Source organism: Microcaecilia unicolor, chromosome 5, assembly GCF_901765095.1.
Source record: "Microcaecilia unicolor chromosome 5, aMicUni1.1, whole genome shotgun sequence".
Classification (NCBI taxonomy): Eukaryota; Metazoa; Chordata; class Amphibia; order Gymnophiona; family Siphonopidae; genus Microcaecilia; species Microcaecilia unicolor.
Genome location: NC_044035.1, coordinates 313,945,864 through 314,017,952, shown reverse-complemented (window position 1 = coordinate 314,017,952; position 72,089 = coordinate 313,945,864).

The following is a 72,089-nucleotide window of genomic DNA, read 5'->3' as shown; positions in this document are numbered from 1 at the left end:
ATTATTTTTGCTTAATTTAGTCACATATTTAAATAAACTTATTATGCCCTCTATGTTATATTAACTGTGTACCCAACATGTGTCACTTTGGAGTTACCACCCGCTACCACATGGCCAGTGCGGTAATTTCATTTTTGACGCACATCTGCTACACGCGCCAGAAAATATATTTTATTTTCTTTCTCGCAGTGAAAATTGGGCGGTAACTCCAACGAGCGCATAGGTGATTACCGCACAGTTAATGTGAGAGACCTTACCACTAAGTTAATGGCTGGCGGTAAGGTCTCAGAACCAAAATGGACGTGCACCAATTTTTATTTTGCCACACGCCCATTTTCAGCCAAAAAAAAAGGCCTTTTTTGCAGGTGCACTGAAAAATTGATCTGCGCGTGCCCGATACACACGTCTACACCAATGTAGGCCACTTTTCAGTGCACCTAAGTAAAAGGACCCCCAAGTCAATAATTCCTAGTTAATGCCAATTAGCCCCTAATTATTATATTAAATTATGATGGAACTAAGAATAGTCTACAATTTGTAGGCACAACTTTATGTGCTAAGCATAAAATTGTGCACACAAGTTGATAGAATTAGGGGGCAAATGTATACCAAGGGAATTAGAGCTTTACCTCTAGATTTGAACTTTTGGATTTTATTGAATATTTCATAAACGGTGTTTCTATTTCTTTAATTTAAGAAAAAACATAAAACTTTCTTATTTGATAAGTTTTAATTGTGCTGCAATGCACTTATTGTAGTTCCTCATTTGTCTGAGTTTTTTTTTCTTTTGTTAACTGCCTTGAACCTCCCGCTGGGACTAGGGTGGTATACAAATTGATGATTAGATTAGATTTAATATTGTGAAGTATGAAAATTTCTGCTTTTTCTATTCTTGGAATATTTATAAATCTTTTCTAAAAATAAAAGAGAAACAATAGGTATTGAGGCTGTTTAGATAAAGCAAATTGTTGAAAATACCTATTGCTTATCCATTGTGACTTTGGCCGTAGATAAGAAACATTCAATGTGGAATATTTTGGTTTAATTTAATACTAATCCAAACTGTCAAACTGGAATTACATAGAATGATGTCACTGAGAGTGTCTTATTACTTGCTATTACGGAGTATTCTACTATAATTAGATTTGTTAGAAATATCATCTGCCTCTAAATTGGCTGTTTTAGAGTAAACACAGAGTGATAGTGTCATGTTACTAATTACTTTGCAGAGATTATAAAAACATTAATTCAGTCAAGAGCAAGAGAGACAGAGAGAGAGAGAGAGAGAGAGAGAGAGAGAGAGAGAGAGAGAGAAATAGAGAGTAACCTGTCATTCAGTTGACATAGACCTCCATTTTGAAGATTTGAACAAAGAAAAACATTTTCTGGTGAAAACAAAATCCTGCAGAATAGAGCTGAGTATCTCCCAAGTAAATACATTTTATTTTAAAATGGACCAACAGTGTAAAAAAATCTTTTTTTTAAATTCATTTTATTTTTATTATACACTGAGGGGCATTTTCAATGTGATGTCTAAATCTGATGTTGGGTTTATTGCTGAAAATGTCCAGAAATCAAGTGACGAACATAACGATGTTCAAACCAGAAAAATGTCTATGTTTTTGTTTCCAAAATAGCCATTTCCTAGACATTTTATAGAAGTTTTGTGTTCAGTGCATTTTCAAAAGGGTTTTGGTAGTGTGCTCAGAAACGAAAGGATGGATTTTAGTGATATTATAGAGAAAGAAATGATAGGTTTTAGAAGTCTGTTGGAAGGGAAGAAGTATAGATGGAAAAAAGAAGAGGTCCCAAGACACAGCCCTGAGGTACACCAACTGATAATGAGATAGAAGTGGAGGAGGATCTGCCAGAATATACACTAAAAGTGTGATGGGAGAGATAAGAAGAAAACCAGGAAAGAACAGAGCCCTGAAATAACTGAGGACAGGGTATCAAGGAGCAGGCAGTGATCAACAGTGTCAAAAGCAACAGATAGATCAAGAAGGATGAGCATAGAATAGTGGCCTTTGGATCTGGCCAAGAACAGGTCATTAGAGACTTTAGCAAGGGCTGTTTCAGTTGAGTGAAGAGGGCGAAAGCCAGATTGAAGTAAATCAAGAATAGCTTGAAATGAAAGAAAGTCAACACAATGGCCGTGAACAGCACATTCCAGTATCTTGGATAGGAAGGAGAGGAGGGAGGTGGAGCAGTAGAAGGACAGATTGGGTCCAATGAAGGTTTTTGAAGAATGGTGTAACTATGGCATGTTTGAGGGCATCAGGAACAGTTTCAGTGGAAAGTAAAAGACTGAGAATATGACAGATAGAAAGGATGACAGTAGGAAAGATAGTGCTACGTAGATGAGTAGGAATAGGATCAGAGGAACAAGTAGTCAGTTTAGAGGAGGAAAGAAAATATGCAGTTTCCTCTTCAGTGATTTCAGAAAAGGAAGCAAATGAGGCAGGGGTTAAAGGGGGGACGTGAGAGTGGACTGAGCGAAGGAGAGGTGGAGGTGACGTGGTTGAAAATTCAAGGTTAATCTTGTGAACCTTATCATGAAAGTACTCAGCCAGGGTCTGGAGAGAAAGTGAAGGAGGAGGTGGAGGTGAAAGCACTTTGAGGAGAGAGTTCAGTGTGGCAAAGAGACGCCAAGGATTTGAGCCAAGAGAGTTTGTCAACTGGTTGTAGTAGTCCTGTTTGGCAAGTGAAAGGGCAGACTGGAAGGAGATCAGCAAAAATTTGAAGTGTATGAAGTCAGCATGGGCACGGGATTTCAGCCAAAGGTGTTCGGCAGATCCGGCACAGGATCATAAGTGGCGGATTCTAAAGGTCAGCCAAGGCTGGGGTTTGGTATGCCTTACATCATGTCTCTCCACTTCTCCCTTGTTTACATTGGCTGCCTATTGAGTATTGAGTCAAATTTAAAGCTCTCACCATGAGTCATAAAGTTCTGCATAGCAATATCCCTGCATATTTGTCATCTCTTAATATTTCCGTTCACTCCCTCACACACCTTGTGTTCTTGAAAGGATAACAAACTGTGATTCCTCATCCCACAAAAGCTAGGTTGGAATCTACAAAGGCTAGCATCTTCTTCTTTCTCAAGCCTGCTCTATAAAATTCACTCCCGCAGTACCTTTGACTGGAGAGCTCCAATTCATCTTTTCATGGTGGACTAAACACATTCCTGTTTAATCTTGCTTTTAATGCTCAACTACGGTTGACCTTTATACCTATTAAATGATAAGGCTGTTCCTGCCTTTATACCTATTAAATGATTAGGCTGCTCCTGTGATGAGGAAAATACTATTTAGGTTTGACTGATTTGGTACACTTAGGTGCATTTATTTACATTTGCTATTGACCTGGCATAAATGGTCATGTCTAAATTTAGGGTTTATGCTAGTGTTCTATAATAGAATCAGGGTGCCCAGGTGCCATTACAGAATAAGTGTTGCTCTATGCACAGCATTAGGGTGCCTAAATAGAGGCGCTCTGTTACAGAATTGCCTCCTTAGAGCTGGTGTAAGTGTTAGCACCTATGTGTTGCAGATACTCACGTAGCCTGTGCTATTCTGTAAATTGTATATTTAAGTTTTAGCCCTGCCTATGCTCCATCCAAGATATGCACAGGGATTGAGTCTTACCTTTCAAGAAATCCAATAATGGCACCTTGCATTCATGACTCAGTTCCATCATGCGCTGTGGAGCTATGTGGTTCTCCACTTGTAGAGTCTTTTTTTTTCTCCCAGAAACCACTCGAACAGTTGCTGAGGTTCAGCTATCTTGATATCTGGATAGAAAGCAAAATGATGCAATCCAAGTGCGACACATTTGGTCTACAATCTTTCAGGAATCCCCTTTCTGACCATCCACCACCCACATGTGTATACTCGATCCTCAACAGCTCTGTGCTAGGTACTCTTACCTCAGGGAGGTGCTGGATAGCACTTTTCACTTGTGGAATAATGTCCTTCTTGCAGCTACTGGTGGTGGCATGTCTGGTCAAACTCCCCAGTCTGACGTGTTGCTCGCAAATCCCATCGCTGCCACACAATGTCATGCTCAGCACTGATCTTCGCTTTGATGAACCATGATGAGGTGTCTATAGCTGCAGTCTTGCAGGCCCTCTCGGCCGTGTACACAGCATTATATAAGCAGCCACTATGCAAAAGTTATAATCCACTGAGGTAAAGGATTGAAAATTCCCAGGCTTTTAAGGCCCACTGCTGGGAGGCTTTCCACACATCACAGTTCTAAAGCAGCAAAAGCATCAAAAGAGAGGAAAAACAAGTACTTGTACCTAGCTTTATGAAAGGTTCTATAAAGTGTATCAGTTCCAGTAAATGGCTGGATTCAATAAGCATAATTTCTAGATATTCTGCTAATCAAATTCCAAAGCAAGCAAAAGAAAATCATATGTCCATCGGGCAGTTCTCTTTTTATTCTCCAAATGTGCTATTTCTTTAAATGAAGACCCCTTAAGGATGAATATCCATACTGCCCTGTTCATCTCCCTTTGGAGTTTTTTTTTTTTTGTTACATTTGTACCCCACACTTTCCCACTCATGACAGGCTCAATGTGGCTTACAGGGGGCAATGGAGGGTTAAGTGACTTGCCCAGAGTCACAAGGAGCTGCCTGTGCTTGAAGTGGGAATCAAACTCATTTCCTCAGGACCAAAGTCCACCACTCTAACCACTAGGCCACTCCTCCACTTGTATGAGTATGAGTAGCATAATGATTAGTGCAGTGGACTGAGAACTTGGAGTTAATTCCAATTTCCCACTGAGATTCCTTGTGATCCTGGGCAAGTACTTAACCCTCTGTTGTCCCAAACACAAAACTTAGATTATGAACCCACTAGGGACAGAGAAAGTGCCTGACTACAATATGTAAGCTGGTTTGATTGCACCCTAGACAGACAGTATAAAAAAATAATTTCATAAAATAAAGGATTGTGTGACAGACTGCCAACACAGATATATTTCTACAGCACACAGAAACAAAATCCACTCTCCAGTGCTCATATGTCCTTGGCTTCCTAGCCCTAAGGCAGAGTCTTCAAAAGTGATGTTGCTGCTCCTTAACGAAAAAAAATGTGCATCACGTAACACTGCCCATTTCACGCCCCCAAAACACCTCCTATGAAGATGTTTTGTTTTGGGGGAATATCAAACAAACTTTTTTTTCTAATGTTTAATCATATAGTTTAGACTTTTTCATGTGAGAAAAACATCTATCTGCCACTTATACCATTTTTTGGACGTTTTTTTTCTTTTGATTATGAGCCCCTCAGAATATCATAGACTCCATCATTCTTTGTTGTTTAATTAATTAGTGTTTGATATATCACTCAAGTAGTAACCTTTCTAAGCGGTTTACAGTATATCACTGTCAACACTGTTAAGAGGTAAACAGGGAAAAGAACTGAAAAGATTTTTTATTTGTTTCTTTAAGATTGTTTGAACAATTGAATGACAAATTGATATATTGGAAAACAGCCAAGCTAACATGGGCAGCTGCTGTTGTTACATTGCTGCCACGTTTTCCAGTTTCTGAACAGAAATTGAAGGCTGGTCTTGGATTTCTGACTACCTCATCATGATGCATGTTGGGACCAGCAACATTTTTTCATTGGGTAGAATCAGGGGCTACAAATACTACACTGCTCTAGGGTGTAAGTTTAAAACCAGGGTAGGCCAATTTTTCTTTTTTCCTTTGGACCTGGGTATCTAGGTAGCTCAGATATTTTCTTACAGTTGTAATATAATAAAGCATTACAGTATTCAAAGTTGTTAAATTGCAAGAGAATGGTGAAAAATTGCAAGAAGACCTTACGAGACTGGGAGACTGAGCATCCAAATGGCAGATGACATGTAATGTGAGCAAGTGCAAAGTGATGCATGTGGAAAATAGGAACCCAAATTATAGCTATGTGATGCAAGGTTCCACATTAAGAGTCAATGAACAGGAAAAAGATCTAGGTGTCATCGTTGACGATATTTTGAAATCCTTTGCTCAGTGTGCAGCGGTAGCTAAGAAAGCACATAGAACATTAGGTATTATTAGGAAAGGAATGGAAAGCAAAAGTGGGAATTTATAATGCTTTTGTATCGCTCCATGATGTGACCACACCTTGAATACTGTCAATTCTGGTCACCACATCTCGAAAAACATATAGTGGAATTAGAAAAGGTACAGAGAAGGGCATTGAATAAGTACCTGTATACAATATGTAAGCCGCATTGAGCCTGCCATGAGTGGGAAAGCGCGGGGTACAAATGTAACAAAAAAATAAAATAAAAATTTTAAAAATGAAAATGATAAGGGGGGGATGGTATGACTTCCCTATGAGGAAAGGCTAAAGCAGCTAGGGCTCTTCAGCATGAAGAAGAGAAGGCTGAGGGGAGATATGATAGAGGTCTATAAAATAATGAATGGAATGGAATGAGTAGACCTGAATCACTTGTTTAGTCTTTCCAAAAATACTAGGACTAGGGGGCATGCAATGATGCTAATAAGTAGTAAATTTAAAACAAATTAGAGAAAATATTTCTTTATTCAACATGTAATTTTAACTCAAATTCGTTGCCATAGAATGTGGCAAAAGCAGTTAGCTTAACAGAGTTAAAAAAGGTTTGGATAACTTCCTAAAAGAAAACTACATAGCACATTATTGAGATGGACTTGAGGAAAATTCACTGCTTATTTCTAGGATAAGCAGCATAAGATCTATTGTACTGTTTTGGGATCTTGCCAAGTACTTGTAACCTGGATTGGCCACTGTTGGAAACAGGATACTGGGCTTCATGGACCTTCGGTCTGTCCCAGTATGGCAACACTTATGTACTTATGTTCTTATGTATTTGATAAAACCACCTTTATTATACAATAAATCATGGCAATGTACAAAATTAAAAATAAAGAAAACAAAAAAGAACTCCATTAAAATAACAGGAAGGAACACAATCATGCAGTAGAACATTCAGATTTCTATAAGTAACGTAACATTGGCTGCAGCATCCCCTGCTCTCCCGTATCCAGCAATGACACACCATTCATGACTCAATGTCTATTGATCAATGCCTTTGGAAATGGTTAACTGCTTGATATACAGATCCAGTTCCTGTCTTCCCTCCTACAAGGCACTTACTTAAGTTCATATGTTCAGAAAGCTTCTCTTCTTCCTCTGGTCCTTGCTGGAACCTGGCTGCTAGTTCATGCTTTCTTCAGTGGTGGTGTCTAAGTTTGTCAGCAGCCCTGGAGAACTTCCTGGGTTCTGAAGCAGTCATGCTCCTTGGTGCAAAGACTATAATGTATGCTGTCTCAGACAAACTCACTGCTTTCATCTCCACTTTCAGGCTCAGGTGTAAAAACTAATGTTTTTTTTCCTAGCTTCTACTGGGGGCTAAGCTTCTTCCCTTCCCCCACCCAAGAAAAGACAGCCTGATTTTAAACCATGTTTCCTGGGCTTCTGCTTTATAGTGACAGGGACTCTGATCTTGTCTCCTGGGCAAAGCTGATATGACCAAGGGAGACCGATGTATGTGCTTGTTTTCTGTATCATAATATATAGATATGGATACAGTAGATATTTAGAGAGAAATAAACATATCTGTACCTAACCATTTACCTATATAAAGGTGAAATACACTTTGAAGAAATAATCTCGGTTACAATAGGCTGTATGTTAACCATGCCTTGAAAGCCTTGTGTAAAATAGATAGGAAACTAAGGGGCCCTTTTACTAAAGCTTAGCATGCCCTAACAAACCTTTGAGGGGTCCTTTTAAAAAGGCGCGCTGAAAAATGGTATGCGATAGTGTAGACATGGGTTTTATTATTAAAATGGACTTGGGAAAATCCACTGCTTATTTCTGGGATAAGCAGCATAAAATGTATTGCACTGTTTTGGGATCTTGCCAGGTACTTGTGACCTGGATTGACCACTGTTGGAAACAGGATGCTGGGCTTGATGGACCTTTGATCTTTCCCAGTATGGCAATACTTATGTACTTATCTGCTGTTGAGGAAGGGCCAGGGGGTTCTGTCGATGCAGAATTTATTTGACTTCAATACCATATAAGTTAGAGCTTCCAAACTGTAGGTTGGGACACCAAATAGGGTCATAAAACCTACATTTATGGTCAGGTCATGACTTCTCTATTGGTACATCATTATTTTGCACTTTGGTGGGGGGGGGGGGGGGGGTCACACAGTTTTATTTGGCCACTATTATGGAGTTGTGGCCACAAAAGAATTGATCACCACTTATATAGGAGAAATATTTGTGTGTTGTGGGACCATGGCTAAATGGGGACTAAAATGTCTTGGACTTCCCCTAGCCTCAGTGTGGCCTGCACTATTACCCTCATTGAAGTTATCTAGAGTGGGTTAGAAGTGGGGCTTAGGGTGGGGCAGGGCATGGGTGCATCAGATGGTTGGTTTTTCTCTTTCAAAAAGTTGGCAATCCTAGAGCCCACCCATCCAACCTGTTGGTGCACCCAAAATTGCCTTCTGGCTATGTTACTACACGCTAAGGTCACTTTTATTTTACTGTAGCTTAGTAAAAGGACTCCTAAATTAACTGTGAAGCATTTCGCTTTTCTCCCATTATCTTGCCCCCAGCCCAAGAAACAAAATTAAATTTACTGGCAGATTTTTCAGTTCTTGATTTTTTTAAATTTTTTGTAAATCTAGTCTTTGTGACTTCATTACAGTGCACTCATCCTTTAAATGAAATAAATTAAATCTTATGGATTTTGGTTCATGTGCAGTCCTTTTTCTTTTGGTGAAAAGAACCATTATTTCCTCTTCATAATTAAAAAAAACAAAATTACCCATCACACAAAGACACTGACCTTTGTGCTTCCATTTGTTTTATTTTAATGCTCTGTTGTTCTTGGATAAAAGCTGCCTTGAGCAATATCAGGAAGGCAATAAACTGAAATTGAAAATGTCATAAATATTTAAGAGCAACTTTTCTTTGTTGCCATGGTTTATTGTGTTTTGCTATGCAAGGTGTCTAACATGAAAGCGGAGAAAATGCATTATATCAGCTGGTATATTATCCATTCATTTAAATGAATCATCTGTGGATGTCACTCAGATATCACGAATACACTATTTGTTTTGTCTAAGAGTCAGCCAACTGTAGCTCACTAGAGGTTCTTTACTTTTAAGGTAGTACTGGGACAAATAAATTGCTGAGACTGCATTCTTCCTGCAAATAAACAAATACAAAGGAAAGTAAAATAGCATCAGCAACCTGACTTCATAAGTACATAAGTATTGACGTACTGGGACAGACCAAAGGTCCATCAAGCCCAGCATCCTGTTTCCAACAGTGGCCAATCCAGGTCACAAATACCTGGCAAGATCCCAAAAAAGTACAAAACATTTTATACTGCTTATCCCAGAAATAGTGGATTTTCCCCAAGTCCATTTAATAACAGTCTATGGACTTTTCCTTTAGGAAGCTGGCCAAACCTTTTTTAAACCCCGCTAAGCTATGCACCTTTACCACATTCTCTGGCAACAAATTCCAGAGTTGAGTGAAGAAACATTTTCTCCGATTCATTTTAAATTTACCACATTGTAGCTTCATCGCATGCCCCCTAGTCCTAGTATTTTTGGAAAGCGTAAACAGACGCTTTACATCTACCCGTTCAACTCCACTCATTATTTTATAGACCTCTATCATATCTCCCCTCAGCCGCCTTTTCTCCAAGCTGAAGAGCCCTAGCCGCTTTAGCCTTTCCTCATAGGGAAGTCGTCCTATCCCCTTTATCATTTTCGTCGCCCTTCTCTGCACCTTTTCTAATTCCACTTTATCTTTTTTGAGATGCGGCAACCAGAATTGAACACAATATTCGAGGTGCCATCACACCATGGAGTGAAACAGAGGCATCATAACATCCTAATTTTTGTTTTCCATTTCTTTCCTAATAATACCTAACATTCTATTTGCTTTCTTAGCCGCAGCAGCACACTGGGCAGAAGGTTTCAATGTATCATCAATGACGACACCTAGATCTGTTTCTTGGTCTGTGACTCCTAATGTGGAACCTTGCATGACATAGCTATAATTTAAGTTCCTCTTTCCAACATGCATCACTTTGCACTTGCTCACATTAAACTTCATCTGCCATTTAGATGCCCAGTATCCCAGTCTCGTAAGGTCCTCTTGTCATTTTTCACAATCGTCCCGTGATTTAACAACTTTGAATAACTTTGTGTCATCAGCAAATTTAATTACCTCACTAGTTACTCCCATCTTCTAGGTCATTTATAAATATGTTAAAAAGCAGCGGTCCCAGCACAGACCCCTGGGGAACCCCACTAACTACCCTTCTCCATTGAAAATACTGACCATTTAACCCTACTCTCTGTTTTCTTTTAACCAGTTTTTAATCCACAATAGAACACTACCTCCTATCCCATGACTCTCCAATTTCCTCTGAGGTCTTTCATGAGGTACTTTGTCAAATGCCCTCTGAAAATCCAGATACACAATATCTGGAGGAGTGGCCTAGTGGTTAGGGTGGTGGACTTTGGTCCTGGGGAACTGAGTTTGATTCCCATTTCAGGCACAGGCAGCTCCTTGTGACTCTGGGCAAGCCACTTAACCCTCAATTGTCCCATGTAAGCCACATTGAGCCTGCCATGAGTGAGAAAGCACAGGGTACAAATTTAACATAAATAAATAAAATAACTGCCTCACCTTTATCCACGTTTGTTCACCCCTTCAAAGAAATGTAGTAGATTGGTGAGGCAAGATTTCCTTTCACTAAATCCATGTTGACTTTGTCTCATTAACCCATGCTTTTGAATATGCTCTGTAATTTTGTTCTTAATAATAGTCTCTACCATTTTGCCCGGCACCGACATCAGACTCACCGGTCTATAATTTCCCAGATCTCCACTGGAACCTTTTTTAAAAATTGGCGTTACATTGCCCACCCTCCAATCTTCTGGTACCATGCTCAATTTTAAGGATAAATTACATATTACTAACAATAGCTCCACAAGCTCATTTTTCAGTGCTATCAGTACTCTGGGATGAAAACCATCCAGTCCAGGAGATTTGCTACTCTTCAGTTTGTAGAACTGCCCCATTGGTTTACGGAGAATTCATTAAGTTTCTCCGACTCGTCAGCTTCGAATACCATTTCTGGCACCGGTATCCCACCCAAATCTTCCTCGGTGAAGACCAAAGTAAAGAATTCATTTAATCTCTCCTCTACGGCTTTGTCTTCCCTGATCACCCCTTTTACTCCTCGGTCATCTAGCAGTCCAACCGATTCTTTTGCCGGCTTCCTGCTTTTAATATACCTAAACAAATTTGTACTATGTGTTTTTGCCTCAAACGCAATCTTTTTTTCGAAGTCCCTCTTAGCCGTCCTTATCAGCGCTTTGCATTTGACTTGACAGATGCAGAGCAGGGCTAGGACATTTCCCCATAAAACAAATACATTTTTGTTTCTAGTGTACCCTCAGTAACAGGCAAAGTGTAAAGTAATACAAGTCACTCAGAACCTAGATGGATGAGGAGTAGTGGAGTGGAGGAGTGGCCTAGTGGTTAGGATGGTGGACTTTGGTCCTGGGGAACTAAGGAACTGAGTTCAATTCCCACTTCAAGCACAGGCAGCTCCTTGTGACTCTGGGCAAGTCACTTAACCCTCCATTGCCCCATTTAGGGTTCTAAATATTACAGCAAGGCCCTAAAATATCAATACATTTATTGGGAAAACTGGACAAGATGCAGTCCTCTCATACTGTGCAAAATAGAAAGATAGCACGTCAGGGATGGTGTTAGAGGAGTGTAACTAGGGCAACTGCCCTTGGACCCCCTGCCAGAGAGAGCTCCAAGCCTGCTGTAAGTTGAAGAAGATGCAGCCTGGTAGTGGACTTTGGGGTCCCTCCCACATTTCTAACTTGGGCCCCAGCCATGTCTACTATAAAGCCTCTAGTGGTGAACTGATGTTACTATAATTTTTGTTGGTATATGCCACAGTGTCTGGGGGCTTCCCACAAAAAACAGCCACTTCCGGGTTTCACAAAAATAGAAGTGGAAAAAGGCTAAGTCTCTGGTGTTAGGTACTGCAGTTGTAGGAGTGACGGCTGGATCTGGCCTGCATCGGTGCCGGATCAGGACTGATGGGACTACCTCAAGACCTGTGCATATTTAATCAAGGACTTTGGCTTCTTTATACTACAGTTCAAACCAGAGCTTTTACAGAACTTTTATATTCTCTTGCACTGTGCTGTAACTACAAACTGTCAGCTTCTGCTTGCAATATACCAAAAATGCTGGAATAACTGTTTGAGACAGGATGCAGGGCAGTAGATAATCGCTTGTAACATTTAGTAGCCAAGGCTTGTACACAAAACCAGCCTGCACGTAGTCGCTACATGAATAAAAGATAATCTGGGAGTGTAGCCACCCCCACCCTGCATCTCTGAGCCTTAAGCTCCATTGAGCCTTATCAACTCTGTGAAAGAAGCATTGTGGGATTATGTGTGTGTGTGTTAGAACGGGGAGATAAGTTTCGTTTTCCCTGCCAGTATCATTTCAGTGTTATGACGTGTGTATGTACTGTAAGAACTACAAGAACTACAAACGTTTACTGTGCATGACAACTGTGATGTATAAGGGGCCTAATGCGCAGGTCCAGAGGGGAAGTATAAATGTAAGTGTCAGCTGGTTTCTGACACACAGTATTCTGAGACGGAACTCAGTGCTGTACATTGCTAGCAATAAAGCTGTCTTGCTGGAACCAGTTGCCTCTTGTCTCCTGATTTACTCAGCTGAGGGTCCTGTTACATCTGGCGAGCCAGCCAGGAGTACATAGAGGGAAACGGATTATACGCTTTCCCCTCCCCCGCCGCAGTTGGGTCGGGTGATCGCCCCCCCCCCCCCCCGAGTGGGTGGTGAGTGGCCACCGCTGAGTTCAGCGTCCACCTCCGAGGGAGGGCGGATAGACGCCGACTGGCTGGTGGCGGGGCTGTGTGGGTCCAGCAAGACACCTTTCTAGAACTCCGGAGGAGAGTGCGCCAGCAGGCCACGTCCGAAGACGGCGGACAGGCGAGTATACTCTGGGTAGTGACTGACCCGGTAAAGGGTCGAAGAGAGGCTTGATCTCCCTCTTAGCCAGTGTCTAGTACGGACTAGGTCCCGAAACCCACTAGGCTCTGCGAAGGAACCGAACGGGAGGGTTTTTTGTGGCGTGTGAAAGTTGAGTGAGTGGGCCTGCAGTTTCGGATCGGGCGACCGTATTCCGGTCAGGCCGACTGTTGACCCTTTTGTGTCCGGTGGAGCGAGACCCCTTACTCCTCCACCATCCTTTCCCCCCTCTGTCTGTCTGCTATCCTTTGGCACTCAGGTTAGGATGGGCGGGGGTAGATCTACTCCGTTAGATTTAATGACTGAACACTTTAGCGAAGTATTCGACCAGGAACAATGCAGTAGAGCCGGGATGATACAGCGATGTCAATTTATGTGGCCCGGTTTAGGGAGGTTTGTCGACTGGCCACCAGAGGGCTCATTTGAATATGAGAAAGTGGCTGCAGTTATGGATGTTGTTATAGTTGAGGGAAACCCAGGCTGTCCCGAGGATATGCCATATGTGGAGGGGTGGCTTGCATGGGAGTGATCCTATACAACGGCAGCTCAGTCACCTGGTGGCACACAGATAACCAGTCTATGCTGACACCCTTATGGACTGTACCTACTCTGAACAACAAATGGACACGTGGGGGTAACACCTCCATTCGGTGGATAGCCCCAGAAGGGTACTATTATATATGCGGTCGCAGGGCCTATGAACAGCTCCCTGCCCGCTGGTTTGGTACCTGCCTTCTGGGCACAGTACGACCCAGCTTCTTCCTCCTACCCCTTCGGGTGGGTGAAACGTTAGGCATCCCTCTCTATGTCGAACAGGGGTATCGGAGTCAGAGGAAGCGGGTTGCACAAGGAACCAAAGTCCAGATAGGCGATTGGAAGGACACCGAATGGCCGCCGGAACGCATCGTCCATTACTACGGGCCAGCCACCTGGGCTGAAGGTGGAACATATGGATACCGTACCCCCATCTATATGCTGAACCGTATCATTCGCTTGCAAGCAGTGCTCGAAATGCTCACGAATGACTCTGCAATGGCACTCAACATCTTGGCTAAACAAAACACTAAACTGATTACTGCGGTTTACCAGAACCGCCTAGCTCTTGATTACCTGCTGGCACAGGAGGGGGGGGGGGGGGGGGGTTTGCGGGAAGATCAACCTCAGTAACTGCTACCTGCAGATAGACGATCAAAGTCAGGTCATCAAAGAGATCACTGACCGTATGGTCAAGTTGGCCCATGTCCCTGTACAAACTTGGAACAGCGCTTGGGACTGGACATCCTCCCTTACCAACTGGTTGCCCAGTTTAGGAGGACTAAAGGGCATCCTTGTCATGGTGGGCCTCTTCTTTTTGTCTTGTTTACTAATTCCCTTATCTCTTCCCTTCATTTTCAGATGTCTTCGCTCCACCATGGAGACCATTGCTGACCGCCATGCTGCTGCTCATATCATGGCCCTACAGATGTACTCCCCCATCTCGGTAACTGACTTGGATGAGGCAGATATCTCTTCCTCTGAGGAGACCTAAGGACCAACTCCCTTGTCACAGCAAAAGTCCGGCTACAAAGGGGGGGGGGGGCGCTCCCCTAGGGACCCTCCGCCTCAACTCCGGCGAAGTAACCAACGGCTGCGCAAGGGCCTAGGGTCCTCTTCTTGCCTCCTCATGCTAACTCTCCTTGTCTCTCTTCTTTTTCAGTACTCTTGAAGTTGATACTTTCCACCGCAGCAGATTTCAAGTATCAAAAGGGGGGAATTGTAGGAGTGACGGCTGGATCTGGCCTTCATCGGTGCCGGATCAGGACTGATGGGACTACCTCAAGACCTGTGCATATTTAATCAAGGACTTTGGCTTCTTTATACTACAGTTCAAACCAGAGCTTTTACAGAACTTTTATATTCTCTTGCACTGTGCTGTAACTACAAACTGTCAGCTTCTGCTTGCAATATACCAAAAATGCTGGAATAACTGTTTGAGACAGGATGCAGGGCAGTAGATAATCGCTTGTAACATTTAGTAGCCAAGGCTTGTACACAAAACCAGCCTGCACGTAGTCGCTACATGAATAAAAGATAATCTGGGAGTGTAGCCACCCCCACCCTGCATCTCTGAGCCTTAAGCTCCATTGAGCCTTATCAACTCTGTGAAAGAAGCATTGTGGGATTATGTGTGTGTGTGTTAGAACGGGGAGATAAGTTTCGTTTTCCCTGCCAGTATCATTTCAGTGTTATGACGTGTGTATGTACTGTAAGAACTACAAGAACTACAAACGTTTACTGTGCATGACAACTGTGATGTATAAGGGGCCTAATGCGCAGGCCCAGAGGGGAGGTATAAATGTAAGTGTCAGCTGGTTTCTGACACACAGTATTCTGAGACGGAACTCAGTGCTGTACATTGCTAGCAATAAAGCTGTCTTGCTGGAACCAGTTGCCTCTTGTCTCCTGATTTACTCAGTTGAGGGTCCTGTTACACAGTGTGATGGTCACTTAGCTGAAGGCCTTACTTGACTTGGGCTTTGTTGAACGGTGGGGTCTGAAGAATTCCATCGTTGTCTTTTCAGGAACTCAGGGACCTCTCCGATGCCTGTTAGCTTAAATGAACTTAAAGAGAAAAAACCCCTGACTCCCTTACTCTGAAGTCAGAACCCTGACTTAAAATGTGTCAAACACTGTGGGCTGTTTAGCTATCATAAAACAAACAGAAATTGTTTCCCCCATTGGCCTATATATACTGTTTCCCTGACTAGAGAGGAGCACTCAGCCATGGTGCGAAAAAGGTGCAGCAATCAGACAAACTCACCCCAGCTCAAACACACTGAGTCATGTGTACCCCAACATACATCAGTGGTAAGCCTGATCAGAGCAAGACCAATTTCTCAGGTCAAACATACATCTGACCCTCACAAACTTCTGTTGCCAATTCTCTTTCAACCAGCTTTCACTTCTTTCCAGACTGGAGCCTAGTCAGTCTCAGTCACCTCTGCCAGGTTTCACATCTGCTGAGTATTGTTGTCAGAACCTTTACTTTTCACATTTACTTTCTCACAAACACTCCAGTAAAGCTGAGCTACAATCAAGCTCTCTCTAGCCTTTCAATCTTAAATTTCCCTCTCAATCTCCTTTCACAGACATAGAGCCCTTGCCAAACACATCTGATCTTCTCTGTGTCTTCAGATATTCTGAACATTGTTACCAAGCTGTTCCCTTGACAATAGAGACTCGGCTGGTTTCACATGTCCCTTCCTGGCCAATCAGCTTCCATTTCACAAAAGTTACAGTTAGAATCCACAGCATGGAACTCAGATTTTACAGTGATGATCTCCATTTTGAAAATATAATTTCCCATAGGTTTTAAGGAGAAATCACATTTTCCAATAAAAATTACAAAGAATTTCCATAAAAATATCCCAGACACTCATGCCATGTCAAACAAATTCCAGACCATGTTTTAAAATCTAAAAATCATGCTTCATTGCTGCTTTACACACTTGTAATCAAAGTTAAACCAAAACTCAACAAAACTTTTCCAAATTTACAGAAAGGGTTGACATACTTGTACGCTTGCAGACACCACCAACAGAATACAAAAATTTGCATTTTTGGTGACTCTAGACCCTCTGCACCTTAAGTGGCAGAAATAACCACTTAAGATATGTTTTTAAAGTAATTTTTCCACCTGGACCTTCCACCTGGGGACCACAAAAAAATAGTTTTTAAAATAATCTTCTGAGGTCTGACAAACAGACCTCCAAGAAATCCCATAAACATTTAAATAAAAGAAATCTAAGGTCAAGAGACCTCTTACCTTGTCTTGAAATTGCTCCTCAGGCTGCCTCTGTCCTTCATTTTGGTCAGGATGGACCTTAGATGCCACTGGTGCTAAACCTTGATTACCCACAGTAGTCTTCCGGGTTCACATAGAAATTTAGGCCCAGGCTTCACTTTGGGCCAACTGGAGCTCAAAACAGCTCTGACATGCATGTGCCAGACCTAGCATCAGGTCCAAAGCCATCCATTTTCCTGCCAGCCTACCTTCCCCTGAGCTCATTCTACAGTCCAGTGGCAACATGGTTAGATATGCCTAGGTGCCCCAGAGCCTTCACTGACCCCAAAACTGGCCACTGACCACAAGGGAAATGGGAATTTGGCCCTGAGTGGCCCAAAGAAAATTGGGACCTCCAGCCCCCCCCCCCCCCCCCCAAACAGCATGGATCCCAATCTGTGTCCCAACAAAGTGGGGAAGGACTAGATTAGCCACAAAATGACCCCAAAACACCCTGAACCATATTGGGACTGCCAACAACCTCCCAGGGATCAGGTAAGCCCTTCTTTAAACTTTTTAAACTTTAATTTAAAACTTCTCTTTTTTAAACCCTTTATGTTAACACCAGATCAGGCAGGAAGTACATTTCAATTCTCACATATTCTAATCACAAAATAGAAAATAAAATTATTGTTTCTACCTTTTGCTGTCTGGTCATTTTATTTTTCAAATCAAGTTGGTCACAAGCTCTGGTTTCTGCTTCCCTCTGTCTTCTCTTACCTCACTCACTAGGGTGTCCTGTCCATTTGACATTTCTTTTCTCTCCATGTCCACCATCCATCTTCTATCTCTGTGTCCCTATCTTACCCCATGTTCAGCATCTCCCTTCTCTGTGTCCCTATATTTCCCTGTCCAGTATCTCCTCTGTGTCCATATCCCTGCAACCATCATCAACACTATATGTCCCTAGCCCCTCCCCCTGTCCAGCATCACCCCTCTGTGTACCTATGCCCCCCATGTCTAGCAACCCCTCTCTGTCTCAATATACCCCCTCCCAAGTCTGGTATTGCCCCTCTGGCTCTATATACATCCCCATTTAGCATCTCCCCGTTGTGTCACTGTTCATATGCACCCCCATGCCTATCATCTCCCCTCTGTTTCTATATACCTCACTGTGCCCAGCTTCTTCCCTCTCTTCCTTTCTCACACCTAGAGGCAGCTTAACATCTTTTCAGTTGGAGGGACCAAACAAACCAGTCTCCAAACCTGTTCCCAAACATTTTATTTACTGATACTGTTTGGCAAAATATTGGTGGAGCCATGGATCCTGTGACCCATCCTATTCTGCTGCCTATACCCACACCAATGTGTCTCTCTTCTCTTTGACCCACCACATCCAGCTTCTCTCCCCACAAGCATCTACCTTGCACACCCTCCCTTCTTTTCTCACAACTACTATGGGTTTAGTATTTGACTCCCTATTCCTTTTTCCCCTTGGTTCAGCATCTCTCTTTTCCTTCCCGTTCTTTCCCTCCTCTCTCTCTCCTCCAACAAGTACAGCACTTCTCTCCCTTCCCTCCAGCCCCCCTGACAGGTCCAGCACCTCTCTCCCTTCCCTCCAGACCCCAGCCCCTCTCTCCCTTCCCTCTATCCCCCCCTCTGAACAGGTCCAGCATCTCTCTCCCTGTCCTCCCCCTGCCCCTCATTCCCTTCTTTCCAGTCCCCTTTCCCACAGACCTAGAACTTCTTTCCCCTTCCTCCAGCCATCCCCCTTGGGTCCAGCATATCTCTATCTTTTTCCCTCCTTTGCTTCTGTTGAGATACATCCAACTTACAGACTTAAGAAGGATGAGTAGGTTTATTGGTGGATCCATTTCAGCACCTCTTAAAGTTGACTAGCCATCTCGTTGCCAAAACATTGGTAAGTAAATTCCTTCTCCTGATGCAACCTTGGGCAAAACAAGTGGCCCTTCTCAAAAAAATAACTGTACATCCAGTGCTGATTTGAAGTTTGTGGACTTTATTGCTGGGAGGAAGCCTGTTACAAAAATTCCATTTGCCAAGTTTGATGGAACGAGATTGGATGGTGCCATCCTATTTAGCTAATTGACTTTTCTGCATCTTGTTTGAGCTCTGGGTTTTGTATATGATATCTATTTTGTGGGACTATTATTTGTTGTGGCATGGGAAGCATGAGCCAAATTTAGAACCTTTTTTTTTTTAACAGTGATGATTTTCCCTGATTAGAACTTTTTTTGTGAATTTTTTTCACTGCTTGGGCTTCCCCTTGGATAATGAAACTGGTGATAAACTTATTTGATGATTTGTAAGTGGCCCCTGAGGTTTGAAGTTTCCTTTATTTAATTATATTAGGTTATTGTTATCATATGTCGCATTTCACTATTTTGGCAGACTATTTAGTGTGGCATGTGCTAAAGTTGCCAATGCTGCACAGTCATTAAAAACAATCACTTCTTGAGCACTAACCACTACCTATTCATAGGTGATAAGGACTCACATGCACACTAGCTTTCTGCCTCTAGACACCCCCCCCCCAAAAAAAAAAAATATATATATATATATATTTATTTATTTATTTGAATGTTGCTCATACCTGTAGTAGCTCAAGGTGAGTTACATTCAAGTACACTGGGTATTTCCCTGTCAGGCTCATAATCTAGGGGCCCTGTTTACTAAGCCGTGCTGTAGGCGTGCTAACGTTTTTAGCACATGTTAAAAATTAGCGCGCGCTAACACTAGAGACACACATAGGAACATATGGGTGTCTCTAGCGTTCGCGTGCACTAAAAATGCTAGCAAGACTTAGTAAACAGGGCCCTTATTTTAAACCTGAGGCAATGGAGAGTTAAGTGACTTGTCTAAGTTTACCTCATGTATTGTATTTATATTTATATTTGGTCATTTTAATATTATTATGATGTTAACAAAACACCACCTTTGGTGAATCTCTTCATAAAGGTGGTTAATAAATCCCAATAAATAAATAAAGCAAAATGTTTAAATCAAAACAGTGTCTGCATGTATCATGATGGTAATCATTAGGAGGTGGCAAAGAGGGGCATAATCGAACGCGAACGCCTATCTCCATGGGCGACTATGTCTAAAAACGGGTACGTGAAGAGGCAGGACAGACCATATTTTCGAAAAAAATGGACGTTTTTCAGCTGGGCGTTTGTTTTTTTAGCGATAATGGAAACTAAAAACGCCCAGCTCAAAAACGTCCTAATCCGAGCCATTTGGTCGTGGGAGGGGCCACGATTCGTAGTACACTCGCCCCCCTGACATGCCAGGACACCAACTGGGCACCCTAGAGGTCAGTGCAGTGGACTTCAGACAACGCTCCCACATGCATAGCTCCCTTACCACGGGTGCTGAGCCCCCAACCCCCTCCCCCAAAACTACTACTACTACTTAGCATTTCTATAGCGCTGCCAGAACCCACTACCCACAAATGTACAACACTACCATAGCTCTAAGGGGTGAAGAGGGCACCTACATGTGGGTACAGTGGGTTTTGGAAACCTCCCATTTACCAGCACAAGTGTTACAGGTAGGGGGGGATGGGCCTGAGTCCACCTGGCTGAAGTGCACTGTGATACCCACTAAAAGTGCTCCAGGGACCTGCATACACGCAGGCCTCTAGGACTTGTTGCTGCTTTATAACATTGGCACACCAGTTGGCACCTGAAGACTAATCTCTCAGAAAACGTCCTTTATTGGAATAAGCACGCTTACTCACAGTTAACTGCAGATCAGAGGTTGTGCACCACTGGCAACGAGTCTCCCTGGTACTGAGATTAGCAGTAGGTCAGAGCTGGCAGAATGGTGTACAATGCCCTCTTTCAGTCACATTCAAGGTAAGAACTAAGTTCTGTAACATGGCTAACACGTGAAAGGGATCTAAAACTGGCTTACAAAAATGGCCACTACCGCATGGACTACAACAGGAAACACAACAGGGCACACTCTGACCCAGTAGGCAGGGGGAAAAGCACCATGGGAGAAGAGCCTACCAACTACCAACATCGTGAGAGTGTAACACAAGCTAATAAAATCATGGAGCCCAATACCCTACACCCACCACAATGCAATGTTAATGTGACCCTGTAGTGCACCCGAGAGCCACATCTGACCCAGGGAAAGGCTGTGACAGGATCGAACACATTCTGCTGTCATGGAGGTGGGTACGGCATTTGAGGCTGGCATACAGGCTGGAAAAAAAGTTTGTAAAGTGGTTTTTTTTTGGTGGGAGGGGGTTAGTGACCACTGGGGAAATCCGGGGAGGTCATCGCCGATTCCCTCCAGTGGTCACCTGGTCAGCTGGGGCACTTTTTTGGGACTTGTTCGTGAAAAAAAAGGGTCTACAAAAAGTGACCCAAAATCGCGGTAAAAACGCCTTTTTTTGATTATCAGCTAAAGACGCCCATCTCTCCTCTGCCGATAACCACGCCCCAGTTCCGCCTTCACCACGCCTCTGACAAGCCCCCGTCAACTTTACCCGTTTCTGTGACGGATTGCAGTTGGAAATGCCCAAAATCGGCTTTCGATTATACTGATTTGGGTGCCCACGGGAGAAAGACGCCCATCTCCCGATTTGGGTCGCAATATAGGCATTTTTCTCTTTCGATTATAAGCAGGATAGTCATTTAAGTGAGATGGCCAGCATGAGTGTAGGCTTATTGTAAATTTAATATGGATGATACATCCCAAATTTTATTGAAATTGGCCAAGTTTTGACAGAGTTATGCAGAAAACAACCTTTCTATATATATATATATTTTGAAAACCAGTGTATATATCTTACAAAATTACTCCCAGTCATTGTTCATGAAAAAAAAATCATAAACATGACTGTATGGAATAATTGCTGCCCTTTCCAAATTGTACTCTATTCATGTGCTTTATGGACAGGCCAGTTTCCTATTTTTTGCATCTTTCCAAAAGCTGCCTCAGAGTTTGCTTTCGGGTTTCCTTGCAAGTGGCAGCTTAATACACCAGCAGCATGCCAGGAGGAAGAACAAATGAAAATGTGAGTCATTATTTAGCTGGCAACTGTAATTGCCCTGGATTTGTTTTTTTGAAAAGAAAGTCATTCCGTTTCTTTTGTTTAATAAGCAGAGCATTTTGGATTGTAACAATTGCACCTGCAACATTAAATATTCACACAGCATAAACACTTGATGGCAGGTATTTCCAGTCAGAGCAACAATTTTTGATAAAGCTCTCCACAGCTGTAGTTTTCATTTCCCTGTAAACTGAATTGTATTTCCCTGCACCCGTAAGTCTGTTATCCAAAGTATTTTTTCTATTGATTACAGTGGAAGATTGACTACTTCTTTTGGAGATGAAAGCACCTCGCTCACTGCACATGAAAATCCAAACCTTTTTTTTGTCCAAGAAACTTTATTAGTTTTTTTCTTTTTTAAAGAAGGAGAAAAAAACAACAAGAATAATCTTATAGATTTCATAACAAATGTAAGGCACTTTAGATAAACATTAGATAAATATTGTCTTGAGTAGTAACATCATCAGATATAAAAATTAAATCAAGGATACTACGATAATGCCATACAATATAACACAATACAAAATTAAAGTGTGGCTAAGTAGCTAATGAGCAACAGTATTTTCACTAAATTGAAGTTTAGACAGCGGTCGCTAAATATCGTTCTAAAGAAGTTCCAGATTTATCATAGGGATATCTCAAACTTTTGCATTTGAAAAACAGAGTGCCACCAAAAGTGAACATTATCCTTCCAATTAGGTCCTGTTTTTTTTTTTTTTTTAACAGGATGACAGTGAGGGGCATTTTCGATATGATGTCTAAATCTGACTTTGGACGTTTTGCTCAAAACGTCCAAAATCCGAATAGCAAATATAACCATTTTTGAAACAGCAAAATGTTTATCTTTTTTTTTTTTAATGGCCACTTGAGATATGTCTTTGTGCTCTGTGCATTTATCTTTTCGGTCCATTTTTGAAGAAAAAAGAAAAGTCTAAGGGAAAAATGCACAACAACAAGCCATTGCGATGTAGAAGGAGCCAGCATTCTTAGTAGACTGGCCACATAAACATCCCAGCAGAGCAGTGGGACATCCTAGGGGGCACTGCAGTGGACTTCACATAAAAGATCCCAGGTACACATCTGAGCACTACACCCTCATGTTGTATGATGAGCCCTCCAAAACCCACCCAAAAGCTACTGTACCTAACTATACACCACAACAATAGCCATTATGTTTGCAGGTGTCACCTATGTGGATACAGTAGATTTTGGGTGGGTTTTGGGAGGTGACACATTCCACCACAAGTGTAGCAGTTAGAGTGGAATATGTGCCTGGATCCCCTTCTCCACAGTGCACTGCACTGACCACTAGGCTACTCCATGGACCTGCTTGCTGCACTAATAGAACTGGCTATAACATCTGAAGCTGTCATAGAGGGGTTCAATGACCTCTGAGGGAGTAAGCAGAGATCATTTATTCCTCCAGTGGTCATCTGGTCATTCATTTAGGGCACTTTTTGATGGCTTAGTCACTATTAAAACAGGTCTAGCTCAAAATGTCTTAGTTTTAGTCCTGGACAGTTTTGTTTTGTTCCATTACGGCTGAAAAGGGTTTTTTTTTTTTAATGCCTGTGATGAAAATAGACTCTTGTTTAAATCCTCCTGCCTTACAAGTCTAAAGGGATGGAGGTGAGGGCATTGAGGCTTTTTCCCTTTCAAATTTATTGTACTCCATGAGTGGTTTATTGTTAACAGAGTACTTTAAGCTTGTTTGTTGAGAGAGTATTTGGAGTGAACACATGTATGAGTATAACACACATGCACATATCACAACCCCACTTCCGCTCTGCCCAAAGTACTCTCTAGCAGGGGCTTGGCTAGGTGGGGCCATGGGGGCATGGGCCCCTACAGATTTAGTCCTGCCCCCCTCTACTTTCGACCCCCTGCCAACCCTCCCCCACCACTTTTGACCCCCCCTGCACCCCAGCAAGGTAACTTTGCTGGCGGGGGTCCCCAACCCCCACTAGCCTTAGTCTTCTTCTGCGATGGTCTCCGACGTATTCGCTGATCTGTGTTGTGAGTCCTGACATCAGGACGTGCAGAACGTCAGGACTCACAACACAGTTCAGCGAATGTGCCGGAGAATGGCACTAAAGAAGACTAAGGCTGGCGGGGGTTAGGGACCCCCCACCAGCAAAGGCACCTTACTGCTGTGGCTGCGACGGTGATGATGGGGGGAGGAGGGTCGGCGGCAGCGGAGGGAGGGGTTGAAAGTGGCAGGGGGTCAGCGGCGGGGGGGGGGGGGGGGGTGTGACGGCTGGGGGAAATGGGCTAAAATGTACCCCCCACATTGGGCTCTGGACCCCCCCCCCTGCCGAGGTCTGGCTACACCCCTGCTCTCTAGGAACACCAACATATAGATAGAAATGCACGCTTTCCATTTATACAATGTACACATGAAAAAGCTTTATAAAATTACTACAAGAGGGTAGTACAAGAGGGTAATTTTCACAAAGCTTTTTCATTATGTAAAGCCTGTTTTACACATAGCAAAGGCCTTTTAAAACATTATCCTAGGAGGAGTAGCCTAGTGGTTAGGTGCAGTGGACTTTGAACCTAGGAAACTGGGTTCGATTCCCACTGGAGCGATACAAAAGCATTATAACATCCTCATTTTTGTTTTCCATTCCTTTCCTAATTGTACCTAACATTCTATTTGCTTTCTTAGTGGCCTCTGCACACTGAGCAGAGGGTTTCAACATATCATCAACTATGACACCTAGATCCCTTTCCTGGTCAGTGACTCCTAATGTGGAATCTTGCATTACATAGCTGTAATTTGGGTTCCTCTTTCAAACATGCATCACTTTGCACTTGCTCACATTAAACGTCATCTGCCATTTAGATGCCCAGTCTCATAAGTTCCTCTTGTAATGCCACACTGGGAAAAGACCAAGGGTCCATTGAGCCCAGCATCCTATCCACGACAGTGGCCAATCCAGGCCAAGGGCACCTGGCAAGCTTCCCAAATGTACAAACATTCTATACATGTTATTCCCGGAATTGTGGATTTTTCCCAAGTCCATTTAGTAGCGGTTTATGGACTTGTCCTTTAGGAAACCGTCTAACACCTTTTTAAACTCTGCCAAGCTAACTGCCTTCACCACGTTCTCCGGCAACGAATTCCAGAGTTTAATTACGTGTTGGGTGAAGAAACATTTTCTCCGATTTGTTTTAAATTTACTACACTGTAGTTTCATCGCATGCCCCCTTGTCCTAGTATTTTTTGAAAGCGTGAACAGACGCTTCACATCCACCTGTTCTACCCCACTCATTATTTTATATACCTCTATCATGTCTCCCCTCAGCCGTCTCTTCTCCAAGCTGAAAAGCCCTAGACTCCTTAGTCTTTCTTCATAGGGAAGTCATCCCATCCCCACTATCATTTTAGGTAAGAGTAGTGTTTCTTGGGATACTACAAAATAATGCCTTACAATGCACTTTATGATGGATTTATAAGTATTCTACCCAACAGCTGCCCTGCATCAATATAAACCACATACTTACTGGGTCCTCATTGCCTAGGCCAGGGCAAAAGAGATATATTTAATGACTGAATACATATTTTTTTTGCCCTAGGCAGTGAACAGTCTACCCCCCCCCCCCCCCCATGGCCCATCCAGAAGCCAAATCAGAGCCTTCATTTTGATTACAATAGTAATCAAAACGCTGGCTGGTCATGGTGGGGGGGCTTCTGGGTGGGGGTGAGCTCTTCACTTCCTAGGGCAAAAAAGGTATATTTTAATCATTAAATATAAATTTTTTTGTCCTAGGCACTGGCAGTGAAGTGCTTACCCCACCCAGAAATTCCCAACAATAAATTTTAATAGTGCCCAGCTAGCTTAATTTTTAAAAAATTACATGATGATGTTAAAAAAAATGTGTATTTAAAATTTTATTACCTGGTCCTGCGGTGCTGGGCAGCTGCTTACTGATCCATATCTCCAACCTTTTCTCGCACTAGTCAACCCCTGGGAGCAGTAAGAGTGGTGCATGCGTGCAGCTATTTGGACCAGTAACAACGAGCGGGAACGAGGCTGAGCGCGCCGCGCGGGTGGGGATATACAACAAAACATGACTCAACTCAACAGCAGCAGTAGCATACAGAGGAGGAAGGATGCACGGTCACGCACGGGTCACCAGAGGTCAAGCTGCGACCTGTAGTGTGACTGCGTGTGTTCGTGCCCACAGAGCCGTCATGCCAAGTCTGCCTCTGCTCTGCCTAAAAGGTAGATGGGTGCATAGGAGCCAACTTTTCAAAACAATTGGGAGTGCTGAAATTTTTTTTTTTTTTTACAGGCAGTGCGTTCTCCCCCCCTCCCCCCCTTAAAATCCTGTCTGCTGCAGTCTTCACCTGGGCAGTGGCAGTGCCACTCATAGGCTGCCTGCAACCTGCACCAGGACTTCTTCCCTGAACAGTCCCACCCCTCAGTCCCCCTGTACTGTGCAAATATAGAGATGCAAATTTCAAAAACTGACATATTTCACTCTATATACTATAGATTAACAAATACAAATAAAACAAAAACGGAAAAATATGATAATATCATTTTTATTGGACTAAATACATTTTTCAATTAGCTTTCAAAGGCCAAATCCTCTTTCCTCAGGTCAGGAGGGTTTTGTCTCCAAATATTAGTCAAAAATGTATTAAAAATAGTCCAATAAAGATATCACCTTATTTCCATTTTCTGTATTTATTAACACAGCTACCACACTACTTTATCCTAAACTAAAAATAAAATTCATTTTTCCTACCTTTGTGGTCTGGCTGTTTACTGTTTCTAATTGTGTTGGTCTCAGTCTCTTGTTTCTTCTTTCCTCGATCTTAACTCTCCCCCCTTTCCATCCAGCATCTATCCCTTCTCTTTCCCCTTTCCAAAGGTCCTCAGCAAAAGTCGGGTCCAAAAATAAAAAAAAACCCAAAACACAAAAATCCCTGAAACTTCGGCTGGGCAGCTCCAAAAATCGAGGCCCAGGCTTCAGCAAGGCCCAACTGGAGCTCGAGGGATAGACTGAGCATGTGCAAACTTTTCACTCACTCAGACCCCCCTCCCTCCCGGCAGGCTATGCCAAAAACCGGTCATTTTCCTGCCAGTCTGAACACCGTCATTCGCATCCAGCGCGCCTTCGTGGCTGGACGCGTTTTGAAGATGCTCCAACTCCGGAGCATCCCGGGCCCCCTGACCACCAATGCTAGCTGCAGACTGGCTCAAAAATGGGCCCGAAAAGGCCCAGATCATCCGGACAGAAACGAAACGGCCGGAACAGCCCTCGAGCCAGAAAAACAAGCTCTGGGCACCGAAGCACCCCTGCCACCCAAGACCACCTGAGATGGCTCGAAGTGGCCACAAGGAAATCTGGAGCCCAGATATGTTTTCATTTACCTTAAAAAATATTAACCCTTAGGGTTACAAAAGAAATGTAATAGATTGGTGAGGCAAGATTTCCCTTCACAAAATCATATTGGCTTTGTCTCATTAATCCATGCTTTTGAATATGGTCAGTAATTTTGTTCTTTATAATAGTATCTACCATTTTGCCCAGCACTGACGTCAGGCTCACCGGTCTATAATTTTCCGGATCATCTCTGGACCCTTTGTGCCACATTTTACTTAGCATAAATCCTGATGCTTAGATTACGCGCAGAGCAGGTGTATTCTATAACAACGAGCACAAATTTTCTAAATGCCCATACCTCACCCATGGCCATGCCCCCTTTTCAACTATGCATCTTAGAATTTATGCACACCATGTTACAAAATATGCTTAGGGCCCTGTTTACTAAGGCGTGTTAGTGTTTTTAGCGCACCTACACTTAGCGCACAAGCTAATCATGTAGTCGCCTATAGGGATATTGTAGGCACGTACATGGTTAATGCTCGTGCTTGGTTAGTGTGTGTTAAAAACATTAACGTGCCTATAACGCTGCTTAGTAAACAGGGCCCTTAGTGAGTTTTGCATATAAATCTTAATGCCAATTAGTGCTGATAAATGCTTGTTAACATCCAATTGACAACGCTGATTAGCTAGTTAACCAACTAAGTTACATGCATTGTTATAGAATACGCTTCAATGGCCATGCAGAAATTAAGGCACGATATAGAGAATCCAGCAGTTCACACCTAACTTTGACCTCTATGCAAACAGTGTATGTTATTCAAAATTGATTTCAGGGTATTCTCCTCGTTGGCTGATTATCTGTTCCTCCTTCTGTTTCTGAGCAGGATCCAGTGGGGAATATAAGCCAAGAACTCTTACAGGATAGACATAATTCTAAAGCATGTGTGCCGAATAAATAATCATTGTAATCATAAAACTATTATGCCAGTGGGAAACAGATCTTTTGAACAGTAATGTTTTATGTTCTAAACATGAGTGTTACTTCATGGTCAGAGGACTGCTCTATTAAGATCTTCTTATAAAGGAAAATATTTTTGTTGAATAGAAAGATGAAAATCTACTGCAAATGTGTGTGTGTGTATATATATATATAGTATTTCATCTTCATGCACGTAGAGGATCTAAATAAACAGGCAGCTCAGAAGTGCATTTCAGCTGTGACAATCCTAATCATGGTTAGAGGCAAGAACATATCTAATGCAGTCTTCCTATCGAAACAACACAGCTTGAAAGAATTAAATTGCCTACGGTGTTTGAAGCCTGAAGTAAAGAGTGGGGGGGGGGGGGGGGGGGGGAAGAAGCAAGCCTTGCCTTATCAGAGATATTGTGTACACTAATTATTTTGTTTGACAGTGTCTGTTTTTAAAATCTGGGGACTTTTTGGACTTTTTTTGGGGGGGGGGGGGATGAAAAATTAAAAAAAAAACCTCCTCCCATTTCAAATGATTTAAGCAGGCAACTTCAGGAATTAATCAGACATATTTATTTATTTATGCATTCATATCTATCTATCTATCTATCTATCTAAGTGTTTATTTTTCACCATTTTGAAGAAATTTACCCAAAGCAGTGCACATCAAGAATAAGTCAAACATAGGCAATAGACAATTACAATAGGAAAATATTCCAGCAAGAGTACACATTATGGCGTGGAGGGGCATAATTGAAAGGGGCGCCCAAGTTTTCCTCAGGATGTCCTCGCAGGACGTCCCGGCGAAGGGGTGGGGAAACCCATATTATCGAAACAAGATGGGCGTCCATCTTTCGTTTCGATAATACAGTCAGGGACACCCAAATCGTGAAATTTAGGTCGACCTTAGAGAAAAGTACATAAGTATTGCCATATTGGGAAAGACCAAAGGTCCATCAAGCCCAGCATCCTGTTTCCAACAGTGGCCAATCCAGGTCACAAATACCGGCAAGATCCCCAAAAAGTACAAAACATTTTATACTGCTTATCCCAGAAATAGTGGATTTTTCCCAAGTCCATTTAATAATGGTCTGTGGACTTTTTCTTTAGGAAGCCGGCCAAACCTTTTTTAAATTCCGCCAGGCTAACTGCCTTTACCATATTCTTTGGCAACAAATTCCAGAGTTTAATTACACGATGAGTAAAGAAAAACTTTCTCCAATTCATTTTAAATTTACTACATTGTAGCTTCATCGCATGCCCCCTAGTCCTAGTATTTTTGGAAAGCGTAAACAGACGCTTCACATCCACCCGTTCCACTCCAGTCACTATTTATAGACCTCTATCATATCTCCCCTCAGCCACCTTTTCTCCAAGCTGAAGAGCCATAGTCACTTTAGCGTTTCCTCATAGGGAAGTCGTCCCATCCCCTTTATCATTTTCGTCGCCCTTCTCTGCACCTTTTCTAATTCCACTATATCCTTTTTGAGATGCGGCGACCAGAATTGAACACAATATTCGAGGTGCTGTCACACCATGGAGCGATACAAAGCCATTATAACATCCTAATTTTTGTTTTCCATTCCTTTCCTAATAATATCTAACATTCTACTTGTTTTCTTAGCCGCAGCAGCACACTGAGCAGAAGGTTTCAACGTATCATCAACGACAACACCTAGATCCCTTTGTTGGTCTGTGACTCCTAACGTAGAACCTTGCATGACATAGCTATAATTCGGGTTCCTCTTTCCCACATGCATCACTTTGCATTTGCTCACATTAAATGTCATCTGCCATTTAGATGTCCAGTCTCCCAGTCTCGTAAGGTCCTCTTGTAATTTTTCACAATTCTCTCACGATTTAACAACTTTGAATAACTTTGTGTCATCAGCAAATTTAATTACCTCACTAGTTACTCCCCTCTCTAGGTCATTTATAAATATGTTAAAAAGCAGCGGTCCCAGCACAGACCCCTGGGGAATCTGTTTTCTATCTTTTAACTAGTTTTTAATCCACAATAGAACACTACCTTCTATCCCATGACTCTCCAATTTCCTCTGGAGTCTTTCATGAGGAACTTTGTCAAACGCCTTCTGAAAATCCAGATACACAATATCAACCGGCTCACCTTTAGCCACATGTTTGTTCACCACCTTCAAAGAAATGTAGTAGGTTGGTGAGGCAAGATTTCCCTTCACTAAATCCATGTTGACTTTCAGGCTTATTTTCGAAAGAGAAGGGTGCCCATCTTCCGACACAAATCGGGAGATGGGTGTCCTTCTCTCAGGGTCGCCCAAATTGGCATAATCGAAAGCCAATTTTGGGCGTCCTCAGATGGTTTCTGTCGTGGGGATGACCAAAGTTAACGGAGGCGTGTCGGCACCATAGCGAAGGCAGGACTGGGGCGTGATTAAGAGATGGGCGTCCTCGGCCGATAAAGGAAAAAAGAAGGGTGTCCCTGATGAACACTTGGACAACTTTACTTCATCCATTTTTTCTTGCGACCAAGCCTCAGAAATGTGCCCGAACTGACCAGGGAAGAACCCTTAAATAATTCACTGATTAAAGTAGAGCTGGCGCTAAGACGGCGAAAGGGGTCAGTCCTTGAGACAGCCCTGGGGAAGGGCGAAACGTGCATGCTGGACGTTAAACATCAACCCCTGGGTCCGATTGTTTGAATAAGATGAGTATCTAAGTATAATTTATACAAAAGAATAAAACACAAGATAGAAAAATATATTTAACATGTGGCATCATGGTGAGCCGATGAAGAGTTGTGTACAAGTTCTATTGCCATAAAAGTGGAGTTGGCAATAAGCACAGCTGAGGTTCCTAAATCAGTATAAGAATACCTTTACAAGTGGATGAATGTATGTGGGGGATAGAAGAACAGAAGAGAGGGAGTTATTGGTAATACAGATGGATATAATTTTGGACTCCCAAGAGTGATTAAAGTAAGAACTAGCCAAGGAGATTTGTCTTATTATTTTCAGTCAGTTCCTTCTTCCATTTTCTGAAGAATTTTCTTTTAGCTCTAATAGTTTCCTTCACCTCACTTTTTAACCACACCGGCTGTCGCTTTGTCTTCTGTCACCCTTTTTTAATATGCGGACTATATTTTGCCTGGGCTTCCAGGATGGTGAACAGCATCCACGCCTGATGTAAATTTTTGACCCTCGCAGCTGCTCCTATAAGTTTTATTTTCACCGTTCTTCTAATTTTATCATAGTCTCCTTTCTTAAAGATAAACACTAACGTATTTGATTTCCTATGTGTATTTACTTCAAAGCTAATATCAAATCCAATCATATTATGATCACTGTTATCAAGCGGCCCCAAAACCATTACCTCCCACACCAGATCATGCGCTCCACTGAGGACTAGGTCTAGAAGTTTTCCTTCTCTCATCGGCTCCTGTACCAGCTGCTCCATAAAGCTGTCCTTGATTTCATCAAGGAATTTTACCTCCCTAGCGTGTCCTGATGTTACATTTACCCAGTCAATATCGGGGTACTTGAAATCACCCATTATTATTGTGTTGCCTAGTTTGCTTGCGTCCCCAATTTCCTTTAACATTTCTGCATCCGCCTGTTCATCCTGGCCAGGCAGACGGTAGTACACTCCTATCACTATCCTTTTCCCCTTTACACATGGAATTTCAATCCACAGTGATTCCAAGAAGTGTTTTGTTTCCTGCAGAATTTTCAATCTATTTGATTCAAGGCTCTCATTAATATACAATGCTACCCCTCCAACAATTCAATCCACCCTATCACTACGATATAACTTGTACCCCGGTATGACAGTGTCCCACTGGTTATCCTCCTTCCACCAAGTCTCAGAGATGCCATATATCTAATTTTTCATGTAGTGCAATATATTCTAACTCTCCCATCTTATTTCTTAGGCTCCTGGCATTCACATATAGACATTTCAAACTATGTTTGTTGTTCCTATTTACATCATGCTTAGTACTTGACAGTATTAAGTTGCAATCTTTTGTCTGATTTTTATTTTTATTTAAGGACACCTGATCTACTACAGTCTCTTTTGCAACCTCACTATCAGGATACCCTATGTTCCCTGTTTTGGTGATATCTTTGAAAGATACCTTATCCCGAACCATGCGCTTTTGAGCGACTGTCGGTCTTCCCCCGTTTCTAGTTTAAAAGTTGCTCTATCTCCTTTTTAAATGCCGATGCCAGCAGCCTGGTCCCACCCTGGTTAAGGTGGAGCCCATCCTTTCAAAATAGGCTCCCCATTCCCCAGAATGTTGCCCAGTTTTTAACAAATCTAAAACTGTCCTCCCTGCACCATCATCTCATCCACGGATTGAGACTCCAGAGCTCTGCCTATCTCTTGGGCCCTGCACGTGGAACGGGCAGCATTTCAGAAAATGTAACCCTAGAGAATCTGGATTTGAGCTTTCTACCTAAGAGCCTAAATTTGGCTTCCAGAACCTCTCTCCCACATTTTCCTATGTCATAGGTACCCACATGTACCAAGACATGTACCAAGACAGCCGGCTCCTCCCCAGCATTATCTAAAATCCTATCTAGGTGACGTGTGAGGTCACCAGGCGATCCTCACATCCACCAGCCACCCAGCTATCTATATGCCTAATGATCGAATCACCAACTACAACAGCTGTCCTAACCTTTCCCTCCCGGGCAGCATTTGGAGACATATCCTCGGTGCGAGAGGATAGTACATCTCCTGGTGGGCAGGTCTTGTCTACAGGAGTACTTTCTACTTCACCAGGGTGATGCTCTTTTTCTAGGAGACCTCCCTCCTCCAAGGTAGCACAGGGCTACCAGACTGGAGGTGGGACTTACTCTACAACATCCCTGTAGATCTCCTCTATGTACCTCTCTGTCTCCCTCAGCTCCACCAAGTCTGCTACTCTAGCCTCAAGAGAACGGATACGTTTTTTGAGCATGGAAGGGGATTAGTGACCACTGGGGGAGTAAAGGGAGGTCATCCCCGATTTCCTCTGGTGGTCATCTTGTCATTTAGGGCACATTTTTGTGGCTTGGTTATAAGAAAAAAAGGACCAGGTAAAGTTGTCCAAGTGTTCGTCAGGGACGACCTTCTTTTTTCCATTATCGGTCGAGGACGCCCATTTGTTAGGCACGCTCCAGTCCCAACTTCGCTACGCCTCCAACTCGCCCCCATGAACTTTGGTCATCCCCGTGATGGAAAGCAGTTGAGGACGCCCAAAATCGGCTTCCGGTTATGCCGATTTGGGCGACCCTGTAAGAAGGACGCCCATCTTGCGATTAGTGTCGAAAGATGGGCATCCTTCTCTTTCAAAAATAAGCCTGATAGTGTGCTACTTACAATGTCAACAAAATAAAACATTTTAATAACATGGCATGTAAACAAAAGTAGCATAGGGGATCTTTTACAAAGATATATTAGCATTTTTAGTGCATGCTAAACACTAGAGATGCCCATAGGAATATATGGGCGTCTCTAGCATTTAGCACATGCTTATTTTTAGCATGCCCTAAAAACGCTAGCGTGCCTTTGTAAAAGGACCCCTTAGTAACATCAGGGCCCTTTTACAAATGTGCAGGAGGTATTATGCTTGTACAGTTGATGCCAAATCAGCATTAGCAGAGTGGTAATTCTGAATTTGGCACACGCCAAATCCTGCAGTAGAAAATAATTTTCTATTTTCTACCGCAGGTCACTTACCCGGTGATAAACAGCAGTTGGCACACACTGCATGATTACCACGCAGGTAGCATGTGAGACCTTACCACTAGGTCAATGGGTGGCAGTAAGGACTCAGGCCGAAAATGGACGCTCACTGGTCTCAATTTTAGTGCACGTCTATTTTCCAGCCCCTTAAACAAAGGCCTTTTTTCCTAGATGTGGTAAAACATGGCCCAGCACACACTCAAAAGATGTGCTCGCACTACTACAGGCCACTTTTTACCAAGGCTTAGTAAAAGGAATTCATAGTAAATTACAGCAGATAAAGACCTGAGTGATTCATCCAGTCTGCCCAACAGTCACACTCATTATCAATTTATGTTTAAGTCTACCCTGCCCTGTCCTTGTGTTCCAACTACTGGAGTTGCTGTCGAAGCCCAGCCTATCCATCTTGTCATCTGCAGGACAGAGACTATAAAGGTCTGCCCAGCACTGTGCTCAGGTTCTAGCCACTGAAGTTGTTGTCAAAGCCCTTTCCAGCCCATCCTCAGTATCCTGGGATGGATCCCGACCAGTCCCATGTCTTTGTACACTTTCAATTTTTCCAGGTGTTCATAAACATTATCTTCTGTGAATGGTGCAATATCTATTCCGTTCTCATATATTTCTTTGCCAGCCAATCGTGATCCTTTCTCCGGGATTTTCTTCCGTGAACACAGGAGAGAAGTATTTGTTTAGCACATTTGCTTTTTCCTCATCACTTTCCACATAGTGATTCACATATAACACATATAGACAAATAAAATAGAATAACAGGAGTTAGAAAATAAGGGGATTAAAAATCAGAAAGGGGCATGAAAATGATCTCAACTAAGGTAGGGGTGGATAAGCACTGTGAAGAGTACGAGGACATGGAGTGGGAAATGGCCCGGGAAAGGGATAGAAGGGCTCCTTTGGGTAGGGCTGAGTCCACCCGTAGGGGTGGTCACCATAGATTCCGGCCCCCAAGAATCCAGCATGTTAGGGACAGCAGTTGGTCACCTTCCTCAGAGGAAATAGTGAGAGGCAAAGACTACAATTCCCAGTAGCCCCTGAGGGAGACATAGAGTAGAGCCAGGGACTACAATTCCCAGCAGCCCTTGAGAGAGACACCAAGTAGAGCCAGGGACTACAATTCCCAGGAGCCCCTGAGGGAGACACAGAGTAGAGCAAGTAAGAATTATTCACACTACCAGTCCCAGAGGGCTAAGGGGAAGGAGGAGACTCTGAGTAAGGTCAATCAGGGGAATGAAGAGCAACTGGGAGAGGGCAGGGTAGAAGAACCCATGGATTGGCAATCAAGGGACGGTGGGGAGAAAGAGAGAGAGAGAGGAGAACCTGGAAGAGGAACCCATGGATATCTCAGCTCTTGCCAAAGCAAAAGGTAGAGAGTTAAGAGGGCAGATGACAGCCTGGTTCTCTGGCTTGATGCAGGGAGGCAAAAGGTGGCTGCATCAGAGGTGGGATTAAGGAACAAATGTTTCAACCTGGGTCAAGTGGGAGGTTGTCAGGAGTTGGTGCTGACAGTGAAAGGGTGGGACCCTTACATTCCCCTGTCCTGGTAATAGGTGGCCAGGGGGAAAAAGGTTAAAGCGGAAAAGTGAACTGTTTAAATTGGGGTTTGTGCTGTGATAAGAGTGAACTGTTTAAATTGGGTTTTGTGCTGTGATAAAAGGGAACTGTTTAAATTGGGGTTTGTGCTGCAACACTGACTCTCTCTCTAATCAGGAAAGTTGAAGGAACCTGAGAGAAAAGGGGGGGAGAAAGGAGCGCACAGAGACTCTCCTTCCCTTCCGTAGGAAAGGGGAAGGGAGAGAGGGAGGGATTGCTTCAGAGGGAATTTGGAGCTGAGTGGGGGAAGTGGTGGTGGAATCCGGGACGCGCTGAGGGGCCACAACCACCTAGGAGTCTTAGTCCCAAGCAGGGGGCAACTAAGATGCAGTGGCGTAGGAAGGGGGGCGGGAGGGGCGGTCCACCCCGGGTGCATGCGCTCGGGGGGTGTCGGCCCTGCTGGTTCCCTGCTGTCTCTGCCCCGGAACAGGTTACTTCCTGTTCCGGGGCAGGGAGAGCAGGGAACCAGCGGGGCCGACGCAGCTCCGAGTGACATGCGCTCGGGGCGGATTGGCCCTCCCGCAGGTAAGAATGCGGTCCGGGGGGGGGGGGGGGGTTGCACTCCTGGAGGCGGGGTTGCGCCATGCTGCATCCGTGGGGGGGTGCGCAGCGGCGACCCGCCCCAGGTGCCATTAGCCCTCGCTATGGCACTGCTAAGAGGGGAAACCTCCAAACTGTAAAAGCGAGAGGTTGAGCGAGATAACCCTGACTGTGAATTACAGTATAGCTTTCCCTGTGGTCCGGTGGCTGGGAGCTTTACAGCACGTACTGCTACAGTACATGCACCCAGTGATAATTCTGTGTCTGTGTGTGACTAGCTATTTCTATTAAAGGCTTGGGAGAAAAGCCAAGCTTCCACCTGCTTCCTGAAGTAGAGATAGAGTACATCACATATTGGTTTTCCAATATTTCCTCCAGCTGAGCAGGTTGTCTGGGCGACTTGCTGGGTAAAATTTTCCAGTAAAGGAGAAGATGTGTTGTAGTTATTTAAGGGTGTGGCATTAGTTTAGCTGGATAGCTATACATTGTACCATCCATCTAAAATTAACTAGATAAGCTGGACTGCTTAAATATACATTCTAAAGTCATCTGAAAAAATTAATCTATGTAAATTTAGCCAGGGCCGTGCCTAGGGTCTCTGGCGCCCCCCTGCAGACCATCAGTTGGCGTGCACGCACGTGTGCGCACCCCCGCGCTTTAAATTTACCTCTCTCCGCCTCCAGCTCCGATGTCTGCACAGCATCAGTGAAAGCGCTGCCTGTCTGACGTCTCTCCACCAGCCTTCCCTTCGCTCGTTCATTCCCTCTGTGTCCCGCCTTCTTCTGACATCATTTCCTTGAGGGTGGGACACAGAGTGAATGAACGAGCGAAGGGAAGGCTGGTGGAGAGACGTCAGACAGGCAGCGCTTTCACTGACGCTGCGCAGACGTCGGAGGCGTAGCGAGGTAGATTTAAAGCGCCGTGGAATCGGGGATGGAGCAGAGGAGTAAGGTTTTTTTTTTATACAACTTGACGGCGTGGTGCCCTTGAAGGCAGGCGCCCCCTGCGGCGCTTACCGCGCTTACTGTGTTGGCACGGCCCTGACTTTAGCTGGTTAAATTAAGTGGTCAGGCATATCCATTTAAACCCTCCGCATATGTAGTTTGTTATCAAGACAACTTTAACTGGACATTGGCCCTATGAATATCGACCCTCTTATGCCATAAGCATCTACCTTTCTGTCCATCAATCTGTTTGAGACCCTGTATATTTGGATGAGCTGCTACATGGGGCAGTGTGTGTTAAAAATAATGTAAGTGTTGCTGCAGTTCAGGTATCTGAAAGTGAATATGATATTCAGCCATACCATAAGCTTGTGCTATTTCCAGTGTCAAAATCAGGGTCGGTCCAAGAGTATCCAAATCTTCAGCCAAATGCCCCACCTAGGGGCAGCTTAAGGCCTTAACCCCATTGTCAAACATTTCTACTTCCTTTCCCATCCTTCTCGGGTGTCCAGAATCTATCTTTCTCTTTCCTATCTCCCCTGAGTTCAGCATCTCCCTTCCCATTCCTCTCAGCTGTCCAGTATCTCCCCTTCTGTTCCCTACCTCTCAAGTGTGTAGCATCTACCTTTCACTTTCCTAATCCCAGATGTCCAGCACTACTGAAAAGTTTATGCCATTCTTTAAGACATAAAAGAAAAAAGAATCAGCTATAAACTACCTAAATTTATTTTTAAAACTTAATTAACTAAAGCCAAAATGACTTGCAATAGATTTCTTGCTAATTCATCACATTCATGCAGCCAGGGACTTAATGGGAGTTTGCTGTGTGCAGTGGTTGATGTGCTGTAAAAATTGATAATTACCTTCAGGTGCAAAGAATGTATAATACTTACAATTTTATTTCAATGGTATTGAAATTAATAGAAGTTGTTTGTTGTTGAAAGACGTCAGGCTGTCAAGTTCACATGGCTGGTGTTTGACGTTTTTGATATTGTGTAGTAAATAATGAGGCTGTAATGAGTGGTGACGGCTGTGTAGCTTTTGAAGGCATGTTTGCTGAAGATTGGAACAGTTTTGCATTGTGCCACAGTCATATATTAAGACTCAAAAACAGCACTGCTTGGAAGCTGCTAATTTCTTGGATTCTTAAAGCTTGTTCATAAAAGATGAATTTTGGATAATTCGTACTTTGGGTTATGCTACTATGCAGTTTTAATGTGCATAATATTGATATTGCAGCATATTATTGCTATTACTATAATTTAACTTGGCTAGTTCTAAGCTTACCCTGCTGTTCTAATTGTATATTGTACTGACTTTTGGTCATTTCACTATTGCTGTGTTGTTAATACAAGGTAAGATACCTATGGTAGCCACTAAATCCATGATCCCTATCTATGAATTTTCAGCAACAACACATCTGAAAACTCTTACAGATCACCCCAATAGTATCTATAAAGGGTTAGATTCTATATATGGTGCCCAAACTTCGGCACAAAAAAAAAAGCACTATTCTCTAAGCCGCACTTAAAGTTAGGTTCAGTTTATAGAATAGCACTTATGCTTGGAGTTAGAAACAATTTCCCAGCAACTGCACCATATTTCATATCAAGATTACATGTCAACATTCTTGAAAATCATTCTTAACACCTATAGAAGGATCTTCAGATATCACAGCATAGATACTATATTCTAACAATTTCTTACGCAGTACTGCGTAATCCTCATTGATCCCAAATTTTTAATTTCTTTCATACAAATATATTTATTTATTTTATTTATTTGTTACATTTGTACCCTACATTTTCCCACCTATTTGCAGTCTCAATGTGGCTTACGTGGTACCATAAAGGCATTCTCCAAGTCCGGTTGAGAAACAAATACAAGGTTATGTTGTGGTCGAATTAGGAAGATGTGTATCAGGCATCATGAGGGTCGAAGGAAGTGGAGATTTTATATTGTCCAGTACGATCATTGGTATTGCTGTGTTGCCTGGTGTGGGGGTTTACGTTGGATCGGTGGGGTTAGCCTTTTTGAAGAGGTTCGTTTTTAGTAATTTCCTGAAGTTTAGGTGGTCATGGATTGTTTTCACAGTTTTTGGGAGTGCGTTCCATATTTGTGTGCATATGTAGGAGATGCATAAGTTGTTTTGTATTTGAGTCCTTTGTAATTTGGTTAATGTAGGTTTAGATATGTTCTTGATGGTCCGGTTTTGTTTCTGGTTGGTAGGTCTATCATGTATCCTGGGACTATGCTGTAGATAATTTTGTAGATCAGAGTGCAGATTTTGAAGATGATCCGTTCTTTGATTGGGAGCCAGTGCAGCTTTTCTCGAAGGGGTTTAACACTTTCAAATCGTGTTTTGCTGAATATCAGCCTGGCTGCTGTGTTTTGGGCGGTTTGGAGATTTTTGTGAGTTGTTCTTTACATCCCGCATAGATACCGTTGCAATAGTCTGCATGGCTTAGGACCATTGATTGAATCAGGTTTCGAAAAATTTCCCTCGGGAAGAAAGGTTTTATGTGTATAAGTTTCCACATTGAGTAGAACATTTTCTTTATTACGGAGCTTACTTGGCTCTCAAGAGTAAGGTTGTGGTCGAGTGTGACGCCGAGTATTTTTAGGATGTCTGAGGTGGGGAGGGTGTGTCCTGGAGTGTTTATGGTTGTGGGTTTATTGCAATCACATATTAAAAATCAAAAGCCACTTAGCTCAGAAAAAACTAGAGCCTCTGTCGAAATGGCCAAGTTACTATAACTTTAGGCATAGCCATTTGCACCAACTGAAATGTGGTGTAAATGCATGCACCTAAATTAGGTGTGTATCCCCCGTTATTCTATAACAACACGTGTACATGCTAGGAATGCTCTCATTACTCCCATGACCCTTCCATTTCCATGCCCCCTTTTTCAGATTGTACATAAATTTTATTTTAGATCAATGAATGGATTTCAATGGAAGCTGATTTATTGGGGAGAGTGTTAGTATTTATGAAAAAAACAGATGTAAATAGACTTGGGGACTGTGCAAGTTTAAATAGAAGTTTCTGCTATTGTATTTCAGTCATTCTGCTCATCTTCCATGCAATTCAAGTTGTAGAACCACTTTTGAATAATAAAGAATCACTTTGCACTATAACAGCAATTCTTAAACAGTCCATGCTTCCTGCAGGCTGGTGGGTACTTTATACCAGGAACTTCCTAGCTCCTTGTTTTTCACTCAAGTTCTCGAGGCTACCAATGGGTCAGGTTTTCAGGATATCCTTAATGAAAATGAATGAAACACTTTCAATCCTACTTTCTCTATGGTATACAAGTATCTTTAATGCACATTCATTAGGGATGTCCTGAAAACTAACCTGTTGCTGGCTTTTGAGGATTGGTAGTGAAGACCAAGGTCCCAGCTGATTTTCAAGGTTAATATCCAATGGCAGGGCAGTGTTATTGGAAGTTTTTACCCTACAGTATAAAGCAAGCATGAGGATGTTGAAAAGAAATTACTTGCTATAATTCTTTAAAACCATCCTTGGCACCACCACTTTTCTCAAAATTGGAGAGAGGCAATTTTCAAAGGTTATTTTTTCATCCTTGTACTCCTAGAAATCCCTTTGAAAATTTTCCCTGTTATTTGATATCTAACTATTGTACAGTAATAAGAGCTCTGGGAGGGTTTCATGGACATAGTTCACATATTATATATTTTGGTACCATGCGTTAGAGATGGACAGCCAGAAAACCTTTGTTTTGAGTCATTTCTCATGTTGTTTCTGGAAATGTTCATTTTATTAATTTTTGTTTGGCCATTTTTTCTTTATGGAATCAAAGTAATTGATGGGGACTTTTACTAAGGTGCACTAGAATTTTTAGCTCGAGATAAAAATCAGCGGCGCTAAATGCTGAGATGCCCATAGGAATTTAATGGGCGTCTCAGCGTTAGGCTCTAGCTGATTTTTAGCGTGAGCTAAAAACGCTAGCGCATTTTAGTAAAAGACCTCCTGAGTGTGCACTCTTTTGAAAGAGAGTGCACTTTGGGGTCCTTTTACTAAGGTGTGCCAACAGATTTAGTGTGCACTGATTAGCACACATGCTAAATGGTAAGACGCCCATAGGAATATAATGGATATCTTATCATTTAGCACACACTAAATCCATTAGCGCACCTTAGTAAAAAGACCCCTATGTGTAAAAAGGGCATACTCTTTCTGAAAGAGTGCACACTATCCCCCAGATTCTTTGTAAGTCCCCAAAGTTGAGCACCGGAATTTTTGTATTGGATCCAAGATCCACACACAACTCAATTGAGTAATGGGCAATAACAAGCACCAATTAGGCACTCAGTGGTCCTTATACAAAGGCACGCTAGTGTTTTTTTAGTATGTACTAAAAATAAGCATGTGCTGAACGCTAGAGATGCCCATATATTTCTATGGGCGTCTCTAGCATTTAGCGTACGCTAATCATTAGCACACACTAAAAACACTACCATTCCTTTGTAAAAGACCCCCTTTACTGGAGTTAAGAAGCACTTAATTGGAGTTGCACATGGATCTCCTCTCCAAGATATTCTTTAATATAACATATAACCTCTCCTGTGTGCAGCCAAAAAGGGGGTGTGGCCACGGAAGGAGCCTGGATGGGTCATGGTCATTCCTAAAGTTAACAAAGTAACCGGAGAGGGAAAACAGTATACATAAATACCAAAACAAAGAGAAAAAGCACAACTGGGCCTCCAAGACTGAGTCCTTTATTTCAGTGTGACCCGACACTGGCCATGTTTCTGTGTAAACCACGCTTGCCTCAGGGGTCCAGATCAGTATCAGTTATAGAAACAGGGAGCACAATAAGAATAAATTCTTAAGTTAGTAAATAACTCCCAGCATAGAGAAAGTCATAGATTTCTGAAAGAACGCCGCTAATTCCCGACCATTGGACCCTGAAGCAGGCAACGAAATGTTGGCCACCCTTGGTCGTGGTCCTTCTTTGTTGATGAGAGGAGTTAAGGAAGTCATGCCTGAAGCTAAGTGCTTTTCTATATACAATTTTAAGCTAAGTGCTTTTTCATACAATCCTGGAGTACAGCGTTGCAGTTTTGCAGATGTTATACATGCTATTTGAATGCTGTTTGAATACAAGGAGGTTTTTTTGTGACTATGATGAGGCAGCCCTGCTTTATGTGCTTACTGCACTTGTGAGCTTCTTGAGGCTTTTTCCTCCTGTAAGAATCAGTGGTTTTGGAAGTCAGACTTTAAGAGAACTGTTACTATAATTCGTATATTTGAATTGACTTTTAGGGTTCTTGCCCCTATTTTTTCATTTAGTTCATGTGCTAATGTTGCCATTAGAATTTAGCCATTACCCAATATCAGTGCGTGAGCTTTTATCCCCACCTATTTTGTAGGTGTTAAGGGCTCACCCGCTAATCCCACGATGATCAGTTAGTTCGTTGTAACGTGGTTGCATTAACTGATTTGTGGTGTCATGCCCACTCTTCACCCCCCAGGCACACCTCTTTCAGAAAAAGGTAAAACAATATTTTCCAGCATTTGGTTTGTGCAGATACATTGGGCTTTTACCGAAGGATGCCTCAGCGCATCCCATAGTAAGCCCTTTTAAGCTGCGGGAAATGCATGCTAGCACGATCCATGATCCCAGCTCTGAAAGAATCAGGTAGTTATTGGTTTAATCTATTTCACTAGAACACCAGTATTTGTCACATCTTCTGACAAAGATGAAAAAGCATAAAATAGGCGGACGAGAAAACAAACATATTGAATTATTTTTTTATTTTAATTTTTTTCTGTCAGTGGCCAGCTGCTCTTTTTGAGTATCCAGCTCAATTGAATCACGCTCATTGGGCTATGGTGACATAAAGCCATTACTTGCATCTGTATACATTTAATTTGCTAGGAATCTTTGTAAAATCTGCACATCTGTTTAATGATCCTGTTATATTATTTAATAAGTGTTATAATCTGAAGGGGATGTAATCAAAATGCAGTGACTAGAATCCTGCATTCTGATTGTCTTTAGAAAATAGGACATTCATTGCCATGAAATAGTTGTTGCTCCAAGCAATGGAAATTGCTTTATAAACATTGGCTGCAGTGCATTTTAACTTTTTGCAGGTACGTTTACAAGCAATCACTTGCTTAAATAGGATGCACATGCTTTTTTCGGCATGAGCACAGGTAAATGTTCAAAATGAAAGCATGTGCATCCTTGTGTTTGGAAACTTATCCCAGTGGATTTATGGACTTATATTTATACCTGCTGTTTACTGTGCATACATTTCCTGGGTTATCTCACATGCTGACCTGGTATAGGTAAATAAGAATCAGATGCAGTTTGAGAGGGTGTGATTTTAATTAGATGACATTCATGTTGAAGTGCTTTTAACTTATGACAATTTCTATAATAGGGTTAATTGCAAAAACTGGAATAAAGATAAGTAAGACAACCAATTAAAGGCCAATGAAAGTGTTGCCTAAATGTATAAATCACTGGGATATAATAGTGTTCCTCAAGACCATGTCATTCTGGGTGGCTGGATTCACATCATTACTCTGCAGCTTAGACACATACTGCAGCAGGACATATTTATCCACTCTTACCCTAGCTGAGATAATATCTACCATATGTCTAACCTCAGGTGCACCTTTCTTTAAACTAGTCACCTTACTTTCTAACTTCTCTTACTTTCTTACCCATCTATCCAGCTTATTTTCGAAAGAGAAAAACGCCTATAGTGCGACCTAAATCGGGAGATAGATGTTTGTCTCGCAAAGGCGCCCAAATCGGTATAATCGAAAGCCGATTTTGGGCGTTTCCACCTGCACTCCGTCACGGAAACGAATAAAGTTGACGGGGCGTGTCGGAGGCGTGGTGGAGGCAGAACTGGGGCATGGTTATCAGCCAAGGAGAGATGGGCGTCTTTAGCTGATAATCAAAAAAAAGGCATTTTTACCGCGATTTTGGGTCACTTTTTGTGGACCCTTTTTTTTCACGAACAAGTCCCAAAAAAGTGCCCCAGCTGACCAGGTGACCACTGGAGGGAATCAGTGATGACCTCCTCGGACTCCCCCAGTGATCACTAACCCCCTCCCACCAAAAAAAACCCCACTTTAAATACTTTTTTCCAGCCTGTATGCCAGCCTCAAATGCCGTACCCACCTCCATGACAGCAGAATGTGTTCGATCCTGTCACAGCCTTTCCCTGAGTCAGATGTGGCTCTCGGGTGCACTACAGGGTCACATCAGCATTGCATTGTGGTGGGTGTATGGTATTGGGCTCCGTGATTTCATTAGCTTGTGTTACAGTCTCATGATGTTGGTAGTTGGTAGGCTCTTCTCCCATGGTGCTTTTCCCCCTGCCTACTGGGTCAGAGTGTGCCCTGTTGTGTTTCCTGTTGTAGTCCATGCGGTAGTGGCCATTTTTGTAAGCCAGTTTTAGTTCCCTTTCCTGTGTTAGCCATGTTACAGAACTTAGTTCTTCCCTTGAATGTGGCTGAAAGAGGGCATTGTACAGCATTCTGCCAGCTCTGACCTACTGCTCATCTCAGTACCAGGGAGACTCGTTGCCAGTGGGGCACAACCTCTGATCTGCAGTTAACTGTAAGTAAAGGCGGTTATTCCAATAAAGGACGTTTTCGGAGAGATTAGTCTTCAGGTGTCAACTGGTGTGCCAATGTTATATAGCAGCAACCAGTCCTAGAGGCCTGCGTGTATGCAGGTCCCTGGAGCACTTTTAGTGGGTACCGCAGTGCACTTCAGCCAGGTGGCCCCAGGCCCATCCCCCCCCCACCTGTAACACTTGTGCTGGTAAATGGGAGGCCTCCAAAACCCACTGTACCCACATGTAGGTGCCCCCTTCACCCCTAAGAGCTATGGTAGTGTTGTACATTTGTGGGTAGTGGGTTTTGGGGGAGGGGGTTGGGAGCTCAGCACCCATGGTAAGGGAGCTATGCATGTGGGAGCTTTTTCTGAAGTCCACCACACTGACCTAGGGTGCCCAGTTGGTGTCCTCGCATATCAGGGGGGCGAGTGTACTATGAATCGTGGCCCCTCCCACGACCAAATGGCTCGGATTAGGACATTTTTGAGCTGGGCGTTTTTAGTTTCCATTATCGCTAAAAACAAAAAACAAATGCCCAGCTCAAAAATGTCCATTTTTTCGAAAATATGGTTCAGCCCGCCCCTTCACAGACCCGTTCTCGGAGATAAACGCCCATGGAGATAGGCGTTTCCATTCGATTATGCCCCTCTCTATGTTCCATCTTTGCTTATACCCTACACTGTCAATTAAAATGTTCTATTACATATTCTGTTGGCATTGTAAGTAGTATTCTATGCCATTGCCTCACCAATCTAATGCATTTTTTTGAGGGGGTAAGCAAACATGTGGACAATAGGGAGCCGGTTGATATTGTATATCTGGATTTTCAGAAAGCGTTTGACAAAGTGCCGCACGAAAGACTCCTGAAGAAATTGCAGAGTCATGGAATCGGAGGTAGGGTATTATTATGGATTAAGAACTGGTTGAAAGATAGGAAGCAGAGAGTAGGATTGCGTGGCCAGTATTCTCAGTGGAGGAGGGTAGTTAGTGGGGTCCCGCAGGGGTCTGTGCTGGGTCCGTTGCTTTTTAATGTATTTATAAATGACCTAGAGATGGGAATAACTAGTGAGGTAATTAAATTCGCCGATGACACAAAATTATTCAGGGTCGTCAAGTCGCAGGAGGAATGTGAACGATTACAGGAGGACCTTGCGAGACTGGGAGAATGGGCGTGCAAGTGGCAGATGAAGTTCAATGTTGACAAGTGCAAAGTGATGCATGTGGGTAAGAGGAACCCGAATTATAGCTACGTCTTGCAAGGTTCCGCGTTAGGAGTTACGGATCAAGAAAGGGATCTGGGTGTCGTCGTCGATGATACGCTGAAACCTTCTGCTCAGTGTGCTGCTGCGGCTAGGAAAGCGAATAGAATGTTGGGTGTTATTAGGAAGGGTATGGAGTCCAGGTGTGCGGATGTTATAATGCCGTTGTATCGCTCCATGGTGCGACCGCACCTGGAGTATTGTGTTCAGTACTGGTCTCCGTATCTCAAAAAAGATATAGTAGAATTGGAAAAGGTACAGCGAAGGGCGACGAAAATGATAGTGGGGATGGGACGACTTTCCTATGAAGAGAGGCTGAGAAGGCTAGGGCTTTTCAGCTTGGAGAAGAGACGGCTGAGGGGAGATATGATAGAAGTGTATAAAATAATGAGTGGAATGGATCGGGTGGATGTGAAGTGACTGTTCACGCTATCCAAAAATACTAGGACTAGAGGGCATGAGTTGAAGCTACAGTGTGGTAAATTTAAAACGAATCGGAGAAAAGTTTTCTTCACCCAACGTGTAATTAGACTCTGGAATTCGTTGCCGGAGAACGTGGTACGGGCGGTTAGCTTGACGGAGTTTAAAAAGGGGTTAGATAGATTCCTAATGGACAAGTCCATAGACCACTATTAAATGGACTTGGAAAAATTCCGCATTTTTAGGTATAACTTGTCTGGAATGTTTTTACGTTTGGGGAGCGTGCCAGGTGCCCTTGACCTGGATTGGCCACTGTCGGTGACAGGATGCTGGGCTAGATGGACCTTTGGTCTTTCCCAGTATGGCACTACTTATGTACTTATGTTATTTGAATATTTTTACTGCTGTAATTGTCTATTGCTCATGTTTGATTTATTCTTATTGTACACCGCCTTGAGTGAATTCCTTAAAAAAAGGTGGTAAATATATAAATAAATAATAATAATAATAATAATAATAATAATAATAATAATAATAATAATAATTGGAGACTCACCTAGCATGATAGGAGAAATAAGAATGGGAGCCACCTAAGAAATTCCATTATGGACTAGTTAGAATTGGACAAGAAGAGAAGTTTGATGGAATAAGATCCAAAGGACACTATGATAATGGAATTAAATTAGTTAAGCAAATAGTAAGAAGAAAAGGAGAAAAGTTACTGACTAAAGTGATAGATTAACCAGACTAGAATATTCTATAATAATGCAAGTTTAAAGGATAAATAATGAATAGATGAAAAGGCTACATGACAACCGTAAGTTCCATGAGAAAGCAGCAGACAGCAAGTTAGCTAATAACAAAGAGAATTTAACTAACATGAAGCATAATATGAAGTAAACTGCATTAAGAATTGAGCAAGAGAAGCTTAATTAGATGGAAAAATTAAGGACAACATATTATCCTGCCAATTAGGCACAACACCCATACAGCGCCCAGGAGCCACACAAAGGCAGCACACAGACACAGCTGTTAAAGTCCTGCACTTGATAGTAAAGATAGCTGGTAAGCTGTCTAGCACTGATCAGGCAGGCAGTTCCTCTGGTGCTAGCTTCCTGTTCAAATGCTCACAGGGGGCGGAGCCATAGGAACTCACAGGAAAGTAAAGGCTGCACTGGACACTAGCCGCTGAATCAAAACACAGTTTAGAGATGGTAAAATGTCAAGCACTGATCAGGCAGGCAGTTCCTCTGGTGATGACTTTCTGTTCAAATGCTCACAGGAGGCGGAGCCAGAGTTAGAACTCACAGGAAGGCCAAAACTGCACTAGAAACTAGCTGCTGAATCAGAGCACAGTTAGAGATGGTAAAATGGCCAACGCTGTTCAAGCAGGCCTTAGAGTAGAGGGAATGCAGACATTCACCAGCCTGTGGCCCCAGTGGACAGGGATAGGCAGTGTAAATCTGATAGGCATAGTGGAAGCCAAAAGCTGGGTGCAAAATGCAAGCAAAGCCAAATAGGGATAGATATAGTGAAATATGGGTGTGCACGCAGGATGCACTTTGTGTGCGCTCATTAGTGAGCGAGGCAGGGACCAGAAAATGGCCACATTCATAACAAATCTGTCAGTCAGCAAAGATCAGCGTCTGAATGGAGTCACTGACATCACTTCTGGAAGCAAGCAAGGTGCAGCTAAACTGTACAAAATGGTCATTAAACTGCAATTTGTTTATGGCCTTTTAGTTTGTAATGCAATTCATAAGCATACTTTACATGTTATTCCTTATCAATGAGGTCTTTCCCCTGTAAAAGTGAATCTAATAAATACTGCTATGAAAATTATAAGTAGTAGTTGAAGTAGTAACAGTCATCCTTCTCCAAAGAAGCACGTGGTGGCATGAAACCTGGTTGGGGTTGGCTGTCCTCCTATCTGCAGGGACATGGAATTTTGATCAAATCATGTTTATTTAGGGAGGTAAGATCTATGAATCCCAAATGCTCATTGATTGCAAAAGGTCTTTTATCAGTCAAAAACATTGTATCACAAACTACAAAGGCTATACTTCCTAAAATAATATTGAGTAACATAAATAGTGCAATCATAAATAATCCATTCACCCAAGAAATCCAGACCACACTATGAAGTAACTTAAAACCTGGAACTTTACTGAATTCTCAATTGATGAAGCACAGGAAGAGTGACAAATACAAAATCAGTCAGTCATGACAAACTCCAATTTATTTACACTGATTCCACCTGCTCACACTTCTTAAAAGTCAAGGCTACTCAGGGTAGGCTGATGGTATTCAGTTAGGTGTTAAGTATAGTTCATTCATGTTACATTTATTCAAGTTGATGATCACACAATTTAGAGAAATACCTGTTTTGATGCTGTAATCTCTTACAGTTAAAGATGTTCTCCCCCAATATTCTTCCCAATCAGTGGCATACCAAGGGGGGGGGGGGGCAATGGGTGTGGTCCGCCCCGGGTGCACGCCGCTGGGGGGTGCCGCGCGCCTGTCAGCTCTGCCCCGGAACAGGTTACTTCTTGTTCCGGGGCAGAGGGAGCATGGAAACAAACGAAGTGGACAGGTGCGCGGCACTCCCCCTCAGCGGCGTGCACCTGGAGGGGGGGTTCTTTCACCGGGGGGGCGCTGTGCCCGGGGGGCGGGGCGCATCGGCAATCCACCCCAGGTGTCAGCCCCCCCTAGGAACGCCACTGTTCCCAATATTCAGTTTTTTTAAATTCTTACCATCACTGGCTAAATTAGCCCCCAATATGTCTGGGCACCGGCACTGAATATTGGGGGTTACTTGTGGGTGGGCTGGGCGGAGTAACTTATGCGGGTACAGCCGACATTCAGCCGAGGCCCGCATAAGTGTTATGTGGGCCCCAACTGAATATGGGGCAGGGACCCGCATAATTTTTTTTTTAATCCCCCAAGCTCCCGACGCATCCCCCTCTCCCTGTTCCCCAGCACACAGCCAGAAGCCAATCCCCCTATCACCCCCTGCCCCCAATCTCCAACACCTCAGTAGTTTAGGTAGATCCCTTTGGGCCTACTTTGATCCCTGGTGACCTCTTGATTCCTTGACCTCTTGCAGCAGTTTCGGTACCTCATGTAGTACCGCGAGCCCAGGGCCGGGCCTAGGGTTTCTGGCACCCCCCTGCAGCCTATTAGTCTGCGCCCCTACCCTCCAATCCTTCCCGTCCTCAGCTGAGCTTCCCGATGACAGCCCTCCTCTCTCCGTTCCCCCCCCCCCCGGCGCATGTTTAACTGTTTTACTTACTGGCAGTGAGTGGCAACAGCAGTGATGAAGAACAAAGCACTGCGGGCTCCTCCAGCTTCTCCCTTCTCTTCCGTCACACAGTGTCCCGCCCTTGCGGAAACAGGAACTAAGTCATCGCAGAAGGCGGGACACGTGTGAGGGAAGGGAAGGGAGAAGCTGGAGGAGCCCGCAGTGCTTTCTTCTTCATCACTGCCGTCGCCACTCGCTGCCAGTAAGTAAAACAGTTAAACATGCGCCGGGGGGGGGGGGGGGGAGGACGGAGAGAGGAGGGCTGTCATCGGGAAGCTCAGCTGAGGGGGGGAAGGATCGGAGGAAACCTCAGAGAGCTGCTTGGCTGCAGTGCCAGGCAGCCCCACGTTTGGGGGCGGGGCGGGGGTAGCAGCAAGGGGAAGGTTACGGTTGGGCTGGGGAGGCTTAGCCTCCCCAAGCCTCTTATATGGGGTGCCTATGCCGCGAGGGTAAGCATGGCACAGCGGCGCCCTCCAGAGGTCGGCGCCCTCCTGCCATGCTTACCTCGCTTACTGGGTTGGCACGGCCCTGCGTGAGCCATCGTGAGAAGTAGGAGCGAGGGGGCTGCACTCCTTCCCCTAGTGACCACCACTGGACCACCAGAGATCAAGGCAGTCCCAGAGGGGCCTCCTAAACTACTGAGGTGTTGAAGGTTTGGGGCAGGGGGTGTTTGGGGGGAGGTGAAGTGGCTTGTGACCGTGGGCTGGGAGAGGGGGATGTGTTGGGGGCTTTGGGACCTTCAATTTAAAAAAAAGCTTATGTTGTCTGGATGGTAGGGCTGAGGGTCCCAACAGTCCTTCCCATATGAGACTATATGAGGTGTCAGTAAATCAGAGCTTATATCTTCTTCGAGTGAGTATACTGCTGCCACTAGCAACACCCCCTCAGAAGGTCCAACTACTCCCCTGCTTCCAGGTTCCCTTTTAGAAACTAACAGTAACCACTCAAATCCTCTGACAGGATCTGGTGCCAGAAGGTCTGAGTACTTAGTGCACTAGAACAGGTGCAGGAAGAGCACAGGGTCAGAAATGCAGCATAGAGAGACCCTAGATCTTCAGGTGGCTAAAAAAAAAAAAATTAAAAAAACAAGAAAAAAAACCCAAAAAACAAAGACACCAACCATTCACTTTTATTGGCTGACTGAAAAGAAGGCTGCCAGCCTCCAGGTAGTAAGACGCCGATGAACTATTAGAACCAGCAAAGGGAAAAGTACTTTCAGGCACATACTGTATATTTTCCTTTACTGTTACATGTACATCAAGAGTGGGAGTTAGGAAACTACGGATTAATCTTTATATTAAAGTAATTCAGCGGGCATTCTACTGTGAATAACTGAATTAACAGTGAACTAGTCAGGCTTAAAATCATTCGTTCCTTTAAAGTAGATCATGGCTGCTAATTTTTATTTCATTTTCCTGGCAGTATCCTTGTAGAAGTAGCCTGCCTCGACTGTGGTTATGACATTGTGAATCATTATATACAGTTTCCTGTTCTCAAAACCATATTAGCTGTGTAAAATGGTAATTACTGCATAACATTTAGCAAAGGTCCACTAGAACACTTAATGTGGCATCTTAGCTACACAGTTAACACCAAAGGGGGATGTACCTTACTGTTAAGATAGAGGTAGTTTCTGTGCATAAAATGTTAACACAACAGGTAATCAAAGCATTAGCACTGTCTGAAGAGGTGTAGCTACCTGCATTGCATTATGTGCTATTCAGTTAACGTATGATAAAAACATTTTGCTCTACATTAACTGAATGGCAAAATGATGGGAACATCCCAACAGTTAATGCAGAGGTTTTTCCAACTACTACACTTTAAGGAGTCCTTTTGCTAAGCCACGATAAAAAGTGGCCTGTGGTAGTGCGAGCGTGCCTTTTAGGTGCGTGATGTGCCATTTTTTACTGTGTCTAGGAAAAATTGAAACCAGCACGCATCCATTTTCGGCCTGAGATCTTACCACCACCCATTGACCTTGTGGTAAGGGCTCATGCACTATACGCATGGTGACCAATCGGTGTGCACCAACTGCTGATTAATGCCAGAAATACCACGCAGGGTAGAAAATAAAAAAAATAATTTGTCTTGGTGTTATATGGGCACGCATCAAATCCAAAATTACCACCAGAGGGTACGCTAGCCTGGAGGTAGTCTCGTTTTGGCATGTACTGCACTCTTAGAGCCTACCGCACCTTTGTAAAAGGGCCCCTAAATTTGACCATTATCCCTCGGTAATTCTAAAATCTTTACCAAAATAGAAGACAAAACTATGTATCACGCAGTATTCAACCTCCAAAAAATCTTGTACAATGTAATTCAATATAAACATTTTTAAAGATTTAAATATAATGCGAAGGTGCTCAGTAAAAAAGTGCTCTAGTTCAATCAAAAGAACTAGTAATACTTTGCAACCATCATAACACCTATATTCACCAATCCACAAATTCTATATATCGCGCCTTAATTTTTGTGTGGAAATCAAAGCGTATTCTACAACAATATGCTTAACTTAATTGGTTAATTAGGTCATCAGCGCTGTCAATTGGATGTTAACAAGCAATTATTAGCACTAATTGGCATTAATTAAGCTTTATGCATATAACTCGCTAAGGCCTTTTTTGCAGGCGTGCTGAAAAATGGACTTGCGCACATCCAAAACACGCACCTATACTAGTGCAGGCCATTTTTCAGCAAGCCTTAGTAAAAGGACCCCTTAGTGTATTCTGTAATGTGGTGTGCGTGAACTCAAAGTAGCATAGTTAAAAAGGGGGCACGGTTATGGGTGTGGAATGGGTGGGTCATGGGCATTTCTACAATCTATGCGCATTATTATAGAATATACCAGCTCTGCACCTAATTTAAGCATCAAGATTTATACCAAGTAAAGCATGGCCTAAATGGATGTGACAAAATTTGGTCACGTGGAGAGGTGCTTGGCATATTCTATATACTGCGTGAAAATTTAAGCCTATTCTATAAAATTTAGGCATACTTTAGAGAATCCGTTTAGGCATATTTTTTTACCACGCGGATTTTTCAGGCGTCATATATAGAATCTAGGACCAAATGTGACCCCCAAATGCAATGTGCTAGGGTCACAACCTACAGTTTGGAAAGCACTGGCCTGGGGGTTGTTGTTGTTGTTGTTTTTGAATGGTATTCCACTGATAATCATCAACCAGAAAACAGAAAAATAAGGACAGAAAAAAATGTTCTTAAGGTTTTGTTCACACTGCTCCATCGGAAAGGTGATGGATTTATAAATAAGCATTATAGAGCTGTAATGTTATGGTAATGTGCATGTCAGGAATGTAACTGAGAAAATTTATGACATAGGTAATATAACAATTATTCTTTTTTATATCAAATTTCTGAATCCCTCTCAGTCATTACAGAAAGCCAAAGGACGTTGATAGGAAGTATTTGAGTTCTTACATGGGCTAAAAGGTTCCTTGACTGTTTTGTGTAGTGCATTAGCCATACTGACAGCACCATGATTCATCTCACTAACTTGATTTTAATCATCGTTGTCCTTAACAGACTACCAAGTGCTTTCTAATGCACTAGACTGTGGCTTACCATGACACATGTATTTATATAAATTACATTTATTGGTAGCATAAAAGCCAGTACAGCTAACTTAAAACAATGAAGTATTTGCCTGGTCCTTTTTTTTTTGTTTAAGACTGCTACCTTTGTAATGAATTTCAGTTAGAAATCAACAGTGATAAGGAACAAACCTAGTAAAAGCTAGACAAAGTGAAGGTGACGTATCAAATGGGACAAAGTCACGCAGATGTATTTGCAAAATAAATTAATGCATCTGTTTCTTATTCCAGGAAAGACTTGAGATGGTCCAAAGGCAGAAGTAGAACCAAAAAATGTGGATGCCTGAATGCTGGCTGCTTGTGAAGAAATTGTGTGTTTTAAGCCTGTAAAATGTATTGGATATTTTCCTGCATTGATTATGTTCTGAAGTGTATTTCTCCTATTTGGCCAGCAGGTGGTGTTTCTTTGCTGTAAAGCTCTTCCAGAGAACCACCGTGTTCTTTTCTTTAGTCTGACACAAACAGGAAGCAAGAAGAAATATATATTTGAAATCTTGTTGACTGGGCTCTGATTGGCCCAGGAGCTCATCTCATTTGGACTTTACTGGTTTTGAGTTCAGTTTCAGCCCAGAAGAGAGAAAGCTCTTTGCTAAAATCCTATAAAAAAAAATAATTATTTTGATAACTGCTCTTTAACCAATATAGCTCAGCCAGGACAGGTGTTATATGATCAGTTTGGGTTCCCCCCCCCCCCCCCCCCCCCCGTAATCGTACAGGCTGCAGATCATCATCATCCCAAAGTGGTACTAAAATGGAGACCGGCTGTACCTAATGTTGCATGTAACAAGATAAATGCTTGTGAAATTTAAAAATTGCATAAATAAATAATTTAAAAAAAATGGAGACCAGCTGATTAATTGAGAAGACGAGGAAGACTGAAACTGACATGGACATGCATACTGAGAGGGATGTATGCAATAGAGGCACTACCTGGGGGGAGATGGAAGCCATTGTGGCCGATCGAGATGCATGAAAGGAACTAAGAAGTAGAGAAAAGTGATAACTTTTTCTAAAATTATTTTAAAGCCCCAATAGGCAGCTACGCAACATTTTTATTTTATTTTATTTATATTTGTACCCTGCGCTTTCCCACTCATGGCAGGCTCAATGCGGCTTACATGGGGCAATGGAGGGTTAAGTGACTTGCCCAGAGTCACAAGGAGCTGCCTGTGTCTGAAGTGGGAATCAAACTCAGTTCCTCAGGACCAAAGTCCACCACCCTAACCACTAGGCCACTCCTCCACTGTTGCTACTGTTTGAGATTCTACATGGAATGTTGCTATTCCACTAGCAACATTCCATGTAGAAGTTGGCCCTTGCAGATCACCAATGTGGCCGCGCAGGCTTCTGCTTCTGTGAGTCTGACGTCCAGCACGTACGTGCAGGATGTCAGACTCACAGAAACAGAAGCCTGCGCAGCCTTCTACATGGAGTGTTGCTAGTGGAATAGCAACATTCCATGTAGAATCTCCAATAGTAGCAACATCCCATGTAGAATCTCCAATAGTATCTATTTTATTTTTGTTACATTTGTACCCTGCGCTTTCCCACTCATGGCAGGCTCAATGCGGCTTACATGGGGCAATGGAGGGTTAAGTGACTTGCCCAGAGTCACAAGGAGCTGCCTGTGTCTGAAGTGGGAATCAAACTCAGTTCCTCAGGACCAAAGTCCACCACCCTAACCACTAGGCCACTCCTCCACTGTTGCTACTGTTTGAGATTCTACATGGAATGTTGCTATTCCACTAGCAACATTCCATGTAGAAGTTGGCCCTTGCAGATCACCAATGTGGCCGCGCAGGCTTCTGCTTCTGTGAGTCTGACATCCAGCACGTACGTGCAGGATGTCAGACTCACAGAAACAGAAGCCTGCGCAGCCTTCTACATGGAGTGTTGCTAGTGGAATAGCAACATTCCATGTAGAATCTCCAATAGTAGCAACATCCCATGTAGAATCTCCAATAGTATCTATTTTATTTTTGTTACATTTGTACCCTGCGCTTTCCCACTCATGGCAGGCTCAATGCGGCTTACATGGGGCAATGGAGGGTTAAGTGACTTGCCCAGAGTCACAAGGAGCTGCCTGTGCCTGAAATGGGAATTGAACTCAGTTCCTCAGTTCCCCAGGACCAAAGTCCACCACCCTAACCACTAGGCCACTCCTCCACACATAGGTCCCTATTTACTAAAATGCAGTAAATGTTTGCAGTTACCAAATGTTAATTGCCAAATTTAATGTGTGTTAACTGCTAAGCCTCAAAGTTAACTGTTGGGGCTGTTGCCAGTATTTTGTCATTCATTTAATGCAGATGATTTTTCTGCTGGATTGGAGGAACAGCCTAATGGTTAGTGCAGTGGCCTGAGAACCTGGTGAGCTGGGTTTGATTCCCACTGTAGTTCCTTGTGGATCTGGGCCAGTCACTTAACCCTCCATTGCCCCAGGTACAAACAAGCACCTGATTGTAACCACAGAAAACATGTATAGCAAATTCCATCTCCTTTCCCTTACTGCACATTAATCCCCTAATTCTATAGATGGCACTTAAAATTACCTGTACAATTTTGGGCTTGCACCCAATTTGCATGCACAATTTAAATTAACAGCCAATTAGCACCAATAATTGAGTGCTAATAATCAATTATCAGCAGTAATTCTATGTATGGTGTCCAACCTGGATCTCTGTTTCTAGAATAACACTTACTGCGTATTTTTATCAGTGCCCAAATTTGGGCACCATTTACAGAATTGGGTCCTAACTGTATGGCAGCCAATACGATGCAGTAAAAGCTGTTTGCTACAACTCTACATTATCTGCCACATGATGTATGGAATGTATGGTAACACTGCTCCCTCTAAGCTGAGTAGGATTCCTCCACCTATAGTTCTTCCAGTGGGGGGCACTGTTTCACTATCATATTTTCAATAGTGAGAGACAGGCAAGCTCTACAGGATTCAGGGAACCTGTCTGTCTCTAGTGCTTGAAAACACAGTAATGAAGCACTGTCCCACTACTGGAAACAATGCAGTTGGAGGACTCCTGCTCAGCTTAGAGGGAAAATTCTATGGAAACTACTCACATGTTAACTGTAAGGTCCATTTTATGTCCCTTCCCAATCAATTCTATACTTCCTTTCACATTAGGTGCAGGAATTACTGAACGCTGTTAAGGCACCATCAGGCTTATTTTCGAAAGGGATCACCGGCAATCTTCCAACACAAATCGGGAGATCGCCGGCGATCTCTTGATCTCAGCCAAATCGGTATTATCGAAAGTCGATTTTGGCTGGCCCCAATTGCTTTTTCGTTGCGGCGCCGGCCAGCCATCAAGGGGGCGTGTTGGTAGGGTAGCGAAGGCGGGAAGGGGCGGGGCATGGTTATGAGATGGCCGGCTTCCCCTTATAATGGGGAAGGGTGCTATGCACCTGGAAGCTAATTGTGTAATTTTTTAAATTTTTTAGAAGTGCCCCCTAGGGTGCCCGGTTGGTGTCCTGGCATGTGAGGGGGGCCAGTGCACTACAAATGCTGGATCCTCCCACGCCCAAATGCCTTGCATTTCGCCGGGTTTGAGATGGCCGGGTCCGGTTTCCATTATGGCTGGAAAACGGAGCCAGCCATCTCATCTAAACCCGGTGATTCGCCGGCGATCCTATTCTAAACCCGGCGAGCGATTTGCCGGCGCCAAGCATATTTTGAAAAATACGCTTGGCTCTGTCTGCTTACGGTGATGGCCCCGAGGGCCAGCCATCGATGTGGCCGGCGCCGTTCGATTATGCCCCTCCATGTTAGCTATAACTGTGTACCTATGAATATCCTTGTTCATTTTTTTATTCTTTCTCAACTTGATTATTGCAATTCCCTTTATGTAGGCCTAACCCAACATGAACTTAGACGATTGCAACTCTGTCAAAAGCGAGACATTCCCTTTTACCAGCTGCGGTAAAAGAGTGCCTCAGCACACATGTAAAACACGCGTCAATGCCAGCACTGGCCCCCTTTTGCTGCAGCTTGATAAAAGGGGCCCCCAGCCAGTTAGCAGTGATTTTCAGTCCGCTAACCAGCTAAGTAAAGAAATCTTTTACTATGCCACGGTAGCATTTTTAGCTCACGGTAGAAATCAGTTGGTGCTAAATGCCAAGACGCCCATAGGAATATAATGGGCATCTCGGCATTTACCACCATCTTAATAAAAGACACCCTAACTGCATAAAGGGGTTCTTTTACTAATCTATGGTAAACATTGGCCTTAGTGAGCCCTTACACAGGTCTTTCCTATGTTCTAAAACCATTTTTACTGTTTAAATATTTTTTTCTATTTTTTTGCATTAGGCCATATGCTAATGTTGCCATTAGCGCATAGCCATTTAAAAACAATTGCTACATTACCACACGCCCCTGACATCCCCGCAAACAAAAAAAAATTAGGAAAAAAAAAGAGAGAGAGATATCCCAACAATGTTAAGAAATCAAAGAGAAAGGAAAAGAGATTAAGGGCTTCTTTTACAAAGTCGTACTATCGATTAGCTGTGTGCTAATTTCGAAGAAATCCATTCAATTTCCATGGGTTTCTTCATATTCAGTGTTCCACTAATGGTAGTGCAACTCTGTAAAAGGATCCCTAAGATATTAACAAGAAAGTTACTAGAAAAGATCCTTTGGAAGTCAGGAGGGGTAAAAAGTAAATATTCAAATATCTAGATGATATAATAAAGTATCAGAAAATAGCATTTTTTTTTCAAAATAAAGAGCTGCAGTACAAAGAATCATCATAAGAAGCTGAATGGAGACAAGCTCAAAAGGTGAGAAAATACTTTTCAAGAGATAGTGGGCACCTCAAGCAGACTTCCCGCATGGGGTAGTAGGAGCCAAAACAGTGACAGGATCCAAGCATGCATGAAGAGAAATAGAGGCAGCTTAATGAAGGAAGGAAGAAAGCATAGGCCGAGTAATACATATAACAGTACAGTAGGGATATGGAAACAGACCTACTGGGTGGACTAAGTTTTCTATCATTATATTCTATATTTCCATATAGTGGACTCAGGGAAAGAGATTTTTATAAGGAGAAAGAGAGAGTGTGACTTTTTGCAATCTGTTCAATCTCAATGACTATCCCATGAGAACATTTTGACAACTCATTAAGCACTTCACCTAATTAAATGCAATCTTGCCTAAGTGTATCTGGTTTTGGCATGGGTAATTTGACTGTTCTGACAGGTGATCTTTGCTGATTGCCTTATCATGGCAGGTAATGAATACTCCATGTTACCTTAATTCTGAAGCAGAATATGATGAAAAGTGCAATACTATAGCACATTGTTTTATATGGTTTGTGAAAGAGTAAACGTTGTTGGCTCCTGAAGGTGAGGTTCCTATTTCTGGACCACAGTGGTTGATAATTCTTATATCTATTGTGTGTATAAGGTATTTCTGAATTGTTGCATGATGCCCCGTGTGTCAGTAAGGGCTGGTGTTTGGGTGGTGGGGCTAGTTCTGGGCAAGACGTCTACGGTTTGTGTCCTGAAAATGGGGCTGGTTCTGGGCAAGACTTCTACAGTCTGTGTCCTGAAAATGGGGCTAGTTCTAGGCAAGACTTCTACAGTCTGAGTCCTGAAAATGGCAGATACAAATCAAAGTAAGGTATACACAAGAAGTAGCACATATGAGTTAATCTTGTTGGGCAGACTAGATGGACCGTGCAGGTCTTTTTCTGCTGTCATCTACTATGTTACTATGTTTGACTGTTCCACAGTATCAAGCAGTGTAAGATAAGTCATTTTATTAACATGACCCTGACCCTTATTTTATTCTGTATTTGTTTATCTTCTTCCGGGCCTGGCGATCGCCTTTAAGGTATTATGTAAGCCACATTGAGCCTGCTAATGGGTGGGGAAATGTGGGATACAAATGTTACAAACAAATAAATAAATAAATAAATAAATAAACATGATGATCCTGCAGAAAGTGAGACGTTAGCCAGTGTTGTTAAGATAAATTTATCCTGCCTTGTCAACTTTACCCAGATACTGACCCTAAGTCACTCAGGCTAAATATCTGGTCTAGTTAACTTTACAGCTGCTTTTTGGTTGTCCTTAGTTATACAGCAGCACTGACTGGTTAAAGTGATGCTGTATCCAAGGTTGATTCTACCCATAGGCGCCGACTCCATGGGTGCTGTGGGTGCTCGAGCACCCCCAATATTTCACCCACCGGAAGTTTTGTTCACCTACCGGAAGTTCATTCCCTCCCTCCCTCCTCCCTTTGAGTTCCAGGCCCCCTCCCTCCGAATTTTAAAAGTCATCTATTTTACCTCATCGGGGTTAGGGCGGCAGCAGCGGTAAAAAGCATGCAGACTCGGCTCGGTGCTTAGTTCAGTTTTCCCTTCTCTCTCTCTCAGCTCTGGTCCCGCCCTCATTTCCTGTTTCCGCAAGGGTGGGGCCAAAGCTGAGAGAGAGAGAAGGGAAAACTGAACTAAGCACCGAGCCGAGCCTGCATGCTTTTTACCGCTGCTGCCACCCTAACCCTGACGAGGTAAGACAGATGACTTTTAAAATTTGGAGGGAGTGGGCCTGGAACTCGAAGGGAGGGAGGGAGGAAGGGAGGGACGATGACCCTGGGAGGAAGGGAGGGACGATGACCCTGGGAGGGGAGGGGGGACCATGGAACTGGGAGGGAGGGAGGAGGGACCCTGGAACTCGGAGTGACTGGAACTGGGAGGGAGGGAGGGGGGCCTGGAACTCAGAGGGGGGGATGAGGGAGGGGGAAGAGGGGGAGGGTACATGGGGGAGAGGGAGGGGATGAAGGGGAAGGGGAGGGGGGAATGCACCACCTATAAAAAAAAATTCAGCACCCCCAATCATTTTGAAAAGTTGGCTCCTATGATTCTACCTATCAGAAAAGAGACATCTACCCTGGGTCCAGCTTAGCAGGGCCCATAAAGCACTCTTCGGCAAGCATCTTTCTACTCTCTCTTCCCCTCCTCTGGCACAGCAGCTTCCCTATTCTCTCCACCTCCAGCAAAAAGAAACTAAAATCGGTATAAAGGAGTGGATCCACTATCTTGTCCAATGGCTGTGCTGATCCTACCCCTCAAAAACAGGAAGTCAAATCAGAAGGGGTGTGACCTTTTCACTAAGAAGGAGTGGGGCTGATGGGGGAGGGGGTTTATGAAGTTCTACTGCTGAACTGGGAGGGAGAAAGGACACTGCTGCACCAGGGAGGGGGCTGCTGAGGGAAAAGATGCTGCTGGACCAGGAGAAGATCCATCCACAAAAGTTTGACCAAGGCCCCATAGGCGGTAAAAGCAGCCCTAGGTGTACCCTAGGAAAACCCTTGTTGCCTCCTTTTTTAGCCAGAAGCATTTGTATTGTTCTGTTTATCCACCTAACTTCAAAAGCTTGCTGGATAAATCCTGTGAATTTGCACATCAATGTGACATGATGTCCATCTTATATTCTTTTTAGGCATGGTTTTCCAAGAGAAAGAGGTTCTATATCTTATATTGATATACTAGTAAAAGAGGCCCGTTTCAGAGCAAATGAAACGGGCGCTGGCAAGGTTTTCGTCGCCAACACCCCCCCCATCCCTGCCCAACCCCTTTGTTGTTCTGCCATTGCTCCGCCCTCAAAGTCATGATGTTTGACGCGAGGGCGGGGCCCGGAGCGATTTCACAACCCCCCCGCCTCCCTCCCTGTCAACCCCTTCGTTGCTCTGCCATCAAGGTTTCGTCGGCAACACCCCCCCCCCTCCGTGCCTCCCTCCCTGCCTGCCTGCCAACCCCTCTCCCTGCCTCCCTCCCTGCCAACCCCTTTGTTGTTCTGCCATTGCTCCGCCCTCGAGGGTGGGGCCTGGAGCGATTTCGGTGGCTTCACCACCACGAACCTTTCGAACCTTTTTGAAGGAAGTCAGGGCTTCACTGACATCACTGTCTTCAGAACGTTGAGGGTGAGTTTTATATATATAGATGTTCTATCATATCAATTCTGACAACTCATAAAATGAAATAAAAAAATTAGAAACCTTATTCTTGGAATAAATCTTAGTGTTTGTATTTCTGTATTATTATATTCAGAGTCCACAGTTAACATGACATCCTTATCCAAAAGATTAATAGATTTATTATCCTGAATCATAACCAATTGTAAATTATTCCATAAGTCAAAGAGTATAGACTTGTATCAAGCAGAAACTGCAACTTGCGGGGAAGAGCACCACAAGAAAGGAATAGTCTGCCCCATGATTTATATACGCCTAGTAAAGAAATGAATACATGGCTTTTTAAAGAAATTGCTGTCTGAGAAATATAGAGTGCTGTATGGGAGATCCATGGGTATGTGGGTGATTATCTATTGTAATTTTTTAATATTTCAGACAGTGCCCCATGGTGCAAGATGGCGTCATAATCAAATCATCCTAGAAGCATCAATAGTTATGATAGGTAGTATGACCTTCACTCTTCTGGGACAAGGCAACTCAAGGGTCCTTTTACTAAGGTGTGCTGAAAAATGGCCTACGGTAGTGTAGGCACATATTTTGGCCACCTACAGGATTACTTTTCAGCTCACCTGTAAAAAATGCCTTTTTCGGGGGGGGGGGGGGGGGGGAGCCAAAAATGGACGTATGACAAAATGAAAATTGGCGTGTATCCATTTTGGGTCTGAGATTTATCACCACCCATTGACTCAGCAGTAAGGTGTCACGCATTAACCGGCCAGGTAATGGTCAATGGGCGTCCAAATGCCGATTACTACCCACGCACCGGAAAACAAATAATTCTAGTAGAGACCAGGAACTGGCTAGGTAGGCCTAGAGGGCCTATAATGATCAAGGAGCTTTCAAGGTGAAAGCATTGACTGGAGATCTGAGGGGATGTATTGAGGATGGAGTCTTGGACTGAGGGTACTGAATGTACCTTTAAGTGTGGGAGTCTTTGTTGGGAGAGGAGGTTGGGAGGGAACTCATGGACCACACTGCTATTCCTACAGCACTGATCCCTTCACAATCCATGTTTTGCGTTATAAAACGCTGTTTCAAGGTAGTCTCCTGCATAGAAAAATTTTTAAATCAGTGTATATATAATTCACACTACAAATAAACAAAACTCACCCCGCTCTTGTCAAAAATTTTTCTATGCAGGAGACTACCTTGAAACAGCGTTTTATAACGCAAAACATGGATCTGTGTCGGTGTGACATCTGGTCTCCAGCCTTTGAAAGTTAAAAATAATTGAATATCGAATATAAGAAAAACGGATAAGTTAAGTACTTGCAAATGTTATTTAACCCAATGAATATATTGGATGTAATAATTGAAAACAATAGAGATAAAAAGTTTTTTTTAAAAAAATATGTAAAAAGTTATGAAGAACACTTAAGGATCAATGACGAGTGCGCTACGCCCCTTTTAGACATATGCTAGGCTCATTTAGCCTTATTAGGGGAAGGTGCGCTGATCTGAGAGATCCTTTATAGATGTATAAAAATATTTATAAGAGAACACTGTGATTTTGAACTCAGTGAGCTAGAATAAAATATATGTTGAAAATAGGATTGAAGCTGAGCATATTTTGTTTAATTATTTTGTGAGCTCCCTTCAAGAAAAACGTTTTTTGGTGCTTTTTGATTATTTAAACATAGACATATGCATTTAGACCTGATCAGAGCAGGCCTAACTCCAAACGCCTACACTTAGGTGTCGTTATGTGCTAAATGCAATTCTATAGAATCATGCTAAGTGCATTTTTTTCAGAGCCATTTAGTAGGCGCCATAGATTGAATTTGGGCCATCAAACCTATTAGATTATGTTAAAAGGATATATGAAAAGTCAGAACATTTTTATTAAAATAAATGTATGAAATGAAATGAGAATGTCTGAAAATCAGGAAAAAAAGCCCAAATGAAAATGATTCAACAATTTTTGCCCTGTACCGTTAAGGCTGTTTGGAATAATGCTGCCTTGCTGCTATAGAGCTTACAGCCTAAGCGGGTACCTGAGGCAATGGAAAATAAAGTGATATACCCAAGGTCATGTTAATTGCCCAAGGGCCCTTTTACTAAGCTGCGTAGTCAGAGTCGCCGAGAGGGGGGGCAGGGGGGGCAAAATTCCCTGGGCCTCCAAGGGAGACCCGGCGCCAAAGTCCCCGATCTCACCCGCCCTCGACTCCGTTGACCATCGACCACCGGGCCGGGCCCCTCGCATTAAAATCATCGCCTCACCTGTCACCTCTGTGACTGAAAGCGCAGCAGCGGCAGATCAAATTTGCCTCCCTTTGGGCCTTCCCTCCCTGTGTCCTGCCCTCATCTGATGTAACTTCCATGAGGGCAGGACATAGGGAGGGAAGGCCTGAAGGGAAGCAAATCTGATCTGCTGCTGCTGCGCTTTCAGTCATGGAGCGAGGTGACAGGTGAGGCGCTGTGATGATTTCAATGCAGGTGGCCCGGCCTGGTGGCGGACGGAGGGGGCGGGTGAGGACTACGGCACAGTGGCCTGGGGGGGCGGTGATGATCTCAGGGGTGGGACCCCAGGGGCGGCCTTGCCTTGGACCCGGCCCAGTCTCTCAGTGGCCCTATGCGTAGACACCTACACACTCCCAATGCACACCAATTCAGAACCACTGCCTGGCTACCACATGGCATGAGCTGTAATTTCATTTTTTACTTGTGCCCATTACGCACGCTGGAAAATTTCCGGCGTGGGGCACTAAATGTGCGGTAATCAGCATTGTACGTGCACCAACGATTACCACCCGGATAACACGTGAGACCTTACCGCTAAGTCAATGGGTGGCGGTAAGGCCTCAGGCCCAAAATAGAACACACACCAATTTTCATTTTGCAGCACGTCCATGTTCGGACCCCCCCAATAAAGACTTTTTTTTGCAGGTGTGCTTAAAAATGAACCTGCGCGCGTCCAATACATGCATCTACACCAGCGCAGGCCATGTTTCAGCGCACTTTAGTAAAAGGACCCCCAAGGTTACAAAGAGTGTCAACGGCAGAAGCAGGAATTGAACCCTAGCTTTTCTAGTTCTCAGTCCATTGCTCTGAACACTGTCCAGTAATCCTTCTCCATTATAACTCTACAGAGACAATATGATGTGTCTCAATTTCAAAGCTCACACAATTCAGACTGCAGAAACTTGAGTTGTGGAGTATTGATTCTTTGAACAGCTTCCATTTAATCTGTAGAGCATTTACTCACACCACAGAGTAGAGGGCACCTCCATCTGATACTCTATCATTTCTACAGCTATAGATTTTGTCATTATTATATTTGCCTTGTGTTACAGTAGGCTAAGATTGTAACTTTGATCTATAACAACAGATGGGCAATTTATACTGCTGTTTACTTTTTATGGTTGTTTATGTAGGAGTAAAATGTAGTATGAAATACTTTGCTAAGCATTTGCTAACATTCTGGATCGAGTGTCATATGGGCATGGCTTACTTATATGTTTTTCTATCTGTCCTAAGGATGGCTACGTTTTTGAGTGAGCTGGATCATTTTGTTGTAAGTAGTTACAAGTCAACGACAGCAGGGTTTTCCAAACCTCTCCTGAGTATTCTAGTCAGATTTTCAGGATTTCTGCAATGGTTGTGAATCATTAAAAGGGGATGGGGATGGGATTTGATATACTGCCTTTCTGTGTTTACAATCAGATACTTATTTTTCATACCTGGGGTGATGGAAGGTTAAATGGCTTGTTCAGAGTCACAAAAAGCTGCAGTGGGAACTGAACCTGGTTTCCCTGGTTCTCAGGCTAGGGCACTAACCATTAGGCTACTCCTCCACACCTAAAGCTTGTTTATGCCGCCTCTTCATTGAAAGTAAATGTATATCATGCATATTGTTATAGGACAATCCCCAAAGGCAGCTCTGTGTCAGGAAATCAGCAGTCTTCCCTTTCTCATATAAAAGTCACTTGGAGAGGCATTTTCAATATGACGTCTAAGTCCAACTTTTTGCTAAAAACATCCAAAATTCAAATGGGGAATATAGCCATTTTCAAAACAGAAAAAATGTGTAATTATTTTTCAAAAATGACTATTTGCTAAATGTTTTTGTGTTCTGTGTGTTTATCTTTGTGGTCCATTTTTGTAAAAACAAACGTCCAAATGAAAAACGTACAAAATCAAGCCATTGGGATTTAGGAGGAGCCAGCATTCTTAGAAGACTGGCCACACAGACATCTCTGGAGAGCAATCAGGCACCCCAGGGGGCACTGTAGTATACTTAAAATAAATGCTCCTAGGTACAATACACATCTCACCATTGCTCCCTTATCTTGTCTGCTGAGCCCCCTAAAACCTACCCAAAACCCACTACACCCAAATGTACACCATTACAATAGTCCTTATGGATGAAGGGGGCACCTATATGTGGGTACAGTGGATTTCTGGTGAGTTTTGGAGGGCTCAAAATTTGTACCACAAGTGTAACAGCAGGGTGAGGTATGGGCCTGGGTCCACCTGTCTGCAGCGAACTGCAGCCACCAATAGACTACGCCAGGGACCTGATTTTGGTCTAATGGACCCGAGTATAACATCTGAGGCTGGCATAGAGGCTAGTATGTAATATTTTAAATCATATTTTGGAAGGTGGGACGGGGTCAGTGACCACTGGGGGAGTAAAGGGAAGTCATCCCTGATTCCCTCCAGTGGGCATCTGGTTATTTAGGGCACTTTTTTTGTAGCTTATTTATTAATAAAACAGGTCTTGACCAAAACATTCAACTTATAGCCCTGGATGTTTTTGTTTTGTTCCATTATGGCAAAAAAATGTCCAAGTGTTACGAAAGCCCAGATCCCACCCTTAACACACTCCTGACATGTCCCCTTGTGATCTGAATGCATTTCTGATGGACTTCATAGAAAAACATCTAAAAATTGGGTTGGGTTTGAAAATACCAATTTGGATGCTTTTGTGAGGAAAAAGTCCAAATACAGATTTATGCCACTTTTTGGATGTTTTTCTCTTTTGAAAATGAGCCCCAATGTGTACTATAGATGGCGTATTATAGATCATGTTCAGCTTGGGTGGGAGGGTGGCAACATCGGACGTATATTAAACTATAAGGAACAAAGGTGGATTTTCTCTTTAAAGACCTTGCAACCGGGTGGGTTGAACTCTGAAATTGATTGGTGGTCACTGATTTGAGCGCTGCCCTATCAGGATATGGAGTTTTTGATCAGCTGTTAGCTATTTAATAGATTGGTTTCAGTCTATACACCGCGGCCATTTTTTTCATGAGCATAAGTGGAGAAGGAGATGGTATAGTTCTAGTTGTTATAGAGAATGATTCATATAACTAAAAAAAAGGGGAAAAATAGTATAAAACTTGTTCATAATGTTGGCAGCAGTTGTGTAATTGTATAATTTTTTGTTGTAGCAAACCTCTTCCCTGAAGAAGGACGACGAAACCTGGCCATGTTGGCAGGGGTTTGACTCAGTTGAAAAGTGCTGCCAAAGCTAAGTACTATGTTAATATGGATTTCAAGTACTATGGCTGTATGCTATTTTAAAAATTGGATGAACATTGATGAAAAATGATAATTTAAACAAACAAAAACATTTTTTCTAAACAAACAAATAAATAAATAAATAAACGGGTTGATCTATGAGGATGTATACAGCGCCATGATATATGGGACGCTGTTCCCATCTGCTGCTTTTTAATCTGATGATCCCCGTATTAATTGAGTAAGATGTTAAGGATGTCAGCTTGAACTATATGATATGAATATTTATTGAGTGTTTGGGATGCTAGGATGATTTGTCCTTAAAAGTATAGCACTAATAATATTACTGGGTATTAATTGTTAGTCATGGGACAGGTTAGTGTTAGACATGATACTCATTAACAATAAAGAGATGTTGAGGGGCATAATCGAACATGAACGCCCATCTTCATGGGCGTCTATCTCCGAGGACGGGTACGCGAAGGGGCGGGACAGACCGTATTTTCAAAAAAGATGGGCGTCCATCTTTTGTTTCGATAATATGGTTTGTGTTGGGCAAATGTATCGGATTTGGGCGAATTTGAGCTGGGCGGTATCGGTTTTCAGCGATAATGGAAACCGAAGGCGCCCAGTTCAAAAACGAACAAATCCAAGGCATTTGGTTGTGGGAGGGGTCAGGATTCGTAGTGCACTGGTCCCCTTTACATGCCAGGACACCAACCGGGCACCCTTGGGGGCACTTGTAACAATTAAAAAAACAAAGCAAACTACCTCTGAAGTCCATAGCTCCCTTCCCTTGGGTGCTGAGCCCCCCAAATCCCCCCCAAACCCACTACCCACAACTCTACACCATTACCATAGCACTTATGGCTGAAGGGGGGCACCTAGATGTGGGTACAGTGGGTTTTGGGGGGCGGTTCAGAGGGCTCCCATTTAGCAGCACAAGTGTAACAGGTGGGGGGGGATGGGCCTGGGTCCACCTGCCTGAAGTCCACTGCACCCACTAACAACTGCTCCAGGGACCTGCATACTGCTGTGATGGAGCTGGGTATGAGATTTGAGGCTGGCATACAGGCTGGAAAATAAAGTTTTTAAAGTTCTTTTTTTTGGTGGGAGGGGGTTAGTGACCACTGGGGGAGTCAGGGGAGGTGATCCCTGATTCCCTCCAATGGTCATCTGGGCAGTTGGGGCACTTTTGGGGGACTTGTTCGTGAAAAAAAAGGGTCCAAACAAAGTGACCCAAATTCTCGCTTCTGGCGCCCTTCTTTTTTCCATTATCGGCCGAGCGCGCCCATCTCTCCTCGGCCGATAAACACGCCCCAGTCCCACCTTCACCACACCTCCGACACGCCCCCGTCAACTTTGTTCGTTCCCGCGACAGACTGCAGTTGGAGGCACCCAAAATCGGCTTTCGATTATACCGATTTTGGGCGCCCACGGAAGAAAGGCACCCATATCTCGATTTGGGTCGAAATATGGGCGTCTTTCTTTTTCGAAAATGAACTGGCTAGTATGTTACTAATGTAAACTTTTTTTACTCTCCGCCTTCCAGAGAAGCAGTAAGCTCTGTAAAGAAAGAAAAGATCATTAATAGGTCTCTTTCAGAACACAAGATGATTACTTGCTTTTTGTTTGTAACCTGGAACAAAACAGAGTAGAACAGTATTAGTGATGAATAGGAACCTGATATTGCAGATAACTAGTCATTTTCCTTCTTTCCAAGGTCAGTGACTTCTGTTGGGAAATCTCATTCCGAAGTCTGCTTGGTACTTAGAGGATAGGCATTTCTGAAAAATAAATGATGTGCTGAAAGTCCTGAATTTGATGGTAACCTGAAAGAAGGGGACAAATTAGGTTATAGAGAGCAGGAACATTGCAACTCAGATCGCAGGATTCAGAGGAAGTTGCAAACGAAACAATTAATGACTAGAGCTCACAAAAGGTCAAATGATGAATGACACAATATAGGATAACCATAATAAAAACAGAACATTTTTCCCTTTAGCAGTTCCATATACGTGCTTACATTTATGTGTTTATGTTTATTAAAACTTGATATACCACCAAATACCAAAAAAGGAGCTAAGCGGTTTACAATAAAATTATACAATAAAATAAATTAGAAAAGAACTCCATTATAAATAGGACAGAAGAAGACCAATCATACAAGACCATACATAATAACAATGCACGCTTCAAACCTGCAAGCTGTGCACTAAGGATCACATCGTCAATTGGAATCAAAAGTTTGCTGAAAATATTAAGCTTTTGGAAGGGCTTTACATCTTTGAAATGACATCTCAGAACATAAAGTATTTGGGAGGTGATTCCAAAGTAAAGGAGCCAAACAAGAAAAGGCTGAGTGTCTAGTAACCTCATAGTTAAAATGCCTAGGATTGGGCATAACTAGTCTGTGTGAATCGAGGAATCTAAGTTGATGAGCAGGAGTATACAGAATGATCAGATTAGATAAATATAAAGGAGTACCAGAGTAATACACCTTGTGAATTAACATAGGAATTTTGAAGTGAAAATGGAATTTAATAGGAAGCCAGTGTAACTAATGCAATAAAGGGGATGCATGTTCCCACCTATTAGTCTTACAAAGAAAATGAGCAGCATAATTCTGAAGAATTTGGAGCCTTTTCAATTGAGATTGTGGTAAATCTGCGTAAATCATTTTACAGTAATCCAAACACGATATTAGCAATGCATTAAAAGTGCTGTATGTAGCAATTGAAAATCTAGTGAAAAATGTATACCACGCAAAGTGTGTAGTGTGGCAAAACCTAGTCTAATTGCATCTAAAATATGTTTAACAAAAGAAAGCTGAGAATTGAACCAAACTACAAGGTAATGAAAACAGAAAACAGGTTTGAGCGGTAGGCCAAAAAATACAGGAACAATGGTGGAGGTGTACTGGACCTGTTATCCAGCATGTTGTTGTCTTTTCTAGATTTAACTTCAGATTGTTCCGGAACAGCCAATCTGCCATTGAAAAAGGCAAACTTGCAGAGGCTGCAGATCATTGTTTAAAGGAGATGTAAGATAAACTAATAAGATTTATAGTCTGCATAGATATAAAATGTAACGTGGAGGGGCATAATTGAACGGGGGCGCCCGTCTCTAAGGACGGCGCCGCGAAAGGGTGGGGAAACCCGAATTATCGGAACAAGATGGGCATCCATCTTTCATTCCGATAATATGGTTGGGGATGGCCAAATCTCAACATTTGGGTTGACCTTAGAGATGGTCAACCTAAACGTTGAGATCGCCGACCTTAGAGATGGGCGACCTCGGTTTTCGCCGATAATGGAAAACAAAGACGTCTATCTCAAAAACGGCCAAATCGAAGCCCTTTGGTCGTGGGAGGAGCCAGCATTTGTAGTGCACTGGTCCCCCTCACATGCCAGGACACCCTAGGGGGCACTGCAGTGGACTTCACAAATTGCTCCCAGGTGTATAGCTCCCTTACCTTGTGTGCTAAGCCCCCTAACCCCCCCCAAAAAAAACCCACTACCCACAACTGTACACCACTTACGGGCGAAGGGGGCCACCTAGATTTGGGTATAGTGGGTTTCTGGTGAGTTTTGGAGGGCTCACATTTACCACCACAAGTATAACTGGTAGAGGGAGGGGGATGATCCTGGGTCCGCCTGCACCTACTATAACTGCTCCAGGGACCTGTATACTGCTGCGATGGACCTGAGTATGGCATTTGAGGCTGGCAAAAAAGTTTTTTTTAAGTATTAAGTTTTTTTATGGTGGGAGGGGGTTAGTGACCACTAAGGATGTAAGGGGAGGTCATCCCCGATTCCCTCCGGTGGTCATCTGGTCAGTTCAGGCACCTTTTTGAGTCTTGTTCGCAAGAAAAAATGGACCAAGTAAAGTCGGCCAAGTGCTCGTCAGGGACGCCCTTCTTTTTTCCATTATCAGCTGAGGACGGCCATCTCTTAATCACGCCCCAGTCTCGCCTTCGCTACCCTGCCAACACGCCCCCTTGAACTTTGGCCATTCCCTGCGACAGAAAGCAGTTGCAGACAACCAAAATCGGCTTTCGATTATGCCGATTTGGGCGGCCTTGCGAGAAGGACGCCCATCTCCCAATTTGTGTCGAAAGATGGGCATCCTTCTCTTTTGAAAATAAGCATGATAGTAACTTAGTAAATGACAACTGATAAAGACCTGAACGGTCCATCCAGTCTGCCCAACAAGATAAACTCATTTTACATTTTACATGGTATGTGATACTTTATATCAGTGCGTTTTTTCTAGCAAAAAAGGTGCCGGTACTCAAATGCCAGGCCACCCTTCAGAGGTGGGGTGATCACTGAGGCACCCACCCCACAATAGCCAGGCCTCCTGCAACTAGTCATAGAACCTATGACAAGGCAGAATTGGTGTGTAGAGCCTGAGCTCTTTCATTAAAACTTGGGGACCATGGGTCAATGGAAAAGGTGCTGGGTACTCAGTACCCCAAGTACCCCCTCAAAAAAAGCCCTGCTTTATATGTATACCCAAGTTTGATTTGTCCCTACCTTTCTCAGGGCACAGAGTGTAAAAGTCTGCCCAGCACTGTTCCTGTACTAAACGTTTTGAAGCTAACGTTGAAGCCCATTAAAATTTACACTCCAGCCCATCCATATCTATTCAGCCATGATCAGGGTGCAGACCATAGGAGTCCACCCAGCAGTGGTTTTACTCTGTAATTACCGGTGTCACCACCCAATCTCTGCTAAGATTCCATAGATCCATTCCTTCTAATCAGGATTCCTTTGTGTTTATTCCACGCATGTTTGAATTCCATTACCATTTTCATCTCCACCACCTCCCGCAGGAGGGCATTCCATGTATCTACCACCCTTTCTGTGAAAAAATACTTCCTGACATTACTCCTGAGTCTGCCCCCCCTTCAAATGTGATATTAAAGGACTGTATGAGAGTGGCTAATGGACTTAGAAAAATATTAAACAGTAAGGGTGACAGTACTGAACCCTGTGGGACACCACAGGTTGAAAAGTACAGGGAAGAAACTTGAGAACCCATACCGACAACCAGGTCAAATGCATATAAGTCCAAGGAGGCCACAAGTGAATATGACCCTGATCAATAGTGGTATGAAAGTCATTCATAAGAGCAGTCATAATAGTCTCTGTACTGTGACCGGACCTAAAGCCAGACTGTCTCGGATGTAAAATATGAGTTTTAGAACAGTAATCCTGCAATTGAAGATAAATAAATTTTCCATCAATTTCAACAGAAAGCATAAGTTTGAAACCGGTCGGTAATTGGCCGGGTCAGATGAATCCAAATTACGTTTCTTAAGGATAGATGTAATCCAAGC